Source organism: Spermophilus citellus, assembly GCF_964194105.1.
Source record: "Spermophilus citellus genome assembly, chromosome: 5".
Taxonomy (NCBI): Eukaryota; Metazoa; Chordata; class Mammalia; order Rodentia; family Sciuridae; genus Spermophilus; species Spermophilus citellus.
In genome coordinates, this window is record NC_138186.1 from 115,761,947 (window position 1) to 115,834,035 (window position 72,089).

General features: G+C 41.3%; 2 protein-coding genes across 4 annotated transcripts in view; one reads left to right on the forward strand and one right to left on the reverse strand.

Moving 5' to 3' along the window:
* Nucleotides 1-4,056: 4,056 nt before the first annotated feature.
* On the forward strand, nucleotides 4,057-22,766 carry NR2E1 (nuclear receptor subfamily 2 group E member 1; the record flags this gene model as incomplete). Its single annotated transcript, XM_081296549.1, has 9 exons — nucleotides 4,057-4,081; nucleotides 8,667-8,812; nucleotides 12,152-12,239; nucleotides 13,804-14,039; nucleotides 15,350-15,496; nucleotides 17,901-17,997; nucleotides 18,385-18,534; nucleotides 18,786-18,891; nucleotides 22,604-22,766. The coding sequence occupies 9 exons, from the start codon at nucleotides 4,057-4,059 to the stop codon at nucleotides 22,764-22,766; spliced, it is 1,158 nt and encodes a 385-aa protein (XP_081152675.1).
* A 27,319-nt stretch (nucleotides 22,767-50,085) lies between these two features.
* The window catches only part of SNX3 (sorting nexin 3), a 55,418-nt gene continuing 33,414 nt past the window's right edge, over nucleotides 50,086-72,089 (reverse strand). For 2 of the 3 annotated variants that reach the window (XM_081293826.1, XM_081293824.1), the window contains exons 2-4: nucleotides 57,526-57,621; nucleotides 52,267-52,391; nucleotides 50,086-50,825 (exon numbers count right to left, since the gene is read on the reverse strand). In XM_081293826.1, the coding sequence (XP_081149952.1) occupies nucleotides 50,720-50,825; nucleotides 52,267-52,391; nucleotides 57,526-57,621 (327 nt within the window). In that variant the 3' untranslated portion in view covers nucleotides 50,086-50,719. The remainder of the gene's footprint in view (nucleotides 50,826-52,266; nucleotides 52,392-57,525; nucleotides 57,622-72,089) is intronic. The other variant, XM_081293825.1, reaches the window with a different exon arrangement.

Sequence of the window (72,089 nt, forward strand, 5' to 3'; positions counted from 1 at the left end):
TCCTTCCTTCCTTCCTTCCTTCTTTCTTTCTTTCTCTCCTCCTTTACTCCATATTGAGGATGGAACCCAAGGGTGCTCTACCTCTGAGCTGCATCTCTAGCCCTTTTATATTTCTTTTTATTTCAAGACATAGTCTCAGTAAATTGCTGAGGCTAGCCTCAAACTTTGGATCATCCTGCCTCAGCCTCCTGAGTCCCCAAAGCCAGCTGTTGGTCTTATTTCTCATTTTCTGGACTAAATAAAAACACCCTTTAATAAAAGATGCCTTCCCTATGTTTTTGGTGTTTATTTTGTTTGAGAGACTCATACTCACAAGAGGCTACAGGGGAAGTGAGAAACTATGTTTAGAACTGGTCAGAAGGGTTCCAGAACCTCTGGGCTGTGGTTTTTCCCCTCCGGTGGAACTTAAAGTCTTATTTCCCTTAAAAGGTATCTCTGAGATAGGTGGCACTTGCCACTTACTAATCATTTCCCTTAGTGGTCTCACAGGAAAAATCTTTGAAACGTAAAGCTGAACAGACTCAGAGTTCCTTAAAAATAACTATGTACAGCTAAGAGAGGTCTAGTCATTTGCCCAAAGTTCACAGCAGGTTAGAACAGGGCCTGATTTCTCATCTGGCTTCCTGTGGTTAACCTTGCTGTGCCTCTAGTGGCCTCTAGGGAAATCTGCCACTGACTGACTGACTTCCTTCACCCAACATTTATGTAGCACCTACTGTGAGTCAGGCAGTGTGCCGGGACCATGCACAGGAAAATTAAAAGACACAGTCTTTGCCCCTCAGAGGCTTTCTTCTCTGACCTGCACCCAAGAGAGCTCCTACTTTTCCACAGCTTTGAGCCAAGGTTCCCGTAGCCTGCAGCATCTTGGTGTGAGCAGAGATTGATGGACACTTAGGCTCCAGGCTTTTCTGGGACCTGATGGGCCAGTGGGTCCCAGCCCCTCCCGCCTACCCTTGGAGCTTGTTGCCTCCGTTACCATCGAACCAATCATGCCAGAAAGTCATCATGATGATTTCAGAACTGCATTGTGAATTATGCAAAGCGCCCGGATAATTACAGCCGGGCGCTCAGAACACAGGACGCATATGCTGCGGGTGTGTGTGCCCGTTTGTGCCTTTTGCCAGGGATAGATTGTGTGTGTGTGTGTGTGTGTGTGTGTGTGTGTGTGTAGGCGCGCGCGCACATAAACGCGTGTTCCGTGGACATCTTGACACCCGGCTTGATTAGAAACTGGTGTCATGAGAAAGAAAGAACATTCCGATTTTGATTTTGTGACAATTTGGTGCGTCTCAGGAATATTTTTCATAAGCGTTGGTGCTTGCAAATGAGCCAGCAGTGGGGATGTGGGGAGGGGGAATAGGGAAAGAGGTGATTTGGAGCCCAGGAAAGCCATTATTGTCCTATTTCTGAGCCCCCGCACTCACAAAGCAGCTCCTAGTTCTCCTCCTGGCTACACACACTTAAACTTTCCCCTAGAGACAGGCCCGGGTCTAGTCTCCCACCCCTGCCCTCATCTTTGCCCGAGACAAATTAGTTTGACTCTTGAAGTTCTTTGTCCTTAACCAAGCGCCCCCTTCCGCCTCCGCATCCTGATCGTGGTAGTGGTGGCGGCGGCAGCAGCAGCAAGTGGATTTCTGGCGGGAACCAGAACCTGAGGATCCAAAACAGAGCCTGGCATCTTAATTGTTTCTCAAACCCTTACCGGAAATCCTTTTGCTCCCTGGGCGCGGAGTTCGAGCTTGCCTAGTCGCACACAGGGCTCGATGCGCACGCGTCTGCCCAACTTGACCGTAAAAAAAGAAAAAAATGTTGATTTCTCGGCTTGCTACCTAAAAAATCTCTTAGGCTCTGGCTTTGTCCCGCAATGCCCTAATCTCGTCCCAATTCTAAAGACCGAGGATGACTTAGGAAATAGTCATCCACCTCTTGTTCTTTCCGGGTCGCCCGGGCCCCCGCGCCCTGCTGGCTGCATTGTGAAGAGGACGCGGGATCCGGTGTGCGTGGTGTGCGCCGCCTGGGGCTTCAGGCCACAGCGAGATAGCTGTGGAAAGTTGAGGTCACGTGTTGAGGCCGCCAACCCGAATTAACAGCCTGCGCCCCCTGGGACGCTGGTGGGGGGTCGATCTGCTTCATTCTCCGTGGGCTCGGGGAACTCAAGCACTCACTTCCATGCACAAATTCTATTTGGAGATTCAAGTTGACACCGAGTCCGGAGAAAGTGGAGGCCGGGGACTGGGGGCGGGAGGTAGGAATTACTTAGCGCTGGCCACCTCTCCTTCACCCCAGAACACCGCGCAAAGGGCCGGAGGCATGACCCCTGACCCCTGGCCAGGCCCACGCCCTGAGGAGAGGCTAGCAAGCTCTTGTTCAACAAGTTCAAGCTGCCCAAAGAGCTTAAAGAGAATTAATCTCTTAGTGATCGGAGATCACCGCTCTCTTGGCGTGCGCTCTCCCAGCGCTGTGCAAGGACCAGGACGCCAGGGCTCAGAAATCGCGGGAAGGCTAGTGGGATGGGGCGGGAGTGGGGGACCTCTCCAGGATCTCTGAGCCTGGAGAGAGGGAGCCAGCGACGCCCGCTGGGGACAAGCTGCGGGAGGGAAAGCTCTGCTTTCCAGCCTCTCCAGTGTGCATAACGGAGTCACCGGAGCTTCGTTCAGTTCCGGATGGGCCGGTTTTGCTTGGGAGAAACTGGCATTGCCCTCCCCACACATCAAGTGCCCAAACCCACCACGCGGAAGGTCGAAGGAACGCGGTGCCTCCGCAACAACCCATCCCAGGCCCCATGACCGCACACAGCATCCTCAGCTCTGACTTTTCATAGAGAGTTGCAAAATGAATATATTACTCACCTCGGGCCAGATCCAAGTTTTACCCAACAGAAGAGGCACGGGACCAAGAATGAACCAACTCATGTGGCTATGTCCAGCGTGCACAATCACACACAAACACAGCCACCCCATTTCTTCCACGAATTTATCTGTCTGGCACTCTGGAGAGAGGGGGGAAAGCGTTTTGAGAAAGTCCCATCACCCCTCCCCTTCTCCCTTACCATGAAATATAATAATTCATTTTTATTACAAGAGCAGCACCGTCCTCACCATCACGCACGCACAGAGCCTCACTCCCATATTCACACTCTAACTCGTCAGCTCCGAGAGCGCCTGCATTTTCTTTGGGAGCCGCTTGGAGGTTCATTAATATCATTAGCATTTAACCCCCTCCCTCTTCCCATCTCCTCCCCGCACATGGCTGACGTCAGACCCCGCCAGGAGTTGGGGGAAAAGCTAAGTGGGCCAGGGACGCCCTATTCCCCTCCCCGCGGCTGCCTGTCAGAGCGCTTCTGGAGATATTTCAGAGGACCCAGCCCGCAGCGACAGGCACAAAGTCACGGGGTAATGAACTTCGGGGACCCTTTGCCGCTGCGTGCGCGGCTCTCCCCGGAAACCCGGACCTGGCCGTTTCTTCCCTCGGAAGATTTCCCAGCAATCTAGTTTTCCCACTCGGCTCTCGGGTTCCGGCAGCACGGAGCCCATCTGCCTCTGAGCCTGCGGTTGTGTTTTTCCATCTTTCTTTAGAAGACCAGCGGTCTGTAGAGATCTGCCCACACTCTGCATGCCTATGTAGAGGGAGAGGTTGAAGACTGAGTGACAGGAATGGGGAAAGAGAGGGATTTTACCCTTTTTGTTCCATAGGCAGACCATTTTCGTGTCTCCATCTGTCTTTCAATACCCTTCTCGTACTGTCCTCCCTTCTTCAGCCTTCCTGTCCATCTCTCCATCTGTCTGTCCATGTGTATGTCCATCTTAAGCAGCAATCCCAGCAGCCGCAGTTTTGCAAGAGGCGGGAAGAAACTTAAGGATGCTTAAATTTCCACTGTGGAACGAATTCTGAGCACCGGGAGAGCAGCGCCGCGCGCGACCGATACCCACCTGTCGGGCCCCGAAGCTTTGCAGGCTGGAGGGCGGCTGGCGAGCTGCGGCGCCCGGCAGCGAGGCGGGCGCTGCCGGCCGGGACTCCGGCAGTGCCCACCAACCGCTCCGCCCCGGGACCGCCAGCATGAGCAAGCCGGCAGGATCAACAAGTGGGTACCTCTCCCCGCCGCGGTGGGGCCCAGGCGCGCAGCCTGGGGCGGGCTGGCGGGAGGCCGGGGAGATCCTGTTCGGTGCGCTGCGGCTCCTGAGCCCCAGAGAGGGACGTCAGCGGGCGAGTGCCCTTTGGCCCAGGTCCTCGTAGACCGTGAGTCGGATGGTTTCGTGGAGAGTGGAGAGCAATTTCGTTGCTTCTGGATTGCTAGATTCCCCTTCTCTCTGGTATGGTGGGAAGGTTGCGACCCACTCAGCCCACCAGTCCAGCGAGTTGTTTCCATTTAGCCACCAGGTGCTGGGGATGGGAGGGGTGCGACGGGGGCGGGAACTGGGCCGCAGCTCCAGGCGGCAGCACAATAACACATTCGCTCAAAACTCGGAGCTCCAGCGCGCAAAAGCAACTCTCTGCAAAGCGGATTTTGAATGGAATGCTTTGCACCCCTTTTCTAGCTATTTCAAATAATCCTGCAAAACTGGGAAGCAGAAACAATTTAAAAGTCACATTTTCTTTAATCCTAAATCCGCGTAGGTCATAACTGGGGAATTTAAAGTATGGCGAAACACTCTAGCAAAGAGAGAACCAAATCCCTAATCCCAAGGACTTTTCGAGCCGAAGCTCAGCAGAGGCCTGCTCCCTCCGCGCGCTCTCTCCTTCCTCAAACTTCCTTAGCCGCTGCCACTCTCACCCACTGCCAACCCGCAGCTGACCTGTACCCACCCCACTGCGGGACTGAAGGGCTACTTGAGAGCGTGAGGACATTTGTGTGTGCAGTCCCAGCGGAACCCGAGAATGTGCAGGCCTGCGCCGGCGTTGGGAAAGCGCGGCCGCGGGGCTCGGATCTCCCCCCCGGGCTTTTCAGTTCCCGCCTTCTCTGGGTCGGCGGCTGCGGGTTCCAGTGTACAGGACTGTGGCTGCCACAGCCCTCACATCCCGGAGTTCTCCCGCCGCCGGTGTGGTTTTCGCCTATAACATTTTTGACGCTCAGTGCGTCCTTCCCGCCCCCTCCCCCCCTCACTCGCCCTCATTGTCCAGAGTCTGAAAGTTGGAAGAGTCCAAGATACTTGTGAGGACTGATAATGAAGTTCCACTTAGGAGGGATGCAATTCCCGCCCCTGCCTTCCACCCCCGCAAGAAGTAGGTGGTGTTTTTATTTTGTTCACTTGTTTTGATTAGGGTAATGCCGTTAAAAAAAAATAGAGCAAAGTGAGCGTGAACAAAAAGAGAAAAGGAGGAATATTTCGGGCTAGAGCAGAGAGAAAGAGAAGGGATCTTAGCCGCGCTGGGAACACACAGCCGACCCTTGCGCAGGACTGGCGGGTCCCTCGGGCCTACCCTTGCTGTCGCTGTTAGAATCTCCGGGAGGTGAGGCGGGCTCCCTTTTTGTTGCCCCAGTTCCCGGAGTGCCTGCCCTTCACTGGAGGCGCAGAAGGAGGCCTTTCCTGGGGCATTCTAAGTCTATTTCAAAAAACGAAGCTCTCGGGCCTGGGCAGGCCTCCTGGCTCCTTCGCCCTGGGACAGGCCCTCAGTTCCCGCCCTGGAAGTAAGAAACCTCGAGCTCTTTTGCCCTCTTGGGGTGCAGAGATAACTGGGGGCTTGAAAGGTGAGGGCTCAGTGGCCAGGAAGTGGGCAAGCCCTCTCTGTGGACTGGACTACAGGCGGACCCTCAGGATTTGGGGGTGGGAGAAGGCAGAGTGGGCACATTAGGGAAACTTGAGAGCTTCCCAACTTGCCAAGCCTGCATTCCACCTTGGAAGCCTTAAGCCCGGCTCAAGTTGGACGCCGCTGCTGAGGTTGCTTAGGCCAGCAGGACAGCAGCCCCGGCCCCCAGCGCTGCTGCGCCCAGGCGCTCTTCAGACCTGTGGCTGCAGCCTGCCCGAAACCTGCGGCCCTCCAGCCGGGGGCGGCGAGGGGGTCGGCGCGCAGCAGGCCGGGTCAGGACCGGGCTGGACTGCGGAGGTCTTCATCTCCCGCCTCGCTCGGCTTCGCGCAGTTGGAGGGCAGAGCGATGTCACCCGGAGCCCCGCCTGGGTGGTAACAAGACCCTGGCCAGTCACCCCTGCAGCCCAGACTAACTTCTTTCAACAGCCTCTGATGGTAATTACAGTAATCGAAGCTGCCATATATCTTTAGGCAATTATGACACACAAAAAGCCCCGAGGGGACCCCCTGGCGAGGGAAGTTAAGAACGGTTTTCCAGCCTGAGGAAACTCCGGCTCGCCTCAGGTCGGAGCTCGCTCGGCTTGCTAAATGAGAGGAGCTTTGCAACAGGGTCAACCAGTGTGTCTCGTGACCCCAAGTCACCCTAACGTGGCTGGGTGGCGGAATCTGAGGCACAGACCCGCTATGCCCAGGAATTTTCGCGTCCCTCCTTCCTGGGCCCCGCCCCAGCCCATTTTCCTGTCTCTAATCTGCCCCAGGAGCCTCGGCACCGAGGTCTGCCCCCAAGGCAAGTCCGGCCTGCAGCGGTGGCGGCCCATGTAGCCACCAACCGGGAGTCCGGGCCCAGGGAGCCAGAGAAGGGTCACCAATCCCTTCACCCCCATCGGATTCTCCAGGGAAGTGTGTCCTTGGCCTCCGCTCTGGATGGGAAGCGGGGAAGACCCCGTCACTGCTCCTCCCACACACTCATCTTGGCATCATCAAGAGTGCCAAGGGGAAGAGGAGGACAGCTGGGGCGACTTTATTGCTGGGCCCCAACACGGACTCCAGCGCGTCCAGAGCGCGTGTGATATGCAGAGGAGGATGGTGGCAAAAGACGGAAACCAAATTTTCAGCTTCCCGAGTGAGAGCGATGCAGCAGAGCTGGCCCAGCTCCTGGGCGGCCGTGAATTCCTCCGGGCTCAGTGACAGACTCCCTGAGGGGGTGGAGGACAAGACCCGCTGTGGCCTCCGTGGGCTCTCTCCGGCCCCTCCCTCCCCTAGCACAACCTCCTCTCCCGCCCTGCGGGAGAGGGGGCGCCTAGGCGGTGGCCGCAGCGCCGAGCGCCTCCCCCCACCGTCCTTTGTCGCGGTCCGAATTCCCATGCTACTCTTTTTGACGGGTCACTGGTGGCTCTATAGGCAGGTGCTGCGGCGGGGTTGTAATTACCCGGGCTGAGCCTGGTCGTTACCAACCTCCGCTCACAGCCCGGTCCCCCTCTCTCCCCCCTCCACCTGAGGCTGAGGCCCCGGCCCCGGGTGCAAGCCAGACCCGACGCCTTGGAGTCCAAGCGAGTTTCCACCTGGGATGCCTCCCGGTCCCTCCCCACGCCGCGTCCTCACCTTCCTAGTTCCCCTCGCTGAGTGGTCTCTGGCCTCTCCCGACCCCAATCTAAGTGCTCTGGGAGCAGCTGTCGAGTTTCCCAGAGGCCGGAGGTCTCCCGGGCCCAGACGGGAGGCCTTTCGACGGGTAGCTATGGGAAAATCAAGTGTTAATAAGTTAATTGTTATTAAGTAATATTTTATTAAAGTGTTAACACTTTTAAAAATACTCCCTTTGTTTTACGGAAGGAAGGATTTCTAAATCCCAATAAACGGATTCAGGCACTTGTTGGACTCTTGAACCTTAGAGGAAAACAATTCCCCCCTCTCTGAATTTTTGCATATTACCCTCTCCCTAACTCCCCCAGGGGCCGCGACCACCCCAGGTTCAGGGGGGATTCCAAGTAAAGTTCTCTGGAGCAGGAGTTCAGTGGGGGTGGGGAAACAGCCTAGAGAAATTAGAACCTTAAAAAAAAAAATCAGCCTCTGCCAGCGGCAGAACGACCCGGAGGAAGACTCACTTAGGACTAAATAAGAGGAGGCCGGTCTTTTAGGGTAAAAGAACTTGGGGAGTAGAAGAGATGGCTGTCCCACGCTATCGTGGGACAACTTAATGTCGCTCTCCTCTCTCTTCCTAGACCCGTTCTACTTTGCGCTGAAATTTTTATCCTAAAAAAATAATAATAATTTCTCAAAAGCGCTCCACCAAGCATTTTCTTAATAGGTAAAAAGAGAAAGTTGGGCAATTACCACTACCCTTATTATCATTAATAATCTGAGTATTAGCATCACAATAATAATCCTAATAATAACAACCGCCCGGCAGAGCTCAGAGAAAACTCGATTGCCTTCCAGCTGCCATCCCTGGTTCCAGCCGTGTTTGTTTTTCTTCTTTTCCCTTTTACATTTCAAGTTTGTCTCCTCGCGCGCTCACTAACAACTTTCTCTGTTAAATGCAAGAGCTGAGGAGGGAGGCGGCCAAACTTTCCGCGGAGCAGAAAGGCAGCGGCGGGCAGTGCTGCCGCCCGGGCCTGCTGTAATCTTTTATTCCAAAATGGGTCTCGGCGATTAGGGGAGACCCAAATACATGTAGCGGTGCATGAATAATGCTCATTGTAGGAAACTGACACTTGCTCAAGGAAAAAAAGTTTGGCTATAAAATCACTTCATTATTTGCTTTTACCGCAGCTTCGATGCTAATCCCTTCAGAGGTCAGATTGCTTAGCATCTCTCTCTCCCTCTCCCCTTTCCTCCCTCTTCTCCGCCCTCCTCTCCCTCTTGCCTCTTACCGCTCCCCCCCCACCCCCGCCCCACACACCCTGTCTTCCCTGCCATTTCAGGCCGCATTTTAGATATCCCCTGCAAAGTGTGTGGTGACCGCAGCTCGGGGAAACACTACGGGGTCTACGCTTGCGACGGCTGCTCGGGGTTTTTCAAGAGGAGTATCCGAAGGAATAGGACATATGTCTGCAAATCTGGAAACCAGGTACCTTAGCCAGGGCTGCACTGCCCGGCTCCCCTCTGATATCTCCCCTTCCTTTGTGCCAAGGCCTCCTCTGCGTTTCCATGCTGCAGAGGAGAGGCCCGGCCCTGGCCTCTCCCTTCCTCTCCCCTCCTTCCTGCCCCAGCTCTGGGAGGCCCTTTGGCTCTGGAAAGGCCGGATAAGGTAAGGGAAGACAGATTCAAGAGGAAGTCTGAAATCTCATAGCCTTCCTACACTTTTTTTTTTTTTTTTTTTTTTAATCCCCTGACAGATTTTGACACTGGGTAAGGCCCTTGCCTAGTGGCTACAAGCCTGCCCAGGAGACCTAAGGAACTTTAGAATCTAAACTACAAGAATCAAGCAGGAGAAAGGGCTACCTTAAATTGCCTGCCCACCTGACCCCCATTTCTAGCAGCACCCAGGTTCAGTCTACTGACCACTGGCTGGGATGGCAGAAGTAAAGGCACATGGGCATATGAGTCAAGGTCACCACTACTAAGTCTTAGCTACTTGGAAGACAAAGGCAGTGCTCTGAGATGGGCCATCCCTTTTCAGCTAGGGAGAAGCAGAGCTGTTCTGAAAGTGGATAATGGGGCTTCAGCACCCATGTTCCTTTAGCAGGGCCTTGTCAGAAAAGGACAGGGTGAGGAAGAAGACTCAAAGAGGGTGTAACTGGGCTCCCTCCCAAATTCCCATATCTCCTTCCACCCTTTCTGCTTAGAAGATGTGCCTAATTGTGTTTTAGTCTCCAAGAGACAGGGCATTCAGGGTATGAACTGAGTATGAGCCAAAGCTTTCAGACATCGTGAGCTAAAACCCCTGATTGACTCAGTTTACAGCTCAGTTATAAGCTTATTTCAACCTGGGAGATCAAACCTTCTGTTAGTACACTTTGCTCTCTCTTTAGCCAGACATACAGACCCTCAGTACAGAGTCTCTGCCTTCATTCCCGGGAAGATCCCTGAGAGGGCATTAGTAAGGAGGCATCCTTTGGTATCCAAAATGACACAAGGCTTTCACTAATTAATGTATATGATACACATGAGCACATGCATACCCCATCTGATGCTAGTGAATTATTCTGACTTCTTTTTCTGCAGGCATGTCTGCTCATATCAATTTCTGATAGCTTTGAATTGGCAGCAAATACATGAACATATTTGCATTCGGATGTCATTTTCAACTCTTCAGCCCTGTTACCTGTTTAATTGAATACTGAGATCTGTATCTGTTTCTAGCTTCACCTTATGGACACATCACCTTATAAACAGACATAAGACTGTATCCCAGTAGCTCCACAGGGCTGGGATTACTCTGTGTTTTCAGATTTGAACAGGCTTCTACTTTGATAATCTTTTACTTTTGTGCAACATGCAGAATTGGGAAGCCTCAGATGTTATGCTTGATATTTTAAAAGGAGGTGGCCATCCACACATACTGATTTCAATCCAAGTACTTATATAGGAGGGATAATAGACTCATCAGGCCTGGTGTTCCTTTTCTTGCGAAGAGAATAAAGAGGCTGAGCTGAGGCGCTCATTCCTTCTTCTCTCAGCCTTCAGATATCTATATACATTTTATCTGATGTGAAGACACACTTAAGTACTAATAAAGGTTTCTAATTTGCATTTGCATATTTATCAGAATACTGGGAAGATATCATTTGGGGACAAACCTTTGATTATATTTAATAAGTTCTTTAAATCTCTTTACATTGAGTTATTATACTGGCCCAAAATGCCCTGAAGAACACTCTTAGAAACTATTTTTTTTCTTTCCTCTCTTTTATTTTAAGACTAGGTAAATAAAATTTCAATTTGTCATTAATAGCAATGAAGACATTTAGACATTTTTATGAACTGTCTCCATCTTTACTTTAAACAAATAGACATATTATTTTATTTAGCTTTGTTTTTGGTGCTGGAGATTGAACCCAGGGTTTCATGCATGCTAAGGATGCACTCTACCACTGAGCTAGACCCCTGGCCCAAAGCAACATATTTTTAATTGGAGGAGTATAATCATATAAAACTAAACATTCAAGTGTGTTATTTTCCCTAAGGGATATTTCAGGAGCAAATGTACTTGCTCCTATTTCAGAGTATATGAAGCAAAATATAAAGACATATATTTTATTTTCTTCTGTCCCACAACAAATGCAGTGATGGCAACTTATATAAATATAGGAAAGCACCAAATTTCTTTGATATTTTCTGTGAATAAAATAACTATGCACAGCCTGTGGATGTAGCTCAGTGGTAAAGTGTTTGCCTAGCATACTCAAAGTCCTGGATTTGATCCTCAGCACCACCAAAAGTAATATTAAATAAAAAATTAAAAGTACATATTCCTCTTTATGTATCTCAGTAATTACATCTAACACTAAATAAATTCTGAAAGAAACCTAACCTGTAAATTTCCTCTTTTTATGGTCAACACTTTTCCCCCAGAAAATTGCACTAGGTAAAACACTTATTGTCTTACTTGTGTGGGATAAATATTTCTAAAGTGGCAACTACCCATTTGTCAGTTTTTATGCTAATACTATCTGTCCCTGTTATCTTTTTGTCAGACAGTCCAAGTACTTATACAGGAGGGTGTATTTATACAGTAGACATTTCTAGATGTTCCCCAGACCTTGGGCTCTTCCCTTCATCCCCTCATCTTTTGTAGGAAGGCCTTGCCATCCTAAGCACTCTGGCTTTTCTCTCACTCCCTGGGAATGCCTGTGTTTCCATTAATCTGAACTGAGGCTAGCTTTTAAGACTTGAGAGCTGTCTCAACAAGCTGGTTATAAGAATGGCCTCAAGTACAAAAGCAAAAGTGAGATAACAGAACAGAGAAGAATGAACGGGAAAGATTTATCTGTCAGATAAATGGGCTCACCCAGAAAGTGGCAAAAGAGGTAAACTGGAGACCTGAAAGCAGAAAGAATAGTTAGCAGGGAGGAGGATGTAGGGTGGATCTTGACCCGCAAGACTGCTCCATACCAAGCTCAGGGCCAAGTCGCTGTCTTGGGTCCTGAAAAGTCTCTTCCTTACAAACCACTCTGCTACTGGTGAAACTGCCCTTCGAGGGCTTCTTTCAGCCCTGCGGGATCTGGCAAACCAGGCTTTCTGACCCTTCACCCTTCTTGTCGATCCAAAGAATCAGGGGCTAACCCACTTGCAGTGGGCCCGGGAGCCCTAGCTCGATACCTGGCCCAAGTCTCTTTTTGAGAGCCTGTGGTTGCTGCCCCGGGGTCTGCGGTCTGGCGAGGTCCCTATGCCTTTCCTCTCGCCCTGGCACTAGAGGGGGCTTCTAGTCCCCCGGGGGGCGTTGACCTCCTGCGCTCTGTTCCAGGGAGGCTGCCCGGTAGACAAGACACACAGGAACCAGTGCAGGGCGTGTCGGCTGAAGAAGTGTTTGGAAGTCAACATGAACAAAGATGGTAATCAGTACATCCCTTTATTCTTCTAATGTTGATTGAGTAGTAAGTAAATTATATGTTCAGATAATACATGGCACTCCTATGCATGCAAATCATCTCCTGAACACAACACTTCTTTCCAGATGCTGGGAATTGGCCTGGGGCTTTCAGGGCTTTCAGTTGTATCTGCTTCATCTTTTCACGAGTCACCCACACACCCCACTAAATTCCCCAGGACAAGGCCCATGCCCAAATCCGAAACTTGGCCCCCCAAAGCATCCTCAGAATGTCAGCGTTGGGGGGAACTCACCGCAGCTCCAGACACAGTGTTTCCCCGCCTGAGTCCTAGTCTTTTCGCCTTTTTTTTTTTTTTTTGCCATCCCCAAGACTGTTTTCCTCCCCCCAGAATCTCAGTCTACATAATCTCCTTGGGGGGAGATTGTGGCTGAGATGGTGGCGGGTTGGAGAACAAATTGAGGCACGAAAACCGGAAATTCAAGCTCCTTTTTGCAAATTCACAGATGCCAAAATCAGAAGGTCCATTAGGCGGGTCAAGGCTTTTTCAGAGCCTTTTCTCGGTTCTACAGGAAAGCGAGAAAAGGGGTTGGAGAGGCAGGGTGACGCCTTGGGTGCCTCCGACACCCAGTTCCCCTTGGGCTTCAGGATGCTTCTTGGGTATACAGCGCAGTCCAAGCTGAGTCCCCCATCGTGGCCTGGCGAGGGCCCTCCAGCCCCGGGCGTGAACCGGGGGTACTGGGCGGGACGGCGGAATACTGTCTAGGGACAGGGTGTCAGTGGGCCTCCGGGTGGAGGAGGCCTGGGCGGGTGGCAGCCGCCTGAGGCACAGCGCCCATCCCGGAAAGCTCCTTCCTCCGCTGCTCAGGAGGCAGGAGGGAGCGTCCAACCTGTTGAACTTCTGTATTGACAAGTTGTCAAGCTCGGCGGGCGGAAGATTGCCCTGAATTAATTTGTTTGTTTAAACTGTTGGTGGTAATTGTCACATCTCTCCTGCCTTCCTCCAGCGCACTCGGAGAGGAGCTCTCCCATGTCCCATCCCCCAGCGTCCCCGGGGCTTGGGTCCTTTACTCTTGGAGCCTTGGAGGCCAAAGCTATTCCTGTGGTGGTGGGTCTGGAGGTCGGGGGAGTTGTTTTGGGGAGGAGCTGGAAATATCTGTCCAGAGACTTTGTGCCTAGATGTGAGTGACACTCCCTCTCCCCGTCGTGGGGGTTGGGGGCGGGGGCTAGGGCACTTCGCTACTCCAGCCCAAGAGTCTGTGGTTAACTTGCTAGCCCCTGGGTGAGAATGAGCCCTGATCCCACCGAGAACACTTCTAGTTTTGCTTAAAGCCATAGTATTATGGTGGCCCTTGGGATACAGGCTCCTCTTCTTGGCCTCAGCTTCCTAATCCATACAGTGTAGGAGTTAAACGCTAACACAGCGCCTTATGCGCTCACATTCCCTCTCCCTCCCTCTCTGCGCCTCTCGGGTGACTTCCCAGCCCTAATGTGACATTGGGATGACAGAGCGGCCAAGTGGGCGGCATCTCTGATCCTGAAGGTGTTGTCCGCCTGTTCATCTCTGTAGCTGTGCAGCACGAGAGGGGTCCTCGGACATCCACCATTCGCAAACAGGTGGCCCTCTACTTTCGTGGACACAAGGAGGAGAACGGGGCAGCCACGCACTTCCCGTCCGCTGCTCTGCCAGCTCCCGCCTTCTTCACCGCGGTCACACAGCTGGAGCCGCACAGCCTGGAGCTGGCCGCAGTGTCCGCCACTCCAGAGCGTCAGACCCTCGTGAGCCTGGCTCAGCCCACTCCCAAGGTCAGTGGTCTTGCTGGGCCCTAAGAGACTGGAACCTAGCAGAGGGTGAAGTAAGGCTCACTAGTTCTTCCAAATTGTGATGAGTTTAGTCAAAGGACTTCCTGGTTGCTCACCTTTAGGCTTCTCACTCTCTCCTCTGAGCCAAAGATTCTCAAACTTTAGTGTAGAGTCGCTCTACGTATGTAGTGTAGAGTGGCTACAAATGTGGACTACCAGGACCATAACCCAGAAATTCCCTTTCAGCAAGTTTGGGGTGGAGGCCAAAAACTTTCAACTTTTGGAAACCCCAGCAGTGATTGGTGGTGGAGTGGAGCTTGTCCAACCCCAGGGTTGGACACCCCTTAGGTGTTCCCAAAGGCCAGAAGAACAGATTTTTGTTTTAGAAAAAAGCAGTTGGCTCATCTGGAGTAAGGGCTCCCGAGTTGTCAATCTCTGGGATCTATTATCTTGGGCAAAGTGGTGGGTCTCCAAAGTGGTGGTGCAAGAGAGAAATGTGTAGATGGCACTGTTACTGCTCCCCTTACTGCCTTAAGAGACCCAAGGATTTACATCAAGATTGAGCCCCTACTTGCAGGGCCACAGCCTGAACCACCTGGGAAGGCGCCACCTAGGGACTATTTTCCAGGCCTCCAGGGGATACCTCACCAAGGTTCCCATTCCAGAGGGAGAAGGGCCCAGGATTTTCCCTAGAGGAGGGCCAGCTGCAGCCCCACACTGTAGGGAAGCCAAACACCTGGGCACATACACATGCACAATATTTAATATTGCTTTCTTACCCTTGATGTGTATAATAAGCTTGGAAAAGTAGTGTTATGAATATGTTGTCAGTTATGAATGGGAATGCTCTGTGAATGATTAAGATGTCTAATTGAAATATTTCCATAATATACTAATCCTTTCTAAAAATACTCATATGCATATTTGTGTTTGGGATGCCTATTAATTTATACTTTTTTCATATCTATTTTTATTTACACAAATGCAAGCCGCTCTTGTTTAAACTGGGAGACAGGCCTGGCACTTGGCTCAGCCCAAGGAAAATTTCCTGTAGGGGATAGAAAAGCCAGACACCCCTCTGGAAGGGAAAAGCCCCCAAAGAGTGGAAATGGGCCTTCCTCAACAGGCATTATTTCCAAAACTCTGTAGATATAGATGTGTGGTTTTTACCCACCTATGGCAACTGTACATTTAAGGGGAACCTATAGATTTCTTTCCATCCCCTCCCCTGCTTTAATTAGAAAATCAAAAGTGTAGCACTTCTTCCAAAGCTATTGTTTTCTCACGTCCAGGTGTCTCTCTTTCCCTCCTAGTACCCCCACGAAGTGAATGGTACCCCAATGTATCTCTATGAAGTAGCCACAGAGTCAGTGTGTGAATCAGCTGCCAGGCTTCTTTTTATGAGCATCAAGTGGGCTAAGAGTGTGCCAGCTTTTTCCACGCTGTCTTTGCAAGACCAGGTATGATCAACAGGACACAGAAGTCTTGTGAGAAAGGGGGTTGGGGGACTGGGGTTGTGGCTCAGCAGTAGAGTGCTCATCTAGCAAGGCACTGGGTTCGATCCTCAGTACCACATAAAATAAATAAAATAAAGGCATTATGTCCAAGTACAACTAAAAAATATTAAAAAAAAGAAAGAGGGTTGGGAAGGAAGCAATAGTACTTAACCATATCAAAAGGTACAATACCTCAGTACCTGGATAAATCACCAAGGTAGGCATGCATTTTTAGGCATAATGAAGAAACCATTTATTTTTACCATCATCTTTCTAAAAATTCAAGTTATCTGCCTATGGAATTGTTAGTAAGAAATGCAATTATGTTATTTCAGAAAAGTTGGATCTGATCTATGAAAAACACATATAAGAACATTATCGCTTTTTTAGTTTAATGGAAACATCAAATTTAATCTAAAATTTTAAAATGTGAATGCTTTTTAAAACCATTGGGAAAAAATAGTGTTTTCTTGGGAACATTGGAACTGTGAGAAATAGAAGGTGGTAAGAGTATTCACCCATGAGATTTTTGGAATTAGTCTCATCATATCACATTCTCAGCTTTATATTTTCCATTAAGATTTTAAATATTTTAACTATTGATTCATCTGCATGTGAGATTAAAGAGCACATTGCACATCTCCTGTAGGCTAGCATCTTTTGTGATTCTTTAAGTGTTTTTAGGCATTTTGTAAACAAATAGGCATTTTGCATAATTCTGTGGTTACAATGACATTCAGAGGCAGGAAAATTATGTGCAGCTAAAAATTGCATTGTGCCAAAACCCAGAAATTTTGTTAGGAATATCAATAATGGCCCCTGCCAGCATTTTTCTAACTTTAAGGGAAAGAAAAGAAATTGAGGCATTTACAGCCGTTGACTATTACCTATGCATTCACAGAAATTAATGACAAATTTCCCAGAAAGCTAATATATAGTTTTTTTTTTTTTTATTCTTTCCCTCTCCATGCTGGAGATGAACCCAGGGCATCTTACAGGCTATTGCTCTACCACTAAGCTATGCCCCCAGTTCTAGTAAGTAGTTCTAAAAGGCAAAGATTTAACTCTTCATTTTATACCCAATTAAAGCATAATAGTGAGCTTTATTATGAAATATGTTTCCTTTAGAAAGACTGGGCAGAGCTGGAGATGTAGCTCAGTGGCCCTGAGTTCCATCCCCAGCATCCCAAAAACAAAACAAAAGAAAGACTGGGCAATGTGTTAAAAATATTTTATCTTTTAGCATGAAATATATCCATAATTACATATGGTTTACCTTGCACTTTACAATTATTATTTTCTGTACTTAATATGATAAAACTTAAAAATAACACATTTGAAAATTCAAACTTTCCATTTGTTTGTGATTTTGGTAGCAAGCCTTCATGATTCTTAGCTCCTAAAAGGAAATTCTTTCATATTAATAATTCAGAATTGGCTGAGTTTTGAGAGATTTCTTTCAAAACTAGAGATTTTTTTCAAGCCTGTTAGATCCTATGTTTGACCAAGTTTACTGGTTGGCTCTACGCATTTGCTCTGTTCATGTGTATGTGTGTGTTTGTATGTGTGCAAATTGGCTATATTTTTTTTTCTCAAAACAAGTATTTGTAGACTCTTTATTCCAAACAGAATTTACTTACTGTCTGCCACTTAGCCCTAAGCAAACTGCAGTGAAGTGGAATCTAGTATATTAATTTGGGAAAGGAGGCAGATTTTCATTTTAAATATTCAGTAGCGCATTTTATTAGAATGAAAATGACAAGCACCTTGATGCTGTCCACTTATGAGTCTAGGAAAAATCAGGCAGTGAGATGAGGTAAACTCAGCAAAACCCGATTAACATAATTATACCCTGATTTTCCACATGCCTCTTGGGAATTAGTGATCTATCTCTTTTTCTCTCTCCCTCTCCCCCCTCTCACCAACCCAACCCCCTCAACCTTCCAGGAAGATGGGGACCCACACTTGTCAGCTTAGTCAGGAATCCTCTCCCTCATAATAACAGCCTTCTGTACGGGGGAGTCCACCTGCCATGCACTGGTGATATTTCTTAGATCCTGGGTCTCTGGAGAAGTTTCTAGGTGGTCAGGAATGGGTGGATATAAGGACAAAAGGGGTGAATCCTCTTCTGAGAGAAGCAAACTTTGAGGAATTGGAACGGCTGACTCTCAAATGCATGTGCACATCTATAGGCACCTTTTCAAAAAGGAAAATATGGGAAATAAGGGAAAGCTAGATTATTTGAAAAAAAATTACCAAAGACAGGCATTTAAAACACTTTTTAAAATAATGGAAATTTACATACTGAAATTGTTTATAAATTTATAAATTACACACTATATTATATTATACATCTATTGTATGACAGCTGATGCTTTTGGAAGATGCTTGGAGAGAACTGTTTGTTCTAGGAATAGCACAATGGGCCATTCCGGTTGATGCTAACACTCTACTGGCTGTATCTGGTAAGAATTGCACAATTTAATGACTTTGTTGTAGAAATTACCATAAAAATACATTACTGAAAAAAGAACAACATGTAAAGAATAACAAATTCCTGCTGAACAATAGAGTATACCTGTCATTTATAAATCTATATTTAAATGCAAATAATGTTGTTTTGTTGTATTCATGACTGCTTGCATTGTTATTTAAATGCAAATTACTGTGTTTGTTATCATCCAAGAGAAGATTTTATATTAACTTTCATACAATATAGCCAGTTTACATGGAATCAGATATCTTAGAGTGACAATTGAATAGATATTGATATGCAAGATTTTGTCAAAAATCAATATTAAATCATGAAAATGCCTTCATATTAGAATATTTATCCCGTATTTTTATTCTAGGCATGAATGGTGACAACACAGATTCCCAGAAGCTGAACAAGATCATATCTGAAATACAGGCTTTACAAGAGGTGGTGGCTCGGTTTAGACAGCTCCGATTAGACGCTACTGAATTTGCCTGTCTGAAATGCATTGTCACTTTCAAAGCTGGTAAGTAGACCCAGATCCCTGTCTCTTCTTCTCCAGTTTTGCCGCCTCATTAATTCAGCCACCTCAAAGTCTAGACTGACCTTCACAAAAAGAGGTGATGTTTTCAAGAGAATTGATCTACTTACGCTGGCCCCATCTTCAATGGCTGTGGTGACCCGCATGCTCTCCTGATGGGGACCCATTTCCAGAGCAGTGCATTCCCACAGTATTTCCTGTGTTGCCTATCACAGTTTCCTGGTCTTCATTTCTAGTTCCTACACACAGTGGTTCTGAACTGAGAAGTTTCCGGAATGCTGCCGCCATTGCAGCTCTTCAAGATGAGGCTCAGCTAACTCTCAACAGCTACATCCATACCAGGTGACTCTTGTTTGCCTTGAACATGTACTTAAGAAAATTGCTTCCATTGTGAATGTGCAAGCAGTCAGGAATAAGCCAATCTAAACATTGTGTCTAATTATCCTGTTGCCTACCAGTTAATTTAGTTAGAATTTATGTCCTCACCCATCTCTCAGAGTGGGTGAGAAGAGCAAATCAAATTAGGTGATCAAAGTGAAAGCATTGTGAGAAACATTACAACTGTCCTGGATGAACAAGTTGACCAACCAAGATAGTTAAACACGTTTGCATGAATGGATATGGGAAGGATCAAAAGCCAAGTCTAAAGTTTTATGGTTGGTTTATTAAATAATGGTTACATCATTCTTGATTAAAGGTAGATGTCTTTCCTTAGATGCCACTCCCAGTAGAAGGACCAGAGAATTTTCTAGAGAAGCCATCTTTACCCCTAACATAACTGCTATTTGGCTTCAGTGATGCGTATCTGTCATTTGGGCCACTAGCAACCACAGGTTACTTCTGGCCAACTAGGGCCCTCTGGTAGAGGCTGCCCTAGCTATTTGTAGAAACTCTTCAACAGCACTCAGCAAGCCCACCAAGAGGTGTAGACTTTCTGATTCCATTTTCAGATGCAAAATGGATGCAAGAGCAATTGGAGCCTCTCTAGCTTCCTAAGACAGGACTGTGGTGGATCTGAGATAGAATAGAATTGGCTATTCTTGTTTATTCTCTAAACTGATCTTGAAAGGGACCTGGGAAGGCCTGCCTCCATCATCTCAACATCAGCCGTAGATACTGTGGTGGGAATAACTACATGAAATGGGTAGAGGCCATCGGTGCCTGCCTCACATGAGCAGTCAGAGAAATCCCAAGTCAGCTCTATCAGTTCGGAGTGACACCATTTCTGCTAGGATCTCCTTTTTAGTATCATAAATCCTCTTTTGAAAGCTGAATGAATAAAAGTTTACCTGCACATGGAATATCATTGAAACTATGTTGAAAGATAGTGCATGTGTATATGTTTTTCCAAAGTAAAGTGCCGTAGTTTGAAATTTAAAATCCATATTGAATTTCAGAACATATCTATAGTAACAATGTTTGTTCAAAATGACAAAAATGAAAAAAGCAAAACAAAGACAAATGGACTAGTACATAATTTGCACACTTTTCTCTGATTAAAGTCTAACCTTTGACATTTAGAGCTGATAGGATATTAAGAGCACCAAACTAAGAATGGGATGCTCAGCCTTTGGTTCAGTCTAGCCTTTGCTGAGTACTTGCCATGCACAAGGGTCCAGGTGGGCATTGTGGGATGCCAGAAAGACAAAAGACATGCCCCTTTCCATTATGTGCAGTGGGCAGAGATGTCACTCCAGTTCACACCAGAGAGGAGAGAAAAGTAAAATGGGAAGTTGGAGAGATCAGTTGGAAGGGGGTGAGGAAAATCTGGAAAAGCTGACTAATGAGTTGGTCCTTGAATGGTGGAAGGATTTCAGCAGGGAAGAGGGGGTGCAGCAAGCCAGTCGGTGAGCTGGTGGCAGTGTTGTGGGAGGTGCCAGAGAAGTGTGCCAGGGGGAGGGCTGGGAGCCTGGCACACCAGAAGCTGTCCATAGAGTGGTCCAGGAGAATTCCACAAGAATTCCATTCTTTCTATATAAGAGAAACAACTAGTCCACTACATCTTTTCCACTCCTCAAGGAAATGATCTGTAGGAGGACTACTTCTGCTTCAGCATGATGTTCTTATTTCATGATAACAGCTACAGCTATAGCTTAATATCTAGGGTCATACATGTGACATAAATGATGATGTTGTATTCCTTAGCTCTTTCAAATCAGTTAGTCTTCTTTCCTCCAGCACTTTCCTGTCTAGGAAAATAAAATCTGAAATTGAAATGAAAAGTTAATGTGCAAATTGAGCTAATTGTTACAGCTCTGTAAATCATTTCTCTATCTAGGACATCAGGAAAAGGCTAGAAAATGGCATTTCACAAAACTATGTTATAACTGAAGTTCAAATACAGAACTCTGTGGTAGACACAAAACGTTCAAAATGGGAAAAGAAACTTCTTATTATTTGTGCTAATGGATGAAGTCAGAACTATAAATGTTCTAAAAAATAGTTTTGAGCAGTTAGATTTTGTCTTTCTCACACATTGTTACTGTTTCTGGGTGGTACATTACTCCACATGTAATAGACAATTAATTCTTGTTGACTGACGCCAACCAGCCTTTTCCCAAATAGAGAATAAAGGAAGTGGGTGAGTAAATAAGTGGAAAACTATTCATAGAAAGTCAATAATTAATTGTCTATGGATTCACAAAAAAATGCATGCTTTCTGAGCATCATTATTTCCCACAATGGTTTCTTACCATGGGCAATGGTTGGCATATGGGGTGGATGCTGCAGACAAGGTGCAGCTTGTCTAACTAGCCTCTGCCTCAGACCCTCTGCATGAAGAAGGACTGTTGACGAGAGAAAGTGGCCAAAGTGACAGAAAGACACGAGACATGGGAGAATATATTCAGCATGGCAGATATATTCAGCAAGGAGAAAAAAATGGTGTATTTTATGTTTTCTTTTGTTTTAATGTAGATAAACTTCATTATTTTCCTATCACATTTTTAAATGTGGTCTGGTGGCCCCTGTCCATGGTGGTCATGCATGAAGCTGGGTAGTGTAAGAGCCAAATGAGGTCCTCAGAGACCCATAATGAATTATATGCCTCGTATCCAGTTGAAGAGAGAGACTCTTATTTATTAAGAGACAAGAATGAAAGTTGCTCCCCTGGACTCTATCTTCAGGGTGGAAATACCAGGCAATTAAACACAGCTACCAAATTCCTTTAAAAGAATTTTGATATTTCTGTTTCCAGCACCTTGTGGATTGGGTTGAACTTGGCTTAGCCACACAGCATGCCCTGCAGCTTGTTTTTTTTAGGTGATTTGTTTCAGTGGAGGAACCCCTCCTTGTGGAGCGAACTGATATCTGATTTTAAGCTATTGGTTAAAGAGGTATAGGGGCTGCAGTGAGGAGGTGGCTTACAGGCATCTAAAGACAGCAGGAAATTGAACTTGCACATCTGAGTACAGATGTATGTTGGACATCAAGAGAGGAAATTGTTAAGCAATTTCTCACATATTTAATTATATGCCAATTTCATTGACATGAAAGTTGGGTGGCACTGCCACCCAACAGAACTTAGTCTTTAATTTGCAGTGTAATAAGGATGGAATTATTCCTGAGAGTGACTAAGTATAATGCCTGAATAATAATTTGGAGAATTGCTTAGAAAAAGGAACCATTTAATTTGAGGGAAGTAGCCTTGTGAAGGAGACTTGAGGACTAGAAAACGAAAGTTCTATTACTGTCTTTGTCATCAGCGCCATAGTCATTTTCTACAGTGGCAACGTTAAGTTTGTTATTTGGCTTAAAGTTAGTATTATGTTTCTTAAGACTCTTCTTTCTCTGAACAAAACGTAACCCCTTTGCTAATGCAGAGAGAGTCACCGTGTGATTTGTGCCGTGTCGTTAATCTTCTCTGTGTCTCAAGTAGTCCACCTGCAAGACAGGAACAGTAGTACCTGTCCAGGGCTCTCCTGCAGGGGCAGGATGTTATTTAAGAGGCCCACATCAGGGAGTTATACTGGAAATGGTGTGTGTTCAGGTTCAAGATGTTAATTCCCATTTGAAAGGGGCTCTGACATTGCTCTCACGGCTTCTCATATTCCAGATACCCCACGCAGCCTTGCCGCTTTGGAAAACTCCTGTTGCTTTTGCCAGCTTTACGTTCTATCAGCCCATCAACCATAGAAGAAGTGTTTTTCAAAAAAACCATCGGCAACGTGCCAATTACAAGACTGCTTTCAGATATGTACAAATCCAGTGATATCTAAGCTCTCAAAGTACCCACTTTTCAGGATGGGACAGTATCAGATGAACTTCTACCCGTGGAGAACAAGCCTCAACTAACAAACCCTTCAGGAAGCAGAAACCTGGGAATGTGTAGCCTTCAGGAAAAAAATGCCAACTGACACACAACAGTTCCAGTAGCTAAGACCTGCTGCCTCCACCAGGGCAGGGCAGCCAGGAAGGAAAGGGGGTGCAAGAGGACTGCGTGGCAGGAAGTCACAGCTGCTGTGCCCTGGGAGGGGAAAACTGGGGGCTGCCACAGGCCGAGCTGTTCTGCCTCCGACCTGGAAGATCTGGCCAAGCTTCAAAAGCTGAAAGACAAGTCGTACTTTCCTTTCCTTATTAGCACATAGAGTTGGGTGACCCAGTATAGTTCTGTGTATAACATCGTACTGCAGCCTTTGGAACTATGTTATGTTGGAGAATTTATTTTAAAAAGAATGGTTAGGTTTGAAATCGAGAGTATTATCAAAAGTTTCCCTTCTATTGTAATACATCATTAAGTGGCCTTCAGAACCGAGTTAATATGTGAAAATTAGCTTATGCTGTGTGATTTGCTTTTCCTCAATCTCCTTTTCCCCCTTTCTCTTCTTTCTCTTCTTCTCCACCCCCCTTTTCCTTTTCCTTCTCTTTTAATACCATAGGCCAGGCAACCTTGTCAAAGGAATTGGTGGACAAAAATGAGATTCTCACCAGGATTTCAGGTTGGATAACATCTCAAAAATAGAAGAGCTTTACTAAAAAGAACACAAGTCGAGGGAAGATGAGTAAAAACAGCAAAACCAAATAAAGTGAGATGAGTGATTGAGTGAGGCAGATTGCTGTCCCTTTAAGGTCGTGCTGAAACCAAAGGCAATGGGGTCCACACTCGTGGTTCAGCAAGTCACAGCAGACGGTAAACAAAAGCGGACACAATGCCAGAAGGAACTTCAAGGAGATGAGCACCAAGCGGTTTCCCGATTGATCCATTGCTAACAGCCTGAGACTCTTCAATGCCTTTCAGAAAACTCTGGTTTCTAGTAAAGCCTTGAATGCACACACACACACACACACACACACACACACACACATGCACGCACGCACACACGCACACACACACACACACACACATGCACCACATCATCCTATGCTATAAGCTGCTCCTTTGGTATGAATCTATACTCACGGAAATGTAGAAACAAACATTTTTAAATAGCTGCTGTACTTTTCACATTTTGATTTATTAGGTACTAGCACTGAGAAGAAAATTTCAGCACTTGGACTATCATAGGAGGAGTAAAACTTTTCTTGTACAAAGTGAATTAACTGATTTGTGAAGTTAAAAGGTTGTACTCATTGTATTTACAAAGAATAAAAATATATTGAATTTAAACAAACTCTGCCTGATTTCTTTACCACCCTCCCTGGTGGGTTCTCACCCCCCAGATATGAGGTGGCAGCAGCTACAGCTGGTGTTAAAACCAAGGCTCATAGCACTGCAGCACAGAGCCGAAGGAACAGAACCACAAAGGCAATTTCCTTTTTACAGTGAATCCCATTTGTAAAATGATGAATAAAGAAATAAAACATAAGATTCCGTTCTCTACAGCTCTCAAACGTAATTGCATCTGTTAGAAAAATTGCTGTGTGAGGAAGAAAGAGGCCGATTAACGGTCTTCATTCCCTCCTCTGTTTCTAACTCTCTTGCCAACATTTCAGTCCTGACCAGGAACTTGATATCATTGAATGATCAAAAAGATAAAGCTTGAAGATCTCCACTGTTAAGTAAGATGTGGAAGGAGCCAGAGACAGTCATCCAGATGTTCCCAGCAAATCTCAGGACACTGGTCCCACTGCCAGAGGCCAGTGGTGGAAATCCAGGTGCCCAAGGTCATGGCACTCTAGGCTCCTGAATGGCAGCCCCAGCAAGGGTTGCTTATCCCTCTGCCTTTGGACAGAATGACCTTGTAGACCTGTATGTGTGAAAGCTCCATCAGTCATACACTTTTCTACTGATTTCACAGAGAAAAGCAAGGTTGGGCTGAGGAGGTAGCTCAGTGGTAGAGCACTTGCCTAGGGTGCATGAGGCCCTGGGTTTGATCCCAAGTCTCTCTCACACACACTCGCCAAAAACAGAAAATCAGAGAGGTACTCAAATATGTATATATAAGAATGTCCCTTGCAACTCTGTTTATATTTAACAGCTAAATGTCAATCAACAGACAATAGATACAGTAGATAGACAGTGTAGCTAAAGGGCATGACTAGAGCCCACGCTTCACCAGGAGTCTTTTTTTTTTTTTTTTTTTTGGTACCAGGGGTTGAACTCAGGGGCACTTTACCACTGACCCACATCTCCAGCACACACACACATCCCATTTTTTAAATATTTTATTCAGAGACAGGGTCTTGCTAAGTTGCTGAGGCTGGCTTTGAACTCGTGAGCCTCCCAAACCACTGGGATTATAGGTTTGCACCACTGCACCCAGCTTCCTCATGGGTCATGAGGGGAGGGGAGAAATGAACTGCAAAGGATGCATACAGCTTGGCATCATTTATGTTAGGTTTTACAATCCACAGAATAATACTAGATAATGTTTATGGATATATGAGTGTAGAGCCAACATTTAAAATGAGCATTAATATTTAAGATAAATGATAACTCATGATAGTGGTTACCACTGGGTATTGGTGGGATTTATGAGGGATACCAAGAGGATTATAAAATGTTTCTGTAATGGTTTATTTTATAAGGGAAAAAGTCTGACACACCTATGAGATCAAAGATAAGATTTGGTAAATTGGGTGATGGGTCTGAGGCTGTCCATTTATATATTAGCCCAGTTTAGTTTTAATATTTCTGGCTAACAAACAACACCAAAAGTTTGTAACCACAAAATTAATTCCTTGCTCACAAGATTGCCTGTTGCCCTTGCTCTGCAGGGCTTGACTCCAGGGCTTCCTCATTCAAGATTGGCAGCTTCTCTGGGGCTGGAGATGTGGCTCAAGCGGTAGCGCGCTCGCCTGGCATGCATGGCTCAGCACCACATACAAACAAAGATGTTGTGTCTGGCGAAAACTAAAAAATAAATATTAAAAAAATTATCTCTCCCTCTCTCTCACTCTCTCTCTCTCAAAAAAAAAATGTTCCTCTTTGCTAAAATCTGACTCGTCTTTAAATTCTTAAAAAAAAAAAAAAAGATTGGCAGCTTCTCTAGAGCAGCTTCTTATGACAGCAGCTGAAATGCAAAAGGCAAGACCAACCATGCAAATGCATTTAAAGATGCTACTTGCCTAGATTTGCTCACTTTTCACTGGCCAAATCCAGACATAAGACCAAATTCAACCTCAAGAGGGCAGGGGAGCGTTCTCTTCCCATGGAGGTGGGACAAGGGGAGGAGATTCACTGAACCATAATAAAATCTAGTACAGTCATAATCTACTTCAAGTAGTTTCGGTAAAATTAAAAGGGAATAGGATTCCTATGACAAGCCATAGGATACTGATTCCCTCTGGAATGTCTTTGTCTGGAGGCATCTCTGCCATTACAAACAAGAACTGAATCTGACTCTCAACTTTTGAAAAGGCCCAGAAATCAGGAGCTATTTCTTCTAGATTTGGGAGATTTCTACTGGACGTAGCCTCAAGATGACTTCCTTGGGTCCTTTTTTTTTTTTTTTTTTTTTTTTTTTTTTTTTTAAAGAGAGAGTGAGAGAGGAGAGAGAGAGAGAGAATTTTTAATATTTATTTTTAGTTCTCGGCGGACACAACATCTTTGTTGGTATGTGGTGCTGAGGATGGAACCCGGGCCGCACGCATGCCAGGCGAGCGCGCTACCGCTTGAGCCACATCCCCAGCCCCCCTTGGGTCCTTTAAGACCCCACTTACTCTCATAGTTTTAAGATGGACATCCTCTAGTGGTGGGCATAGTGTGAGAGTGGTCTGCAGTGGTCTCTGAATATACAGGTTCAAAATAGACGATTTAAATGTTTGTACGAGAGAATGAGCCTGTACTGTAGTCAAAAACTGCAGAACTTCCCCTTTGGCAGATGGGTTTTCTGAATCTGGGAGGGTCCTTTTTCAAGGGTTATTTCTATATCATGACCATTGGGTAGAAACCTTACTTACATTTGCATTTGAATGACTTTTACTTGTCCTTTGATGCCAGGGAAGAGCGAGAACAGGAGATATGTTCAGCAACTGAATGGAGACTGTCAAATTATTTTACTTACAGTTTGAAGTTTTTAATCAAATCGAGAAGTCCAAGAACTGACCCCATTGGCCAGAGACCTGTATATGGCTGCCTTCCTTAATCATTTTTATAAAAATGGAAACACCCTACTTTTCTATAAACTTTGTGTTTGTGCACATGCATGCAGGTATGTGTGCACGTGTGTGACTCTCTTCCAGTGGGTACACAAGGCTCTATCTCATTCAATTTATCTGCCTAACATTCCATTTTACAATACACTCTAGTTTATCCAAGTAAGTCTTTGTTGATGGACTTGAGTTACTTGCAGTTTTTCATTATAACAAATGAAACTGCAAATAACCAGGCTTCTATGTACACTTTTGAAGACTTGTAGGAGAATTGCTGTAGGATAAATTCTTAGAAGTGGTGTTTCTGGGTCAAAGATTATATGCATTTTTAATTTTGATAGCTACAGCCAAATGGCTCTCCAAAAGGGTTGTATCAATTTGCACTCCTGCCAAGAGGGTATGAGAGGGCCCATTTCATTGCTCAGAATTTAAAAGTGCTTAATCAGACACAGGCTTGATGAACACTTCAGAAGCTATTAGAAAAATACAGAGAATGCATATGTTTCTATTATGAAAATGCCTCTTTTACAATGCTTATTGGACTGGCTAAGTAGGTCTCACCCTGTACCCATGGTCAGAGCTTGGTTTCCCCATATTTCCAGCCCAGGCCTCTTCTTCATTAAATTTTGGGAGTATCTATGTCACAATGAAGTCAATACAAAGTAGGTGAGTGAAAATGTAGAAATAGCTTGTCTGATGCTTTCTGTAACTAAGATGCTGATCTAAGAAGCCCAGTTACATGGGGATTAAGTGTAGCTCAGCGGTAAAGCATGTGTTTAGCATATATGAGGCCTTGGATTTAATTCCTAGCTTAGGTGGAAACTAAAGAACATTAACTCTCTATAACTAAATAACTCTAAATAACTTTTACCACAAATGCCAAAATGGCTTATTTTCCATGTAGTCTGTATTTTTAATGTTGTGAGATTTTTGGAACTCATTTGGAACATGAAGTAGCCTTTTTCTCTGAATACTGCTGACCTTCACAGACACTGTTCAAGCAGGTCATCAACACTTTCAGCTGCACACTGTCAGCTGGGCTTGTCAGCAGTGTGGCAGAGAGCAGACTCTCGGATGAAGAAACCAGGATGTTGCCACATATCCTGGGCATCTTTGTGATGTGACAAAGTGCTGTTGTGCTCTTCTGGGAAGCCATGAGTGGAGTCAATGTATTGAGGATACCAAGGTCATGGGTTTAATTTTCAGAATGAAGATTAAGTGTATCTCTAATACGGGCCAATCACACTGTCCCAGGACACTAAGATTTGGCTTACTCTTTCATGAAGTCTAGAAGACAAGCTGTAGCTCCTGACCCACCAATGATCAGTCCAGGGCATCTTCTCCCCAGCCATAAGCCCAGGAGAAGGAGCACCAGCCCAGGTGAAGAGGCCGGGGTTCTAGTTAAGACCAGTGTGATCTTGGGCAAATCAGCTGTCTGCTCCTCCGGGGTTTCATCTGTGAAAGGGAGTACTAGGCTCAATGTCTAATTCCCCTCCTTCTGATCTAACACCTCATTGTGGAGCCAGGAGACTATCAGAAAATTCTCCTTGGTGGCAATAACTAATCAGAGTAAGGACGTTTCCAGATGTACTCAACCTTGGCTACTTAATCTACTAATTGTTTTTTCATTTAGACACATCCTTCTCAATCCTGGTTGCACATGGTATCACCTGGGGAGATCTCAAAACTCTGTGTCCTGGTTACATTGCAGACCAATCGCACCAGCATCTCTACATGGCGCCCAGGTATCAAGGTTTTTTGTTTTGTTTTGTTTTGGGGGTGGTGGTAGAAGGGAGGTAGTGAATCCAGGATCTCTTGCATGATAAGCCCACACTCTACCTTCAGTATTTTTAAAGCCCCCTAAGTGACTCCAGGGATCAGAACCCAGAAAAGAAGGTATATCTTCAGACTCCAGGATTGTGGGTGACCCTCGTCCCTCATGCCTGGCTTCTCTCCCCCTACTCTCTGGTGACCTTTTAAAAAGTTAATTCTTCCCCCTCTTTTCCTGCTCTGGCCTGTCATTGAACTCACCCAGCTGATTGTGGCGCTTGTGATTGAGAACCTCTTCTGACCGCTTCCCTTTCCCCAGAAATTAACGTGATCATTAAGGCTTATAATTTCACTCACCAGTGCTATCAATCAAGGGGCTGCGAAAACGGAGTTAAGAGTCCTTTTGTAATTGGCAGCAGCCTGTGATTCTGAGCAGAGCATCTAGGGTCTGTGGGAGGCTGGAAAAGGGGAGGGCCTGGTGTGCAGGGAGGCGCTCTGTCCCCGGGCTGACTCCCAAAGCTTCCCCCAGGGACTAGCAAACTGCAGTCTTCTGTCTTCCCTGAATGTCAAAATGAGAAAGCCAGTTCTTCCCCAACCTAAACTCTCTGCAAGAGCAAGGGTCTCCCCAGCATCCTTGGAAAGGGGAAGATCAGTGTCCTTCTACACACCAGGCAACCCATGTGTGGTTGGGGAAGAGCAGTGGATTCAGATGATCTGTAGTTCAGAAGGGAGGTTGAGGTTATAAGACCCAAGAGAGTGATACATACCTAACTGGACCCCATTTTTAGTGATACTCTGGAACCTCATGAACTACAACTGAGCCCAGAGCAATGCATACTTGGCCCCCTCTGTGCAGCCCAGGTAACCCCAAGCTTCTTACTGCTGCATGATGAGACTATCCCTAGGAAGAGGCTGTTTCCCTCCTGGGAGAGCTGGGCTGCCTGATTTCCTTGATAACACATGAAATGCCTTCTGGAACACTTGATATATACATGGTGGGTAGTATGTGGGCCAGAGGAGAGGAGATGGCTATTTTCTTTAAAATACAACACTTTAACAACGTGCAAAGTGACTTTCCTTTTTTTTTTTTTAACTTTTTCTTTTTTTAGTTTTAGATGGACACAATATCTTTTATTTATTTATTTGTTTGTTTGTTTATTTATTTATTTATTTACTGTGGCTTTGAGGATTGAACCCAGTGCCTCACGCATGCGAGGCAAGCGCTCAACCACTGAGCTACAACCCCAGCCCAACTTTCTTTTTTTTAAGATAATACTATACACAAATCTTTTTTTGTTGTTTTATTTATTTTTTCTCAATTTTTTATTGATTTTTTAAAAATAAATGACAGCGGGATGCATTACAATTCTTATTACATGTATACAGCACAATTTTTCATATCTCTGGTTGTGTATAAATTATGTTGATACCAATTCATGTCTTCATACATGTACTTTGGATGATGATGTCTATCACATTCCACCATCCTTGCTAATCCCCTGCTCCCTCCCTTTCCCTCCCACCCCTCTCTGCCCTATCTAGAGTTTATGAATTCCTCCCATGCTCCCCCTCCTTATCCCAGCCTCCTTATATCAGAGTAAACATTCTGCATTTGTTTTCTGGGATTGCCTAACTTCACTTAGCATTATTTTCTCCAACGCCATCCATTTACCTGCAAATACCATAATTTTATTCTCTTTTATTATTTATTTTATTCTCTTTTATACACAAATCTTGAAGGGGGAAAATCACTTACAAATTCTACCTCTCCAATACAAACATTTTCACTTTGCCTATTTTTCTAGTTTGTGCACATGTACCTATATATGTTAACATCTTTGTAATCAAAGTGAACGTGTTTTGCATTCTGACAGCCCTCTTAACATTCTATCACTGACAGTTTTTATTAGCAGCTATAAACTCTCAGAATTCCTTTTGGTGTTCTCATATAATTCTGTTACTTGGTATGTGCCATGATTTACCAGCCATTTGCTGTTTTGGACAATTAGGCTCAACAAAAATGTCTAACAAAATAAATGCACAATCCATGGAATAGTATGAATAAGACCTACCCTTCGAGATTGTCTAACTTGCAGATTCCTGGTTCCTACTTCTTGAGATTGGGACCCAAGTGGGAGGTAAGACCTGGGAATCTGCATCTAGCAATCCTGATATAGCTATTGCTGGCTCCATACTTCCTGAAACACTCCCTGAGGCTTGCAATGAATTTCTTCAGGGAACACCAGTGATACCAAGAGACACCAAGAGAAATTGCTTTCATCTTGAGCTCTTCCAATTAGCACCAGGATTGAGCACAAGATTGGAGTAAATGTCTCTTCAAAAAGTGGGTCACACTGTAGCTTCTCTCGCACCTGGCTGTTCATTGGTATTTGCTGGGCATTGGCTCTCCCACAAGGCAGTGTCACTAGACATGTGTCAACAGCAAGTGAGCTCTAGTCACAAAAGGAACTCATAGTGAATCCCCTAGTGACTTGTTCCAGGAATCAATATTCCAGTGGTAGCCACTTGGGTGGGATCTGTCTCTTCTACCTGCATGAGTAAGAGTGGGCGAAACTAAGCAGGCAGCTTAGTGGAGGGGTCAGTGTAGGATGATTCGACTTACCATTGGGTCCTCCATGGCTCCTGGCAGCCCAGCCCTATATATACATAGGCTTCACATGACAGCCTCCATCTTTCCCAAGCCAAAGCCATCTGACAGTCTTTCAATCTGTTCTTTCTTTAACACTGGGTTTCAGTTGTACAGGAAAAATGACTGTCTAACTTTCTGCTGGTTGCTGAAGAGTAGAGTCAAGCTGACCAGTCCTTGTGTTTTGTTTTGTTTCAGGGCTGTGATCATGAGCTTATTCTTTTTTTTTTTCTTTTTAGATACAGTAGAATATCTTTTTAAATTTTTTTTAGTTATTGATGGACCCTTATTATTTATTTATATGTGGTGATGAGAATCAAACCCAGTGCCTCACATGTGCTAGGCAAGTGCTCTACCACTAAGCTGCAACCCTATCCCCAAGTAGAGTGTATTTTGACATATTATACATGCATAGAGTATATCATGGGCTTATTCTTTTGTTAGGGGGGTACTGGGGATTGAACCAGGGGTTCTCAACCACTGAGCCATATCCCCAGCCCTATTTTGTGTTTTATTTAGAGACAGGGTCTCACTGAGTTGCTTAGCACCTCGTTTTTGCTGAGGTTGGCTTTGAACTCCCCATCCTCCTGCCTTGGCCTCTGGAGCTGCTGGGATTATAGGCATGCACCACTGTGACCAATTCACGAGCTTATTCTTGACCTTGTTTTCCTTTTAAGTATGAGTTATGAGAAGAGTTATAAATGATTAATAATTGCGATGATACTTTAAAAGATATATATTGCCAACATACATTTTCAATCAGCTTCCTATCTCATATTGTCTTAATTTTTGCTGAATTTTATTTTCTCTCTTAATTACCTTATTATTGTAATAGCACAGCATCAAGGGTAAAATGACATACCATGAACCCAGTAGCTAGATTATATAATCTTTGAAAAGTCAATGCACTTTTCTCAAGTCCTTTTGTCCTTTATTTCAAAAAGGATCGGCAAATGCACATTTTAGTGGAATTAGTAACTTTTATAAAATTTCTATGGCTTTGAAGTAAGTTTCATACTGCATACATTCACTTTGAGAAGCACTGCCAATCTCTGGAGAGAAAGAGGTTGAAGAGGGCACAAGGAAGCATCGCGACTGAGCCCCAGATTCAGGGAGCCTGGGCCTCACCCTTTTTTGGTCCCTCCTTCCTCAGAAGTGCTGCAGGCAAGTGCTTGGCAAGCTCAGAAGACAAGTTTTGGCCAATTTGAGTTTCCCCCCCTTGGGATCAACCTAGCTTTCTCCTCTTTTATTAGGAACTGGATAGGACCAGTTCTGTACAATTGCCTACTCCAACATTTTGTCAATTAGAGGGTCATTTGAATTAATAAAATATAAATATAAATATAAATATATATTTGTGCTGGGGATTGAAAACAGAGGTGCTTTACCACTAAGCTACATCACTAGTTCTTTTATTTTTTGAGACAGGTTTTACTAGGTAGCTGAGAATGGCCTTAAACTTGTGATCCTCCTACTTAAGCCTCCCAAGTTTCTGGAACTATAGGCCAGGTGTTCCTTTCCACAGCTCTTGCCCAGAACCTTCTTTTCCAACCCCAGGTGACAATGGTTCCACAGTTACAGCCTCGGGAAGCTGCTCTGTCCCTGTGGCTTCTCTATAACTTGCCCTCATCTATGTAGATTGTTCTTTTCTCAAACTCTCCTCAAATTATAAAATTTAAATCCAAGTGGCCGGCTGTTTTCTACTGGAATCCTAATGGCTATGGGTTTTAAAATGGTTCATTAAGTTTTTGTGTTTGCATGCTTTTCTGAGGATTTTGTTTTGCCCTCATCTGGCTGATGCATTCATTTGCCTAAGAGAAATGTTAAGATTTGTTATAAAAAGGAATGAAAGAAGGGCTGGGGCTGTAGCTCCATGGTACAGTGTTTGCCTCACATGCGTGAGGCACTGGGTTTCATCCTAAGCACTGCATAGAAATAAAAAAATAAAGATATTGTGTACATCTACAAGTAATATTTTTAAAAAAGGAATGAAAGAAGAGGAAGAGGAGGCAAGATCTGCTTCTGATATTGGTTTAAACCATATAATAATATCACAAAGCCAGCCTATAATTATTACAAATTCCTTTATTTTCTCCTTTTTTCACGGGCAGCACCTGAAGAACCAAGTGAGACCTATTGCATTTGGCCTGTAGAAAACATTGTACTTGGAACCTTAGATAGGGCAAAGGGGAGGGAGGGGAAGGAAAGGGGCATGGGGTAGGAAAGATGGTGGAATGAGATGGACATCATGACCCTAAGTACGTGTAAGTACGTGTGGAAGACACGAATGGTATGACTCTAAATTTTGTGTACTATGAATTGACATGCATTCTGCTGTCATGTATAACAAATTAGAATAAATAAATGTTAAAAAATTAAAAAGAAAAGAAAACGTTATATTTGGCCTGACAGTGAAGCCACAGGCTTGCTGCTGACTGGGTGAAGAAGAGAAAGTGAAAAGAAAGCTGTTTCTTTCACAGTGTGTGAGGGCAGGTGAATCATGCTCACATGGGTGTCCCAGTTTTCCCTCAGGCCTCTGACTTGGGGACAGGGAGGGACAGGAAGTGAGGGTAACTTTGGGGTAAACTTTCTGCCCCCAGACCTGTTTGGATTCTGCTAACCAACAATAATCTGAGGTGGCCAAACCAACCCGGCCACACCCTGTGAAAAGACAAGCAAGGTTCCAAGTTTAATATTCTCAGTTCCCTAGTGTTATGGTTTAGATACTAGGTGTCCCCAAAAAACTTATGAGATAAGGCAGGAAAGTATAGAGGTGAAATGATTGGGTTGAGACCCTTAACCTAATCAGTGCCTTTATCCGCCTGAATGGATTAACTGGACAATAAGTGTAGACAGAAACGGTGTGGCTGGAGGAGGTGGGTTGCTAGGAGTGTGCTTTTAGGGTATGTGTTTTGTCCCTGGTGTGCCAAGCTTAGTCCCTCTCTGTTTCTTCATTGCCATGTCCTGAGCTGTTTTCCTCTTCCACACCCTTCCACCGTGGAATGTTCTGCCTCACCTTAGGCCCGAAACAATGGAGTTGGCATCTGTGGTCTGAGACCTTTGAAACCCATGAGCACCAAATAACCTTTCCTCCTTTGTGTTGTTGTTGTTAGGTCTTTTGGTCACAGCGGTAAAACACCTGGGAAGTGGAAGCTGACCCAAAAGCTAAGGCCTCACCACAGCAGGGCAAAGTGACAGACTCCTCTGCAGAGGGCAGGGGTGACCACTGGGTCTATGATCACCTGGAGAACTTAGCAGAGGTTCAGGGGTCAGTATTCTGCAAGAGCTGAAGCGGGGGCTACCAGAGGCTCTAGTGCAACCTAGAGACCAGTCTACCACTATACCTGCTTCAAACCTCAGTGCCAGCATGTGCAGGGGGTGGCATCAGCAGACAGGACATCTTCCCAAAGACCACCGAGGTGAGCACCATGTCTGGGGATCCCCAGTTTTTCCTGTGGACAGGAGCGCAGGTCTGTGATACCAGCCCCCATTGCAGGGGGACTTCCTAGGAAAATGGGAGCAAGGACTGCTATTTGGAAGAATGCTCTTTAAAGTGATCTTACAGGGGCTGGGGATGTGGCTCAAGCGGTAGCGCGCTCGCCTGGCATGCGTGCGGCCCGGGTTCGATCCTCAGCACCACATACCAACAAAGATGTTGTGTCCGCCGAGAACTAAAATAAATAAATAAATAAATTCTCTCTCTCTCTCTCTCTCTCTCCCCCCCCCTTTCCTCTCTCTTTAAAAAAAAAAAAAATAAAGTGATCTTACAGTCCCAGGGACAGAGGTGAGAGAAACATTTCACTGTATGCCCTTTAAAAAAACATCAGGGACTGGGGATATAGCTCAGTTGGTCGAGTGCTTCTGGGTCTAGGTTGCATTAGAGCCTCTGGTGAGTCCCTTTTGGGTCAGCTTCCACTTAAAAATTTAAAATTTTTTTTTAAATTTTTGAGACAGGGTTTCACTCAATTGCTGGCCTTGAACTTTTAATCCTCCTGCCTCAGCCTCCTGAGTCACTGGGATTACAGGTGTGTGCCTCAGCCCCCAGTTCCCTGCTTAATATGGAAGGCATTTATGCAGTGCTCACATTTGGAACTTTCTTCCGACTTCCTCTCAGAGGAATGACGGTGTCATCTCACAGTGCTCCATTCCCACTGCTTCCCCCTCAGACTCTCCCCAGCAGCAGTACCTTGGCCTGGAATAAGGGCACAGCAAGTTTTTACTTGGTGTTGCAATGTGCTAGTGTGTCGTGGAAGGGAAGAGACTGGTCAGTGGGTAACTTTTCTGCCTAAGTACAGATCAAAAATGGAAAAACAGGGGCTGGGGATGTGGCTCAAGCGGTAGCGCACTCGCCTGGCATGCGTGCGGCCCGGGTTCGATCCTCAGCATCACATACCAACAAAGATGTTGTGTCCGGCGAGAATTAAAAAATAAAATAAATATTAAAAATTCTCTCTCTCTCTCCTCTCTCACTCTCTCTTTAAAAAAAAAAATGGAAAAACGTAAGTTTTTAGAAATCATAAATATTTTCTCAAGGAACTGCTCTTTAAATTATTAAAGCAAACTACTGATACACGCAATAACATGGGTAGATCTTAAAAAATTTTAAAAATTACATAAGCAGCCAGATGACAAATGATGCAGGGCCAGGACTGAACTCAAGATTAGAGGACTTCAAAGCCTGGTGCAGTGACACATGCCTGCAATTCCAGTGACTCCACAGTCTGAGACAGGAGAACTGCAAGGTCGAGACCAGCCTCAGCAATTTATAAAGGCCCTAAGCAACTTAGTGAGACCCTGTTTCAAAAATAAAAATAAAAAGGCCCAGTCGCTCGGGAGGGTGAAGCAGGGGGATCACAAGTTCAAAGCCAGCCTCAACAAAAATGAGCAACTCAGTGAGACCCTGTCTCTAAATAAAATACAAAATAGGGCTGGGGATATGGCTCAGTGGTTGAGTGCCCCTGAGTTCAATCCCTAGTACCCACCTCCCCATCAAAAAAAAAAAGGGGGGGGCTGAGAATACAGCTCAATGGTTAAGCACCCTTGAGTTCAATTCCTGGTACAAAAACAAACAAACAAAAACAAAAAACCCAAACATATGTTCTTTCAATTTCTCCCCAGGACACTCTGGTTCCCAGCTCCTCCCCTTGGTTTCTAGTCTGGCTCTGGGTCTGCTGTTAGGGGAGGCCCCTGTTTACTGCCCTTCCCACAAATGCAAGCAGAGGAGAGGCTCAGATTTGGTTGCTTCTACGATTCATTACAGTTTTAACACCCCATGACTCTACAAAGTCTGATTCTTTTTAAAAACTTATTTTTGACTAGTCAATAGTCACATGATACGCGGTCCAAAAGGACACACATGTTACAAACTACAGGAGACCAAAAACACATGACTACTAAACACAATGTGGTTTCCTGAAATAGATTCTGGACAGAGAAAGGATATTAGTAGAAAAAGTAGTGAAAGTCAAAGTACAGAGTTTAGTTAATGATAATGTACTGATATTGGTTTCTTAGTTTTAACAAATGTGCCGTGGTCATATAAGATGTCAGTATGCAGAGAAACTGGGTAAGGAAGTTATGAGAACTCTTTATATTATATTTATACTTATTCTATAAATTGAAAATTATTTTAAAATAAAAAGGATTTTTTATGTTTTACCTTTTATTTCTGCAGTGCTGGGGATTGGACCCAGGGCCTCACACACTGCTAGGCAAGTACTCTACCAGTGAACTCCACTCCAGCCCTGAAATTTTTTTTTTTTGTTTGTTTTTTTGGTGGTGCTGGGGATTGAACCCAGGGCCTTTGCATGTGAGGCACGCACTCAACCAACTGAGTTATATCCCCAGTCCCTGATGTTTGTTTTTTAAAGGGTAGACAGTGAAATGTTGCTCTCACCTCTGTCTTTGGGTCACCCAGTACCCCCAAAACAGGAAAAAATGTTAATTTGCTTCATAATGCTCAAAAGAAAATATCTATATTCTCTAAGTATCATTTCTCAAAACAAAGTATGTCTGAAATAAATTTCTAGAAGTTCAATTCCTCAGCTTATAGTTTAATGTGTATGTATATTTAATTGTAGGTGGACACAACACATTTATTAATTTTTATGTGGTGCTGAGATTTGAACCCAGTGTCTCACAGGTGCTAGACAAGTGCTCTCCCACTGAGCTACAACCCCAACCCTCAGCTTATAGTTTTGATAATTATTGCCAAATTGCCCCCCACCCCAGCCCCATGGAGGTTGTACCAATTTATCCTCCCAATAATGTCTACAAGGACCAATGGTCTCACCAATTGAAGACTACTGAGACCAACTCACTCTTCAGTTTGTCACACTGTCAACTCTCTTGAGCAAAACCTCAAGAATGCTGTCACAAAATGATAGGTCTGTTCTCAATGAGGTAGCATAGGCAAGCAGGGAGTTGGCTACAGCAAGGCTGAGAAGAAGCCATAGCCAAATGATTAACATTCCTGCCATCAATTACTACTGTCCTCAAGGGAAGAAGAAGGGTATTGTTTCTGTTCCACAGCACACAAAGGGTCAAGTCTCACATTTGCTCCTAGAGGGGGGGAAAAATCCCACAGGTCAAAGTGTTCAGATTACAGGTCCAGGAAAATCCCATTGCAGAATGAAGACAGCAAATCCCCAGTGCAGTTGAAAGGACAAAACTTTCTTCACCTCAGACACTCCAATGAATAAACCGGTTAAACATGGTTTGGATTTACTGAACATGAAAACAACTGGATTAAAGTAATCTAGCTAGAAAGGAAAGGAAATGTACCGAGAAAGCTAAGTAATGACAAAGCTGCAGTGTTTACCTCTGCTGAGCAAGGATGGCCATCCCAGTTTTGTAACCAAATTCTCTTAAATTTTAAATTTTCCTTTGGCTGATGCTAATGAGTCTTTGCTCATATTGGCCTCCTCAAAAATGCTGGAATCAAGGCAACTGTGCGAGCACTCGGGGCACTGATATCCAGCAAGTCAGAGACCCTGGCACACCAGAGTCCCCAAGCACCACCTATTGGGGTGAATGCTCTGGCATGGGCTTTGGCCAAACTTTGCAATCCAAATGGCGGCAGTATCCATCACACAGGCACAGGTTTTAGGATCACAAAGATGAGGGTGAGAATTCTAGTTTCACTTTTTACTGGTTGTGTGACACTGGACAAAGTAAACTCTGTCTCAGTTCTCCTCTTGATAAAAGATAAGTTCTTCTCTTGATAAAAAGCCACAACCCCAGCCCCCTAGATGTTATTTTTTTAAAAAATTTATTATGCCTGGTGTTCTCTCAGCTTCCCTGATCTGTGATTTGGTGTCAAAGGTCTCAGTCATTACTTCAAATATATATTTTTTCCTCTTCAAATGTACATTTTTTTCCCCATATACATGTACACTATACCTTTTGAAATGATCCTAGTTTTTGGATGTTCTGTTGTTTGTTCCTATGGTTTTTCTTTGCATTTCATTTTGGGACATTTCTATTAACCTATATTCAAATCCATTGATTCTTTCCTCAAATATGTTCAGTCTACTAATGGGTCCCCTGAGAGCAATCTTTGTTTCTAGTACAGTGCTTTTTAGCATTTGCTTTTTAATTCTAAGTTTTCGCTTCTATCATCCATCTGTTCTTGCTTGTTGCCTTTTTTCATTGGACCTTTTGATGTATTAATTACAGTTACTTTAAATTGATAACTCTAACATTTGTGACCATACCTCTTGTTAATTTCTTGTTAAAAGCCACACATGAAACACTGGGAAATGTAAACTGAAAAGAGGCCACAAGTGTGAAGGTTTATGGCAATCTAGCCAGGGAGCTGAGACTGTTTCATGTCTGTGGTGTTTTAGGCACCACTGTCTGTTTTTTGCCTCTCAACTCTGAATTTCCCTAAGTGCTTCTCAGAGAAGGGCTTTTAGCTATAATCACTGTGACTACACTGGAACCCATTGGTATTGTGGCAGTGGAGGGAGGTATTCCATAAACTCCAGATTAAATCTGTATTCCAGTGGGTCTATGATCTATCCAATTATTCCTCCAGTGGTACAGCTTTTCTATCCTCCCATCCCTGGCTGCAGCATTTCCGATCTATTTCCTTGAAGTCCTGATCCCTGCTGACTATTTTTTCCCTTAGGTAAGACAGGAAGGAAGACTAGTGTAAAGCTGGAGTGGGAATGCCCTTTTCCTAACAGGGATAAGACTCTGGCTATGTTTTACCCTAGAGAGTAGGGGGTTCTGGGTGTTGTTTCACAATGATTATTTGGTGCTGAAGACTGAACCCAGTATCTCACAGGCTAGACAAGTGCTCTCCCACTGAGCTACAACCCCAACCCTCAGCTTATAGTTTTGATAATTATTGCCAAAATGCCCCCCACCCCCGCTCCATGGAGGTTGTACCAATTTATCCTCCTTGCCAGAGTCACAAAGATATACCTCTAGACGTGAAACTCTGCTAGGGTTCCTAGAAGTGAAGTTTACTACTGTAGGGGCCACTCTAAAAATGCAATCTCCAGGGATTTCTTATAGTTACACTAGTCCACACTTAGCCTCCATCAAATCATGAAAAGTGTTACTAAACAGGTTATGGCTCTAGTGACTTCTATTGCCAGTAAGCCAATTTGAGTTTTCTTCTCTCAGATGAGCTTGTCACTCCCCATTTTGGAGAATGGTTTAAAATTTGATGGATCCAAAAAAAGTTATTGATTTTTGTCTGTCCAACTTTTTCTTTTTTCTTGGTGCTGGGGCTTGAACCCAACCCAGGGTCTTGCACATACCAGGCAAGCACTCTACACTGAACTACACCCCACCCCCCCCGCCAAGCTATTTTTTGTTTTCTAAGAACCAGGGTAACAATTTTCCAGCTGCTTACATTTGGGTTGAAATATGAAGTGTTTGACTTAGAATAACCATTTCCTTGCTTCCATCTGGATTTCCATGTTCTTTATAGTTCTCACATTGCCTCGTGTTCTTTCTAAACAATAGTATAGCCATATAGAGCCTTTTCACAACAGGGTCTTAACAAGACTGTTTGAGAAAAGGGCTGGTGCTTGACGTCTCCTGGCTATGTTAGAACTTTGCCCATTTAAAGGGCTTAGTGCTGCTGGTTGAGTTTATTGGGTCACTTCCATTTATGGCACTCACTCGGACAGTGAAGACCATTTCTGAATTTCCCTTTTGCTTTTTTTGAATTAATTTTCCTGGCCCCTGAATCAAAGTCTTAATTCCTTTACAAGGTAAGAATACAGGAAACTTCAGTGTTAATCAAGATTTATAAATGTAGTACCTCAAGATCTGATAAGACATTTTTTCCTCAATTTCCTGATTTCTTTTTGTATTGGCTAAGGTAGTCAACTAAGTTTGAATCTGACCAAACTCCAGGAAATCAAAGAGTTTCCTAGCTAAATACCTTAACCTGGAGGTTTCAGCATTACCTGGGAAGTTTTAAAAAAACAAAAACACCTATAGAGGAACACACACTGAGCCCGGATCGGCTGAATTCAAGCTCCCGTTCGCCTGCTTCCCGCAGACAAACAGCTGTGACTCAGCACTAATCCATCCGGCTGAAACAACTGGTCCGCCCTTCTGATCCTACGGAGGTAAATGCCAACCGAGCCTTCATAGGTAGTGGCTACAGGTTTGAAACGGGGCTTGGGAGAGACAGTAAGGACCCACCCGTTGCACTGGTCGCCCGGCAAAGGGAAACGAACTGTCACCATTTGCAAGAGACACCACCATGGCAGAGAACTGACGTCATCAGACAGCGGCCGAGGAGATAACTTCATTGAAACCTGCGGCTGCAAGTGTGTAATTCCCTAGCCTTCCCTCTCCACACATCGGGGAAACCTTAAGGGCCCCTCCCAGCTCTCCCGTGAGCTCGATAGCCAGCCCGAGGGAATTAGAGGTGGCGCGGAACTACCGCTCCCACCAGGGCTGACAGCTGAGGTCTCTTGCACCAGCTACCGGGGGCGTGGCTACCGGAGGGCAAGTAAAATTCGCTGAGGATTCTCAGCCCCAAGCTCTACAAACTTAGGGTCTGAGGGAATGGCAAACTGGAAGAGTGTGCCCAGTCATTCATGAAAACAGGGCTCCCGGGAGCAGCAGACCTGGCGTGTAGCCAGTATTGTGGTGAGCGGCACCCGTGAGAGGGGCCTGGCTAGAGGAAAAGTGGGAAGTGACTAGACACAAGAGGAGGCCCTAGACACTCAGGATTGGAGACTGGCCCAGTCTGGGAGGAGGAGCTGCAGTGATTGGTTCTCGCGTATTGACAGGAGAAACTAGACCTGGTGGGCACAGCGCCACCTACTGGAAGAGAAGTTAATCAAACTCTAAGACTGCATTTATTAGTTTTTTTTTCTTTTCTCTTTTATTTTTGATTTGGGTTTTTCTTTCATTTTCATTTTTCTTTCTTGTTGTTTTTTTTAAATTTTTTTTTACAATTTTTAAAAAAAATTTTTTCTTCTAATTTTAATTTTTTAATTATTTTTTTAATTTTTTTCTTTTTTTATTTCCTATTTTTTTCTTCTTTTGTCTTTTCATTTCTCATATCGCCCCTTCCTTGAATTCTACCTGCTTACTCTCATTCTCTTTAGTGACTTCTTCCCTTCCCTTCTAAAACCTTTCCTCCCAAGCATCAAATAAATTTATAGGAGTAAACAGTAACTCAGCAGTCAAACAGAACAAGAAGTAACATGAGCAGCTTCAAAAAGCAAGGAAGAAAAGGAATACAAACAATGCAGGACAGCCTAAATATTCAGGAGGACCTAGAGTCATCAGAAAAATGGCCATATAAAGAACTCAAGGAACACCTTAGACAGATGGAATGGAACCTTAAAGAGGATACAAGACAGCAAATTCAAGCAGCGAAAGAACACATTGAGAATGAATTACATAAACAGATAAAAGAAGAAGTTAAGCATCTTTATCAGGAGATAGAGATTATAAAAAATAATCAAACAATAATTCTAGAAATGAAGGAAACGATAAACCAAATTAAAAACTCAATTGAGAGTATCACTAACAGAGTGGAGCAAGTAGAAGCCAGAACGTCAGATAATGAAGACAAAATATATCATCTTGAAAAGAGTCTAGCCAACTCAGAAAGGCTGGTAAAAAAACACGAGAAAAACATCCAAGAGTTATGGGATAACATAAAAAAACCAAACTTACGAGTCATCGGTATAGAAGAAGGTACAGAGATTCAAACCAAGGGAATGAGTAACCTGCTGAATGAAATAATTACAGAAAACTTTCCAGAAATAAAAAAGGAAACAGATATACAAATTGAAGATGCATACAGGACACCGAGCACACAAAATCACAGTAGACCAACGCCAAGACACATTGTTATGAAGATATCCAATATACAGAACAAAGAGAAAATATTAAAAGCTACAAGAGAAAGGAGACAGATAACATTCAGGGGTAAACCAATAAGGTTAACAACGGATTTTTCATCACAGACACTGAAAGCAAGAAGGTCATGGAACAATGTATTTCAAACACTGAAAGACAATGGATGCCAACCAAGAATTTTGTATCCAGCAAAATTAAGCTTCAGGTATGACAACGAAATAAAAATCTTTCATGATAAACAAAAGTTAAAAGAATGTGCAGCCAGAAAACCAGCATTGCAAAGCATTTTGAGCAAAACACTACACGAGGAAGAAATGAAAAACAATAACCAAAACCATCAGTAGGAAGTGCCTCGGTAAAGACAGAGGGCGAGGGGAAAGATAATCATGGAGAAACAAACTAAATTTGTTAAAAAAAGGATAAATAATCAAACATGGATGGAAGTACAAACCATATATCAATAGTAACTCTGAATGTTAATGGCTTAAACTCTCCAATAAAGGGACATAGGCTGGTATCATGGATTAAAAAAACAAATCCAACAATATGCTGCCTCCAGGAGACACATCTGATTGGAAAAGACATACACAGGCTGAAGGTGAAAGGATAAGAAAAAATATACCACGCACACGGTCCTCGTAAGCAAGCAGGGGTGGCCATCCTCATATCGAATAAAATCGACTTCAAGACTAAGTTAATCAAAAGGGATAAGGAAGGACATTATATACTGTTAAAAGGAACCATTCACCAACAAGACATAACAATTATCAATATTTAGGCACCAAATAATGGTGCTGCGACATTCATAAAACAAATTCTCCTCAAGTTCAAGAATCAAATAGACCACAACACAATAATTATGGGTGACTTCAACACACCTCTTTCACCATTAGACAGATCCTCCAAACAAAAATTGAATAAAGAAAATATAGAAGTCAATATCACAATCAATAACCTAGACTTAACTGACATATATAGAATATATCAACCATCATCCAATGGATATACTTTTTTCTCAGCAGCACATGGATCCTTCTCAAAAATAGACCATATATTATGCCATAGGGCAACCCTCAGTAAATATAAAGGGGTGGAGATAATACCATGCATTTTATCTGATCATAATGGAATGAAACTGGAAATCAATGATAAAAGAAGGAAGGAAAAATCCTACATCACATGGAAAATGAACAATATGTTACTGAATGATCAATGGGTTACAGAAGACATAAAGGAGGAAATCAAAAAATTCTTAGAGATAAATGAAAATACAGACACAACATATCGGAATCTATGGGACACAATGAAAGCAGTTTTAAGAGGAAAATTCATCGCCTGGTGGTCATTCCTCAAAAAAAGAAAAAAACAACAAATAAATGAGCTCACACTTCATCTCAAAGCCCTAGAAAAGGAAGAGCAAAACAACAGCAAATGTAGCAGAAGGCAAGAAATAATTAAAATCAGAGCGGAAATCAATGAAATTGAAACAAAAGAAACTATTGAAAAAATTAACAAAACTAAAAGTTGGTTCTTCGAAAAAATAAATAAGATCGACAAACCTTTAGCCATGCTAACGAAGAGAAGAAGAGAGAACTCAAATTACTAACATACGGGATGAAAAAGGCAATATCACAACAGATGCTACAGAAATACAGAAGACAATTAGAAATTATTTTGAAAACCTATATTCCAATAAAATAGAAGATAGTGAAGACATCGATAAATTTCTTAAGTCATATGATTTTCCCAGACTGAGTCAGGAGGATACACACAATTTGAATAGACCAATATCAATGGATGAAATTGAAGAAGCCATCAAAAGACTACCAACCAAGAAAAGCCCAGGACCGGATGGGTATACAGTGGAGTTTTACAAAACCTTTAAAGAAGAATTAACACCAATACTTTTCAAGTTATTTCAGGAAATAGAAAAAGAGGGAGCTCTTCCAAATTCATTCTATGAGGCCAACATCACCCTGATTCCAAAACCAAAGACACCTCAAAGAAAGAAAACTACAGACCAATATCTCTAATGAACCTAGATGCAAAAATCCTCAATAAAATTCTGGCGAATCGAATACAAAAACACATCAAAAAAATTGTGCACCATGATCAAGTAGGATTCATCCCTGGGATGCAAGGATGGTTCAATATACGGAAATCAATAAATGTGATTCACCACATCAATAGACTTAAAGATAAGAACCATATGATCATCTCGATAGATGCAGAGAAAGCATTCGACAATGTACAGCATCCCTTTATGTTCAAAACATTAGAAAAACTAGGGATAACAGGAACTTACCTTGACATTGTAAAAGCTATCTATGCTAAGCCTCAGGCTAGCATCATTCTGAATGGACAAAAGTTAAAGGCATTCCCTCTAAAATCCGGAACAAGACAGGGATGCCCTCTATCACCACTTCTATTCAATATAGTTCTCGAAACACTGGCCAGAGCAATTAGACAGATGAAAGAAATTAAAGGCATAAAAATTGGAAAAGAAGAACTTAAATTATCACTATTTGCAGATGACATGATTCTATACCTAGAAGACCCAAAAGGGTCTACAAAGAAACTAGTAGAACTAATAAATGAATTCAGCAAAGTGGCAGGATATAAAATCAACACGCATAAATCAAAGGCATTTCTGTATATCAGCGACAAAACTTCTGAAACGGAAATGAGGAAAAACACTCCATTCACAATATCCTCAAAAAAAATAAAATACTTGGGAATCAACCTAACAAAAGAAGTGAAAGATTTATACAATGAAAACTACAGAACCCTAAAGAGAGAAGTAGAAGAAGATCTTAGAAGATGGAAAAATATACCCTGTTCATGGATAGGCAGAACTAACATTATCAAAATGGCGATATTACCAAAAGTTCTCTATAGGTTTAATGCAATGCCAATCAAAATCCCAACGGCATTTCTTGTAGAAATAGATAAAGCAATCATGAAATTCATATGGAAAAATAAAAGACCCAGAATAGCAAAAGCAATTCTAAGCAGGAAGTGTGAATCAGGCGGTATAGCGATACCAGATTTCAAACTATATTACAGAGCAATAGTGACAAAAACAGCATGGTACTGGTACCAAAACAGGCGGGTGGACCAATGGTATAGAATAGATGACACAGAGATTAATCCACAAAGTTACAACTATCTTATATTTGATAAAGGGGCTAAAAGCATGCAATGGAGGAAGGATAGCATCTTCAACAAATGGTGTTGGGAAAACTGGAAATCCATATGCAACAAAATGAAACTGAATCCCTTTCTCTCGCCATGCACAAAAGTTAACTCAAAATGGATCAAGGAGCTTGATATCAAATCAGAGACTCTGCGTCTGATAGAAGAAAATGTTGGCTCCGATCTACATATCGTGGGGTCGGGCTCCAAATTCCTTAATAGGACACCCATAGCACAAGAGTTAATAACAAGAATCAACAAATGGGACTTAATTAAACTTAAAAGTTTTTTCTCAGCAAGAGAAACAATAAGAGAGGTAAATAAGGAGCCTACATCCTGGGAACAAATTTTTACTCCTCACACTTCAGATAGAGCCCTAATATCCAGAGTATACAAAGAACTCAAAAAATTAGACAATAAGATAACAAATAACCCAATCAACAAATGGGCCAAGGACCTGAACAGACACTTCTCAGAGGACGACATACAATCAATCAACAAGTACATGAAAAAATTCTCACCATCGCTAGCAGTCAGAGAAATGCAAATCAAAACCACCCTAAGATACCATCTCACTCCAGTAAGATTGGCAGCCACTATGAAGTCAAACAACAACAAGTGCTGGCGAGGATGTGGAGAAAAGGGTACACTTGTACATTGCTGGTGGGACTGCAAATTGGTGCGGCCAATTTGGAAAGCAGTTTGGAGATTCCTGGGAAAGCTGGCAATGGAACCACCATTTGACCCTGCTATTGCCCTTCTCGGACTATTCCCTGAAGACCTTAAAAGAGCATGCTACAGGGATACTTCCACATCGATGTTCATAGCAGCACAATTCACAATAGCTAGACTGTGGAACCAACCCAGATGCCCTTCAATAGACGAATGGATTAAAAAAATGTGGCATCTATACACAATGGAGTACTATGCAGCAATAAAAAATGACAAAAATCATAGAATTTGCAGGGAAATGGATGGCACTAGAGCAGATTATGCTTAGTGAAGCTAGCCAATCCCTAAAAAACAAATACTAAATGTCTTCTTTGATACAATGAGAGCAACTATGAACAGAGCAGGGAGGAAGAGTAGGAAGAAAAGATTAACATTAAACAGAGACATGAGATGGGAGGGAAAGGGAGAGAAAAGGGAAATTGCATGGAAATGAAGGGAGACCCTCATTGCTATACAAAATTACATATAAGAGGTTGTGAGGGGAATGGGAAAATAAACAAGGAGAGAAATGAATTACAGTAGATGGGGTAGAGAGAGAAGATGGGAGGGGAGGGGAGGGGGGATAGTAGGGGATAGGAAAGGTAGCAGAATACAACAATTACTAATAGGGCATTATGTAAAATTGTGGATGTGTAACCGACGCGATTCTGCAATCTGCATTTGGGGTAAAATTGGGGGTTCATAACCCACTTCAATCTAATGTATGAAATATGATATGTCAAGAGCTTTGTAATGTTGTGAACAACCAATTAAAAAAAAAAAAGAAAGTTGGCAATTAAGGAAAAAAAAAAACACCTATAGACTCAGTCTTAGTAATTATGCTATGTTTAGGGAAATAAGATATTCCAATAAGCAAGCTCTTCATGTCCAAAGAGCTACTTGCACTCAAATTTAAAGACAAAATAAAACTATCCATTCTTTCAATCATGTAGAGCCTAGCTAGAGGACATAGGAAATGTTACTGAAAACTCCCTCTTTCATTCATTCAATAACTGCAATGAGCCACACACCGTGTCTACTATGCCAAGGCATGGCCTTTGAGTAAAACATACTCAGTCTAAATTCAGCGTCACTCCATCCTGGGCAACCTGAGCACATCCTTGAGCTTTTAGAACCTGTCTTCTCATCTGTCAAGAATATCACCTACTTCATAAGGGACTTCTATTATGAGATCACAGCAGAAAAAATAAAGAATGATACTCTCTACCCTCCTGAAACAGTTTCCAACTCTGTTCCCAGTCCAAACACTTGCATATTGTACTAATCACCACTAGCACCCACTGAACATTTAATCTACAAACCAGGCAGCATACTAAGCTCTCTATCTGTCCATCCAAACCTCCAACATATTTTATCTGTAAAGACTCAGGGGACAGCAGCCTCCTCCTTTCATTGGGTATATTGATTCCTACCCCTATAACAAAACAGGCAAAACAAGTTGAGGTAACAGGTTGAGGACTTTTCCTCTAGAGTAGCCCATAACAAGAGGACCAAGTTGAAAAGTCATAGGATGTAATAAAAGAGATGCTCCTTCCTCAGCTCCTCTTCCCCAAGGTCATAAAACCGGTAGAGGGTCACAATGGCAGAACTTCCAAGCAGGAAACTAAACATTACAATCCTGAAACACTATGACAACAGGATTAGTGGTACCATTTGCTGCTACTACTAGCTGTCTACATAGGCTGCGACTGCCATCAGGTTAACTATTAAAAAGCTTTTGCACATTTTAGATACCGTTGTTCCACAGATTTTACATTTACTCCTAAACACCATTTACAGCTGGCAGGAGGTGAGACAAGGCTATCTCTAAGTAGACATAAAGCCTGAAAATCTTGTTTATTTCCTATTATAACTCACTGCTAACTTAAGTACTGTTCTCTTAGGAAGACTCCCGAGGGTTTCTAGAACCCTTCCTTTTGTGATTAGAATTAACAGTGCCTGCATTTTTACTTCAGTTGGCTAACAGTAAACTTTTACTATCACCATGGTCTCAGTTCCCTAAGAGACAACATTAAAAAGTACCTTCTTGCATTAGGCAAAAAATTCTACCTGGAATAAACAACTTTTCCCCTAGTTTAAAACCTGTGACTTGTCAAGAGCATGCTTGCCCTTAGAGAAAATTGTAGTAGAGATTAAAAGCAAGCAAGACATTACAACCATCCTCAACATTATTCCCTTTAAGAAACAAAATCAAAAGAATTCCATGGTAAGTGGAAACCTTCATACTGCTGACATTTTTCTGCTTTTCATTGCAGGAAGTTTAGCAGCATCTCTCATCCACCTAGATTCCAGTAGCATTTCCTAGTTGTGACAACCAAAATATCTGAGCATTGTCATAAAATTACCCTGGCTGAAAACCATTGTTTCAGAGGAATTACTTAGTTTAGAAGAGCTACCATTACTCTGTTCTGAACATCCCAAAGTGACAGCATTTGATTTTAATTTTCTAACACACTGAAATAAAATTTGCATGTTTAGTTATATATTTTCTTATATAACCAATTTTATGGAATTATGAAATACTGTTTGAGCAACAAAAGGCCTTATAAGGCAGCTCTGACTTCTTCCTCTGATTTCTAGATTGCTTGGTATAGATCCCAGTTTGAACAAGACCTAAACTTAATTCCTCTTAAATGTACTGACCTGTCTCTAGAGGAGATGCATCTGGGGTGGGAGGACAACCTGTCCTTATCTTAGGATTTAACTGGGGGTCATGATGGGTCCCCCAAACACACTAACAGATTGTGCAGATTCAAACTAGAAACAACATTCTGGCTGCAAAGGTCTAACCAGAAACAGCAAGGAGTTCTGTGTTGTACAGTCTCTTATTATTTAAACAAGTCAGTCTACAACACTGGCCCTTTTCCCTTGAAGAGGATAGTGTGTGTCCCAAGCCCAAGCCTAATAAAAGAGAAAGCATGCACCTGCTGACTTACTACACCCTTGCTAAGTTCCAACAATTCACTCAGATGGACTAGGGAAAAAATTCTGAGAAACAGGAGGCATGGTATTGACTTATCTTAAAAGGTCTTTTAAAGAATGACTTGAGATTATAAAGCATTTCTCAAACACAAAGTGCTTCATAAATGATTCAATAAGCGTCAAGGAATGCTTTTCTAGGGCATCACGTTTTTGTTGTTTAAAAGAAAATACCCCATTCAAAAGGGGGTAGCATATTTGATATCACCACTGTTTGAAGAGGAATGGAGTTACAGGAATGAGAAGTGTGTAATTAGTAAATAATCCCTCTCAACAAGTGAATTACGATGTAAAGCCATAAGGGAGAAAAGAAAAGCTAGAGGCACCACAAATCAGTGCATATCAGAAATGCATTTTAATTTTTATTTGAAAACAACTTAAATTTTTAGACAAATGATTTTAGTATATAAATTTGATTTGTTTTTATACAGAATATAAAGATTTCCCTCATTAATCTTCCATGTGAAGGGTATTACAGACTGGAAGGAAGATACGTTCTGCACACAAGTCTGTATCTTCTGTGTGCGGCACTGGAAACAAATGGTGTAGTGCTCCTACACATAAATTAGATCAAGTGACATTACAGTTTAAAGGGGGAGAAGAGAAATATTGTTGTTAATCCGATTCAAGAAGCAAACATGACACAAAAACTGTGCAAATAAGACCAAGCCAGTAACTTTAGTTAGGACATTGCAGATTATAAGGGAAGGTTTGTGAGGCTATAGTGTGCACCACATTAAAACAGCAAGAAAAGCTATTTATATAGAAAAGCTGGAATGAGGGATTTTCACTAAAGCAAATTAACTTCTTGTCAACTGCCAAAACAAAACAGAGCATATGAGTGTTAGTATACTGAAGGCATGTTATACCAGTTTCTGTGCAGCATGCTAAAAGTTATTTAGAACTTCTTCACACTGGTGCATACGAATCATTAATGGTCACATTTTTGCCTCTTCTCACCAAATTTCAGGCATGTCTTATTTTAGATGGAGTATAGCTTTTATCTATGATCTCATCCTGTAAAAACATGTGAAGACAACGTTCATTCTGTGCCAGAGGATGACCAGCGACCCTGGGAATAAAAAAAAAAAAATACAAATTTAGTCCAATATTTCATAAAAACAGGAGTTTGAGATTGAGATATATATAAAATTTACTAAAAGTAAGTATTATTCTGGACTACCCATAAAGCTATGCTTTGTCAACTAATAGTGTATTTTCTTTCCTTGGGTTCACATTAGCAATTTAGAAAACAATTCTTACTGGATTAACTATGCACTGCTTCTCATAATGTGTATCCAATTGGCTTCTTAAGTACTAGTTGGTGTATTCATAAGAAACAAATGAATTTTAACATTAAAAGTGAAATGTATCACTGGATTCTAAGAATCCATTTTAAAAAGAGATACACGATTAGAGTTAGAAATACAGGGAAGTTCAATAAAAGCCTCGATACTAAGAAACAGGACCAACGTTCAGGTGTTTTGTTTCTTTTTTTCTCATTTCTTTTTTTCACTGCTTTTAAAGTCTTCTATCACAGGCTAAACACAAAACCAGACTGGGTAACTGGAATTCTATTTCAGAATTTAAAAACATCTGACATAGCACTGCCTTCCCCCAAACAAAGTATGTTCATAATAAGACAAGTAAAGGTTGTGTGCTATGATAGATAACCAAGTTAAAGGCTTTGTGTAACCCTTTCTCTTTTGTTTACTACTCATGGATCTTCAAATTACAAGATAAAAATTAATATGTAAGCTCACAAACCATGTTTTCATAATTAAAGTGATCCCTTTCTTAGCATAATCTTTCTATTTCTTTGGCTTCTTAAAAGTAATTATATTTTAGCTGGGTGTGGTAGCACATGCCTATAGTCCCAACTACACAGGAGACTAAGGTAGAAGGATCATCTGAGCCCAGTTTGGGGCCAGCCTGGGCAAAACAGTGATACCCCATCTCTTAAAAAATAAAAAATTATTATTTCAAAGATGAGTAAAATTAAATGCTAGACATACTGATTTGAGCTTATCAAGATTTTCTAAAAGACAACCCTAAAGTCTTTTTATATTTTCAAAAGAAAACATTTTTTAAGGGAAATAAAAAATGTACACCTTTACACAAGACATGTTGATAACACTTCCTTCTGCAATCAAACAAAATGATTACAAATGTATTGTATGTTTTATTGTTCATTCTAGAACATACCCAAATAAGAAAGAATCATAAGGTAAAACTATGTTTTTAAATGCTGCAATTTTAAATGTAATTTGCATAAATTAAGAAAATATAAAACTTAGGTCAACACAAAGCTACTTATTTCAATCACTCAAGTGTGTTAATATTTATCACATGATAGTCAACTTGTCATATACTTTTACTTTGTTTAAAAGTTAGAAAATGATCAAAAGAAAGGCAATATCATGATTTAACTTAACATTTAAAGTTACAAGTGGTCAACTCAAGTAGTCTCAAAACAGCTCCCTCTCACCCCCTCAAGAACAGAGAGAACTTACTTGTTTATAAACTGCTCCAGCCCTTGCTTCCTTTCCTCTATAAAATTGTCATCAAATATTCCATCATCTCCTCTAAAAGGTAGCTGACGCAAAAATGCTTTCCCAGGGAGTGGGGGAACTACAACCTAAAACAATATGAAGAAAGTGAATTCTTGATCATGCTAACTAGGTTGTGAAAATTTATAAAACACAACATGCCAAACAGTAGACCCTTATTATGAGAGCTGTCCCATTCTCAAACTAATTTAAATGTAAAGAGAATTAGTAAAAGTATATATATTCTGAAAAAGCTCAATGTTTTGGAGGCAAGGCAAATGAATACAGAAAAAGCTCATCACACTGTAGTTCCAAAAAGACAGGTCCCAGAGCTCTATTTGGATACAGCACTTTTCTTAGTCTTATCAAATCAGATACACAAAAGCAATAATCTTCAATTATTTGATTCTTAAATAAAAGGTTATCATGCCTCTCAGACACTTCAGGAGAAGAATGCTTTCATGCAATGAAAACCACAGAATTCAAAATTGTCTCAAAAGAAATAAAATGTTATCTACATGTTCTTCTTGCAATATGATAGATAAGAACTCTGTGGTTTCTTCAATGTCTTATCATCCACTACTATTTGATGCCATTTTTTCCATGTCTTAAAGCTAAAAAATGTCAACTTTCTCCCAAATCCCCTATTCTGGGGGCTGGAGTTGTGGTTCAGCGGTAGAGCGTTCACCTAGCATGTGTGAGGCACTGGGTTCATTCCTCAGCACCACATATAAATAAAATAAAGGTATCGTTTCCACCCACAACTAAATAAATATTTAAAAAAAATGGTTGGGAATGTAGCTCAGCGGTAGTGCACCTGACTAGCATGTAAAAGGCCCTGGGTTCGATCCCTTGCACTCTGCCCACATACAAAGAAGAGAGATAAATGGCTGATAAGTACATGAACAGGTGATCCAAGAGAATCGAAAATCAAAACCACAGTGAGAGAACACTTCATAAACAATAATATCAGAAATAAATAAGAGGGTATGGAGAGAAGTACAATGCTCAAATACTGCTGGTGGTAATGTGAAGTGTGCAATTGTATTGGGTCCAACAGTCCCAGTTACTTGGGAGGCTCAAGTGAGAGGATCATTTGATCCCAGGAGTTGAGAGGCCAGACTGAGCACAGTGAGAACCTGCCTCAAAAACAAAAAACACTGGTGCAACTATTTCAGAAAACAACTTGGTAGTTCCTCAGAATTTTAAAAAGTTAACTGACCCAACAACACAATCCCAGATATATACCCCAAAGAAATGAAAACATATTCACAAACAAAAACTTGGGTATAAATTTTTCTCTTCCTTCCCTTCTTCATGGTGCTAGGGATCAAACACAGAGTCTTATGTGTAGCAGGCAAGCACTCTACCACTGAGCTACATCTCCAACCTATGCACAATTTTTTCTTAATACCAGGATTGATATTCATGTAAAAAGCATGTAAAAAGCCCTGGGATTGGTATTCAGTGAAAGAGTGCTTATTTGTCTCATGAGCACAAAGTTCAAGTTTGAGCACACTCCACAACAAATTGAATGGAATACATGAAGTGTATCTATATAACAGGATATTATTTAGTAATACAAAGAAATGAAGTACTGATACCTTGAAAACATGGAAAGTAAAAGAAACCAGACATAAGAGATGACATATATTGTGTTTCCATTTATATGACATGTTTGGAATAGGTTAAGCCCTTAGAGAAAATAGATTGATAACTGCTTAGGGCTGGGTGAGGAGGGGCTGGGGAAAAATTGGTAGGAACTGTTTTTTTTTTTTAATTTTTTTTTTTAGTTGTCAATGAACCTTTATTTTATTTACTTATATGCTCTACCACTGAGCTACAACACTAGCCCCAGAATTTCTTTTATAGGGTGAAAAAAATGTTCTAAAATGGAATAGTTATGTTGTTATGTTGTACAACTCTGTGAATATACAAAAAAACCCAGAATTGTACATTTTAAATTGGTAAATTGGGCTGGGTTTGGTGGCACATGCCTATAATCCCAGTAGTTTAGGAGGCTGAGCCAGGAGGATTGTGAGTTCAAAGCCAGAGTCAGCAACTTTGTGAGGCTGTCAAAAAAAATTTTTTAAAAAGGGCTGGAGTAAGTGTCCTTGGGTTCAATCCCCAGTACCCAAAAAAACAGTGAATTGTATAGGATGTAAATCTTATTTCAATAAAGCTGTTGCTTAAAAAAAAAAAAAAGGCAAATCATTCATTCATTCAGCAAATGTTAAGCAAAGGCCAGAGCCTATCACAAACTACTTCTCCATGGTCATTAAAAATTTCTTCAATGGGAGGGGAGGGGAGAGGAAGGGAGGTATGGAAGGACAGCAGAATAAAATAGATATTATTATTGCTGTGTGTATGTATGTGACTGCATGACCAATGTGATTCTGTAACCTGTACACTTAGAAAAATGAGAAAATTATATCCCATCTGATTCAAATGTATGATATATCAAGATCATTGTACAGTCATGTGTAACTAATTAAAATTAAAAAAAAAAACCTGGAGGAAAAAAAATTTTTCTTCATTACCCAGAATTGCCCCAACTTTGTTTTATACATCTGTAATTTGTATGTAGTTGAGTTATACATTTTTATTTCCAAAGAGCCAGATGTTTCAACTCCATTTATCAAATTCCTTTCCGAAATGGTGGTTTATTTTTTATTTTTAATATTGGGGATTGAACCTAGGATCTGGTGCATACTAAGCACATGTTCTACCATTGAGCTAGCCCTCAACGTTAATTTTGTTATGAACTAAAATCTCCTATTAAAACACGTCAGCTTTTAAATCCTACTAGAGCCTGCTAATCTGTACATCCAATTCTGAAGCAATAATATCCATTGAAAGTTTTTTTTTTTTGGATGGCCTGAGGGTCTCATGAATAGTAAAAAAGTGCTCTATCACTGAGATATTCCCAGGCTCTAAAGTTTTAAGTACTTTTTTGAGGGTGGTGTTAGTTAGTTATTGAACTGAACCCAGGCCTCCCTCATGCTAGGCAAGTGCTCTACCACCGAGTTAAAAGCCCCAGTTCCTTAACTACTATTTCTTTAAGATATGCTCTTATGCCTGGTAAAATACTTTCTCAACAGATAAAGAAAAAGTGTGACTAATCTAATCTTGAGCATTCTGATCCTAAAGTTCATATATACAAACCTCCAAGTTTATAAGGACTCCAACTGAGACTTCTATTTGGATTTTATGAATGTGTGTGTGCAATAGGCGATATTACCTATTTTCAGGTCTCTAGTTTAACTTTTGTTTTTTACAGCTTACTATCATCTATCATACTATATATCTTACTATTTTTTTGCCTTCCCTTTACCAATATGTTAATATTTGTGCATAATGCTCCTGTATCCAGTCATATTTATCTGGTTAAGGTTTTTTCTTTCACTTTTCTAGTTTATTAAGCTTTAGAAAAACGGAATAACCTAGACTTAATCTACCTTGGCACTCCTAACACACTCACTTTACTACATTCTAATCACAAAATTAACTCTTCATCATTTTAAGCGTACCATTAGCTTCCATGACTCCACGCCTCTAATGTCATTCTGAAGTAAGGTTGAAATGAAGGACATCAGAGTGGGCTTTGTTCCCTTGAATCCATTTTGCAGCCCAAATCACTAAATTTTCTTTTAAGCAGACAATTCTACAAGGTACATAATAAGTGTTTCTCAAACTGCAGGTAGTGGCCCATCAGTGGATCATGACCAACTTCACATGTACTACAAGGTACATAATAAGTGTTTCTCAAACTGCAGGTAGTGGCCCATCAGTGGATCATGACCAACTTCACAATGGTGATGGGGGGTAGGGGGAGGGAAGCATAAAAGTTCAGTGGATTACTTAAAGGGGAAGGAAGGGAAGGGAGCGGAGATGGGAATAGCAAACAGAGTAGAATGAATCGGACAGAACTTTCCTGTGTTTATACATGAATACAACACAAGTGAAACTCCAAATCACCTCCAAGCACAAAAATAGGATCCCAATTAGAGTACGTCACACTCCATGTATAGATAATGTGTCAAGATACATTCTACTGTCATGCATATCTAAAAAGAACAATTTTTTTTTAAAAAAGGAAATTTTAAAAAGCCAACCTGAAGAACATCAGCATGTATCATGCAAAGATTATTGTTTTATGAAACTCTGCCACATATGTATGCATGTATGTATGTGTGATGAAAAAAAATGTAGCCAAGTCTCCCAAAATTAAAAAATGTAGCCAGGTCCCCCAAAACTCCTGTGTTAATCCAGAAATATTCAGAGGTAAAATGAGTAGATCACAAGAGCTGCAATCTAATCGATCCATCCCTAGTTTGAATGTACTGAGTGGTAACTGTAGGCAGATGGGGCTTGGCTGGAAGAGGTAGGTCACTAAGGGGGTATTCTCCCTGTGGCCCTTTCCCTCTCCACTTCCCAGTGGCCATGACCTGAGCAGTTTCCTCTGGCATGCCCTTCTGCCATAATGTGCTAACCTCGCATTGGGTCCAAAAGCAATGGTTGACTCACCATGAACTAAATCTCTGAAATCATAAACCAAAATAACATTTTCCCTCCTCTAAGCTGTTACTGTCAGACTTTGATCAGAGGAATACAAAGCTGACTAACACACCAGGTGCACAGGTACACACCTGTAATCCCAGCTACTCAGGAGGCTAAGGCAAGAGAATTCCAAGTTCAAGGTCAGTCTGGGACTCAGCAAAACCCTGTTTCAAAATTTAAAAAGGCGCAGGGGGACCTGGGAACCATTCAGTGGTAGAGTGCTTACCTAGCATGTACAAGGCCCTGGGTTCAAGAACACTCAGTGTTGTGGGGGGGGGGGGAATATTATTATTGATGAGTAGGATAAAATTGGAAATACTCTGACATGAGATGCACTGAGGAAGCAAAACTTTTGGAACAGAGAAAATGGAATAGAATTAGAGAAGGAAGAAAGTAATAGCAAGAAGGTTCTAAAAAGTGTTATTCAAGTGTGAGTCAGCAAAGGTGTCAATTAGGCCACTAAAGTAGATAAGAAAAGAGTTCTGAGAAAAAGTTACAAGACTCTTTCTCTATTTCCCATGAAATAGCACAAGGTTGAAAGGATGAAACATTTGAAAACAAAAAATCATGTTTGCTTTTACTCATTTTAATTAAGATAATTTTCTTGAGAAGAACATTAAAACTTGAAATATTCTGCAAAGGTGCATTACAGGTAATTTTTACCTTGCTCTCTCTCTCTAATTCACTTCGCAGCCATTCAAAGTCACTGTATCTTCTTCTAACAGTAGATTCCTTCAGCTTGAAAATAGGAAGATTTGTCTGAAACAAACAAACAAAAAAAATCACTTGTAAGTTGAAGCACATTAAGGAGACCTCAAAGCTGGGGAAGGAAAGCAATGCTTGTCAAATTGATAATATGACAAGCAGGGTTACCTTAAAATAAGAAAATGATTTATTAAAACTTTTAATTACGGCTGGGTGTGATGGCACATGCCTGAATGTCAAAAAGCTCAGGAGGCTGAGGCAGGAGGACTGGAAGTTTGAGGTGAGCCTCAGCAATTTTGTGAAGCCCAAAGCAACTTAGTGAGACTTGTCTCAAAAAATAAAAAGGGTCAGGTTATGTGGCTCAGTGATTAAGCACCACTGGGTTCATCCCTGGTACCAAAAAAACATTTGATTACAATGAAACTCTGCTAATTGTTTAAAAGTATATACTTTAAATGAGAATATAACATTTAAAATGTACCTTTGCATGTATGCTTTTGGATATCATTCTGCTTGAGGGTTATTTACATATATAAATATATTTTTTCTATCATTTTGGTAAAAATGTTAATTGAGGGATGGTGAGAAAAGGTTAGCTCTGGGTTAGGGATGTAGCTCAATGGCAGAGCACTTACCTAGTATGCTTGAGGCCCTGAGCTTAATCTCCAATACCAGCAAAAGGAAAAGAAAAACGGTGGGGGGAGGAGGCTGATTTGACTGTTTCCTAGCTTAGTAGATAGTTCTCATAAGAGGAATAACACCTTACAGACTTTTAAATGAAATACAAAGTATTCTGTTATTAGGACTAGATTAGATCTTGCATAATAGAAGAAATGAATAAGCATTATTTTAAAGTTTTATTTTAATTGACATACATGTATGAGGTTCAAAGTGACATTTTAATACATGTATACATTGTAGGATGATCAAATCTAAGAAATAAACATATCCATCATCTCAGATATTTATCACTTTTTGTTGTTGTGAGATCATGGTTAAATCCTCCATTTTAGGTATTTTGGAACATACTTTAATATTAATACCTCTTGTGCAACAGAACACCAGAATTTATTCTTCCCATCTAACGATGACTTTATACTTGATGACCATCATTTCCCATTTATTTGTCCACTTCCCCTATACACAACCTCTGGTAAACACCATTCTGTTCTCTATTTCTCCCATTTGAAATACAAAGAATTATTCTTAATGGGTTTCTAAAAAATTCCAAAAAAGAACAGGGAAAGTGCTGCAATGTCTCTCCTCTCTTACCACAAGTAGGAAGGAAAAAACTTTTTTTTTAAATAACTAAAACAAATAGGAAATTAAGAGCTGGGAATGTAGCTCAAAGGTTAGCCTGATCAGACTAAAAGTAGAGTTACACTACTTGGCAGACCAGCCTCCTAGATTCAGGTTGTTCCTGAAAGAAAGCAAGTTTAAGAACTAAAAACATAATGCTCAGTCTCATGAGATTAGTTGAAATTAATAAATTTTTTGGAGACTATATTCTGTACAAGATTGCAAAAGTTACTTAGTTGTTGCCACTTCTGTCAACTTCTAAACTTAAAAGAAAAAATTCCTATATTTTTATTGTATTCTTTTTTTTTTTTTTTTTAAAGCTACCAAATCCAATAAAATATGGTTTCATGATTAAGGTCTATTAGAAGAAGCAGTAGGATACCACCACTTATTATCAAGAACAGATTTTTATTTTTTTTAATAGTTTACTTTTTAGTTATCAGCGGACACAACATCTTTGTTTGTATGTGGTGCTGAGGATCGAACCTGGGCCGCACGCATGCCAGGCGAGCGCGCTACCGCTTGATCCACATCCCCAGCCCCAAGAACAGATTTTTAAATGTGCTTATCACAAGGCTTGTAGAAAACAGAAATGATTTAACACAATGAATGCCATACTCTATCAAAAATGATATTTAATACTATGTATTCTCTCAGAATACATTCTGTCTTAAATTCAGTCTTTAAACTTAAAGAACTTTAAACCATTTTATAACTAAAAAGAAAAAAGTTCATTGCCAAATGAAGGAAAGACTGGCTTCTTACTTTGGATAGAGAGGGACATCAATATCTTGTAAAAATTCACTCCTAAGAAAAATCTACTCATTTGTTAAACTTGATGCCACTAGTAAATAGATGTCGTACAGCAAAAGAAAAGTTTTTTACTCAAGACCTTAAATCCATTTTGTAGTGGTGTCAATTTTTTCCAAAGTGTATTAACTTCTCTGTTTTGTACACCTTAGAGCCTGGAATCTTCTACGGATGCTATTGGGTACAACGGTGTATAGGTTTCAAGCATGAAACCAAATCTCACAAGAGGTTTAAAAGCACTTGAATTTTCTTTCCCAGGTAACCACAACATTTGTTCATTGTATTAATGACTAAGAGCAAAATTGCATCTAACAAGACTCTCATTATACTAAAAGTCAAGCTTGTATTTAGAGATGCTGGCTTGCTATATAGAGAGGTATTCTCATTCCTCTGAGTAATAAAATTAGGTCCCCCGGAGAGCAGAATGATAATTCCCAAAAAAAGAAAGCACTGGATTATTTCTCTCTAATTTCACCCATTGGCTTTTTAACCAAGTTCATACTTCCGCATTAAAATATTAAGTCTTTGTAAGTGTCTAAAGATAGAAAGGCCTTTACAGAGTTAAGTATTTTCTGCAGGTGAGATTTTACATTTTGAATTCCCTTCTCTCAAATTACTTTACAAAAGGGATTAACTGCTCTCTTTATTCAGTATGTTAAGATCAAGCTTGTGAAAAGAGTTCCCTAAGAATTTTCATACTTCTGGGTACGGAAGTCTACAAAGTTAATCTCTGAAACAACATATCAAGCTTACAGGTACAATGTTGAGAGAACAGTGCCAATTCAGCTCATTTTACCTTCCATTTTCCCTTTTGAACTTTTGACACCATCATGATTATATCTGATTCACTCTAATGGGGGAGGGGCTGCCTTTCTATGATTAGTAGTTGGCTAGATTGTATACTTTTTAAAAGAATCACAGTTAAAGAAAATTTATTTTGTTTTCTCAGTTGGTTATGATTTCTTTTTGTGCTTTAGAACTCTGATAAAGTCACATCAAGAAATTCTGGCTCAGTGGTAAAGAACTTTGCCTAGCATGCATGAGGCTCTGGGATTTGAATTCATCACTACCAAAAAAATTAAAAAAAAAAAAAAAGAAGAGAAAGAGAAAGAAAATAGAAATTCTTAATTATTTGTTCTTTACATTTAGAGTAATAAGTGCCTATTAAATGTCTTCCTGATCATTATAAGGTCATTTCAACTTACTTGATAAAAAAAAAAACAAATGAAAAACTGCTCATTTTGTTTCAATCTCTAAACAATCACCATTGTTTACAAATTCTTGTGGTTGGTCACTTTTAATTTTTTTTAATCCTTATAAAGTATATGAGTGTCAAAAAGAATATTTTTTTCCCCTACAGTTTTGGGGAGGACTCAACTATTATTTACTGAGCATCTATAAAAAGGCAATAGTATAGATAAGGTGGGGGAACACTGTTTACAATAACTAATAAAAAGTAGTGCTAGCCCTCATGAAGTTTATAACATACCAAGGAGGTGAGAAGATAAACATATAAAAAGCTGAATTTACATGATTAAAAATACCAAGAGGCTGAGGGTATAGCTCAAGATAGAACACCTGCCTAGCATGTGTGAGGCTAAAGCTCCCTGGCACACACACACACACAAAATAATAATAATAATAACCCATTAACCACAAACAAAGTTGAAAGACAAACAACAAGTTATAGACAAATATTTACAACATTTAACAAAAAAACTTCATTAAAATGTAAAGAATAGGGCCAGGGTTGTGGCTCAGCAGTAGAGCGCTCGCCTAGCATATGCAAGGCCCTGGGTTTGATCCTTGGCACCACATAAAAATAAATAAAGGTATGGTGTCCAACTACAACTAAAAAATAAATATTAAAAAAATGTAAAGAATATAGAAACTAGTGAGATAAACACACCTAACAAAATAGGGAGAACACAGAAAAAAACCAATGGACAATAATGTTCAATTTCACTCACAAAAGCAGTACTAGTTAAAATGATAATAATCTATTTTTAAATTGTAATATCCAGTGTTTAGTGAGGAGGGTAAGAATAGAAATTCAGTGAATTAGACAAGGGGGAAGGAAGGTAAGGGAGAAGGGATGGGAATAGTAAGGACAGTAGAATGAATCAGACAGAACTTCCCCATGTTCATATAGGAATACAGGTCAGTGACAATCCATATCATGTACAACCGCAAGAATGTGATCCTAATTAGAGTAGGTAATATTCATATCCCCCCCATATATATATATACATACACATACACACACATATATAAATATGTCAAAACACACTCTACTGTCATGTACATCTAAAAAGAACAACAAATTAAAAAACCTGCTAATGGTAATGGAAACTGGTACAACATTTTTAAGGACAGCATATTGATGAATCTACCACTCTTTTAAATGCACATATTTTTTTAAAAAATGTGTTCTAATTAGTTATACATGATTAGTTATAAAAGAGTGTATTTTAATATATTATATACAAATGAGTATAGTATTTCATTCTTCTGATTATACATGATGTAGAATTACATTGGTCATGTAATCCTATATGCACATTGGATAGTAATGTTCGATTCATTCTACTATCTTTCCTATTCCCATTACCTCTCTCCAGTCCCTTCATTTTCCCTTTTCTAATCCAAAGTACTTCTATTCTCCTCCCCCATTCCCCCATCCCTGTTGTGAAATTAGTGTTGGCATATCAGAAACATTTGGCCTTTGTTTTTTTGGGACTGGCTTATTTCACTTAGCATGATATTCTCCAGTCCCATCCATTTACTGACAAACTCCATAATTTTTTTTTAATGGCTGAGTAACATTCATTCTGTATATATACCAGTTTCTTTTTCTTTTTTTTTTTTTTTGATAACTTAGGTCACTTTATTTTCTAATATGCCCAGCTGAAGGTTATCCATTTTATTGACCTTATCAAAGAACCAGCTTTTTGTTTTCACTGATTTTATGTGTACACACTCATATACACATATAAAATTATATGTAATATAAAATATAACAGTATTATAACATATTATGTATAATATGCCATTGAATTCTACTCTTTATAACTTCCTTTTTTCTCCGTGAGTTTAAGTTTCTTTCTTTCTTTTTTATTGGTCATTTTTTTATTCTCTTATTTATTTATTTTTAGTTTTATTGATTTTATTTTTTTTAAATACGACAGCAGAATGCACTACAGTTCTTATTACACACAGAGTACAATTTTTATATCTTTGGGTTTTTTAATATTTTTTTAAAGTTTATTTTTTTTAGAGAGAGAGAATTTTTTATTTAATATTTATTTTTTTAGCTTTCGGCAGACACAACATCTTTGCCTATATGTGGTGCTGAGGATCAAACCCGGGCCGCACGCATGCCAGGCGAGCATGCTACCGCTTGAGCCACATCCCCAACCCTTTTTTATATCTTTGTATACAGAGTATGTTCATGCCAATTCATGCCTTAATACATGTACTTTTTTTCATATCTGTTTATAATAAAGTATGTTGACACCCAATTTGAGTCTTCATACATGTACTTTGGATAATGATGTCCATCACATTCCACTGCCCTTGCTAATCCCCTGCCTCTCCCTTTCCCTCTCACCCCTCTTCCCTATCTAGTTTTCATCTAATCCTCCCATACTCCCCCTCCCTACCCCACTATGAGTCAGCCTCCTTATATCAGAGAAAACATTTGGCATTTGTTTTTGGGGGGATTGGCTAACTTCACTTAGCATTATCTTCTCCAACTCCATCCATTTACCTGCAAATGCCATGATTTTATTCTCTTTTAATACTGAGTAACATTCCATTGTGTATACATACCACTTTTTTTAATCCATTCATCCACTGAAGGGCATCTAGGTTGGCTCCACAGTTCAGCTATTGTGAATTGTGCTGCTATAAACATTGATGTGGCCGTGTCCCTGTAGTATGCTGTTTTAAAGTCCTTTGGGTATAGACCAAGGAGAGGAATAGCTGGGTCAAATGGTGGTTCCATTCCCAATTTTTCAAGAACTCTCCATTCTGCTTTCCATATTGGTTGCAACAATTTGCAGTCCCACCAGCAGTGTATGAGTGTACCTTTTTCCCCACATCCTCTCCATATACCAGTTTCTTTATCTGTTCATCTGTTGACAGGCACCTAGGTTAATTCCAATAGTTTAACTATTATAAATTAAGCTTCAATAAACATTGATGTGGCTGAATCACTGTAGTATGCTGATTTTAAGTCCTTTCGGTATAAATCAAGGAGTGGGATAACTGGGTCAGATGGTGGTTCCATTCCATGTTCTGAGGAATTTCCATACTGCTTTCCATAGTGGTCGTACCAATTTGCTGTCACACCAACAATGTGTACCTTTCCCCCCACATCCTTGCTAACATTTTTGTTTGTATTCTTGATAATTGCCATTCTGACGAATAAAATCTCAGTGTAGTTTGAATTTGCATTTCTCTAACTGCTAAAAATGTTGAGCATTTTTTCATATATTTGTTGAATGATCGTAATTCTCTTTGTGAAGTGTCTGTTCAGTTCATCAGTCCATTTATTGATTGGGTTATTTGTGGGGTTTTTTTTGGTATTAAGTTTTTTGAGTTCTTTATATATATACTGCAGATTAATACTATATTTGTGGTGCAGGTGGTAAAGATTTCCTCCCATTCTGTAGGCTCTTCATATTACTGCTTCCTTTAAATGCACATATCTTTTGAGCCAACAATTTCACTAGAAATTAATTCTACAAATATTTCCACATATACAAAAAGAGGGCTGGGTTTGTGGCTCAGTGGTAGAGGGCTTGCCTAGTACGTGTAAGTCATTGGGCTGGATCCCCAGCACCATATAAAACAACAACAACAACAAAAAAAAAAAAAAACACTAAACAAAAAGATAACAGTGCACAGCAATTTACATTAGTACCATTTCTATAATTTTGAAAAGCTGGGCATAAATCTCAGTAGTAGAATATTTGCCGCCTAGCATGTGCGAGGTCCTAGTTTGATCCCTAGCACCAGCGCGCGCGCGCACACACACACACACACACACACACACACAAAATCATTCTCTCTCTCTCCCCCTCTCACAGAAAACATAAAGGAATTGACAGCTGACAATTGATTTAACCAGGATTACTTTAACACAGGGAGCTAGCCATACAACAGGAAGACCACTGAAAATGGTAAAAATAGTGTGAACTAAATACAAAGAAGAAACAAGTGCAGAGTTTATTTGGGAAGTAATTCTTGTAGGAGGTGATTAAAAATCAAACTCCAAAGGTTAAAACTGAGCCCTGAATGTCTGACTAAGGCATCTTTGTGGAGCACCAGGAAGTAATATCTTTGAAACAGGAAAAAAAAAAAAAAAAAAAAAAGTAAAGAAAAGAGAAGTTGCCAAAGTAAAGCCACAAACCAGGCGTGCGTACTCTGTAATTTGAGCAATCTGGGAGGTTAAGGAAGGAGTATACTACAAATTGGAAGCCAGCCTAAGCAATTATCAAGACCCTATTTCAAAAAATAAAAAGGATGGGTGGGACTATGATGCACCTCAGTAGTAGACTGCCCCAGAGTTTAACCCCCAGTACCACCTCCTCAAAAAGCACAACCTACAAAATGTGGCTTGTATGCATGTATGTTTAAGAGAACAGTTGGTCCTAGTTTGTCCTCTCCCACTTACTGGGAATTGAACCCAGGATCTCACGCACATGGTAATAAGTGCTCTACCAATGAGCTATGGCCTCAGTGCCCTAGCTAGGCTAGTGATTCTTACAGTTAATCTGCCTGATGTATATGGACAAGAGACTGCCTACTGAGGTAAATTACACACAAAAAAATTCCTTAGAGGTTATTGTGGTTTAGATATTAGATGTACCCCCAAAGCTCCTATGTGAGACAATGAAATAAGGTTTAGAGATGAAATGATCAGGTTATGAGAGGTTTAACCTAATCAGTGTATTAATTTCCTGACAGGGATTAATTTGGTGGTAACTATAGGCAGGTAAGGTATGGCTGGAGGAAGCACGTCATTGGGGGCATGCCCTTACAGTACACATTTTGTCCTTGTTGACTAGATCAATTACCACGACCCACTCCCTCCCTCTTCCTGTTTCCTGGTGCCATGTTCCGGCTACTTTCCTTCCACATGCACTTCTGCAATGATGTTCTGTTTCATCTCAGGACCCAAGGAATGGAATCAGTCATCTATAGACTGAGATTTCTGAGGCTATGAGCCTCAAAATAAAGTTTTCCTCCTCTAATTGTTTTTGTCAGGTTTTTGGGTTGCAGCAGCATAAAAGCTGACTAAAACAGAGGTTTTACTTTGGATGTCACTTAAAATGCTTTTTATGTTTATTTGCACAGATGTAGAGTGCTATATTCTGAAATTAAATATAAATCAGACAACATGGTTACTTTAAGATGATGAAAACTTTTATAACATAAAAAAGCAAGATTTACTATTTGCTTACTCTGACATTCATATTTTCCCTCTAATTTTAATGTAAGTTGCTCAAAACCAGGCTGAGCATATAGTAGAAGTCACAATTTTATTCCTAGCTACTAGACATTTTATTTCCTACCCTACCAATGAACTCAAAGATATCAGTGGATCTTGAATTATGTTTCAGAATTACCTGGATAGCTTAAAACAATGTTTTTAAATGGAGGTATAACACATTAAGGATACATCTCAATGAGTTTTCACATGGTTTTAGCAAACCTGGGTAGTTTTTATAAAGTCTTGAGGCTTAAACCTCAGATCAACTAACTCAAATGGTCCCTTTAAAAATTTCCTCAGAGCTGGTGCAGTGGTGCACTCCTGTAATCCCAGTAGCTCAGGATGCTGAGGCAGCAGGATTGTGAGTTTAAAGCCAGCCTCAGCAACTTGGCGAAGCCCTAAGCAACTCAGTGAGACCCTGTCTCTAAATAAAATACAAAATAGGCCTGGGGATGTGGCTCAATGGTCAAGTGCCCCTGAGTTCAATCCCCTGGTGCCAAATAAATAAATAATTAGAATGAAATTCCTCAGATGGTTAATAATCTGGTAGAAACTACTACCAGATTATGTCTGATTCAAAGAACCATACACGCAGCTGAAGAAGTGCTCAGAAGGTTATTTACAGCTGTAACTATCTATATTTTAAAAAGGAGAAAAGAATTGGGGAGGTAACTCAGTGGTGGAGTGCTTGCCTAGCACACATAAGTCCTGGGTTCAATCTCCAGCAAAGAATGTAAAGCAGTGTAAGGGTAAGTAAGAAGAACAACCTTAAATGAATAACCTATACTTTCACCTTAGGAAACTAGAAAAATGGCATATTAAACTCAAAGCAAATAGAAGGAAGGAAATGATAAAGATTAGAGTAAGAATAGAGAATAGGAAAACAAAAGAAAACATTCTGAAGATTTGCTGAGGCTGGCTTTGAACTTGCGATCCTCCTGTCTCAGCCTCCTGAGCTGCTGGAATCACAGGCATGTGCCACCATGCCTGACTTGTGAGAGAGACTTCTGAAGACTGAACCTTTGGGATTATTTTTAATAACTTGTTTTACAAAATTTTTGACATTCAGTCATGTTTATCTTTCTATGGGAGAAGAAAATCAAAGTCAGTAACCCTACTAATTCTCTTGTTTTCTTTCTTCCCTTCAAATTTCATTCAGTATAAAAGTACACAGTTACTAATACTTTATATTAGTATAGTGATCAAAAGCTTGGACTCTGCCTAGGTTCAAATCGCAGTAATGTCACTAAATTAGGTGAATTGAGAAAATCAATCTGTTTCTCAATTTGCTCATCTATAAAGTGGGGATAATACTGTAAAAGCACACTGAAATAAAGATGTTTTAGAATTTAAACATTACTTTAAAATAATTTAAACATTATTTCTATTACTTTGAAGTCATACAAATTATAATTTTTTTGAAATAAATATGTAACACTTGAAGATCATGTTCATGAAACCTTGAAATTAACTACTGTTGTAGTGATTAAATAAAATAATACATCAAAAATTGCTTAAAATTGTGCCTAGCACACAATAAATGTAAAGTCTGTTATTTATTTTTCTTATATGATCTTGTCTTTTTTAAACTTTCAAGTTAGCAAAAAGTTCTAATATTGGGCTGGGGATGTGGCTCAAGGGGTAGCACGCTTGCCTGGCATGCGTGCGGCCCGAGTTCGATCCTCAGCACCACAAATAGGCAAAGATGTTGTGCCCGCTGAAAACTAAAAAATAAATATTAAAAAATTCTCTCTCTCTCAAAAAAAATTTTTTAAAAAGTTCTAATATTATTCTAACAAACTGTGTATCTTTAACCAATTGTTATTTGTCAATTTGGTAAATCTACAATTATTTTTGCTGAAAAGTAAACTGCACACATCATTATGTATTTTCTAAGAAAGATGTTATTATTCTTTTACATAACCAAAGAACAAGAACCAAATACAGGGTATTTAACATAATATACGGTCCATATTTAGATATTTTTTTAAACTTTTTTAGTTTTGGGACAAACAGTTTCTTCCTTTTCTTCTGCAGATTCTTCAGTCTTGCTAGACTTGGCTTCTCTTTTCTATCTTTCTTCACGCTTTGGTTTCTCAGGATCTCCAACTTTTCCATGGCTGTGTCTGATTCCAAACTGGTGTGGCTACAGAATTTCCCTGGCATCATTCAGCAAAACTGGCCTAGGCCTACCAGTTTCCTCAACTGTGTGCAGAAGAAGAGCCATACTCAAATATTACTAATTGTCCCTATGATATCTTTTCTAATATTTTAAAAATCAGAATCCAATGAAGAATCAAACACTGATGAAAACTTGCTACCACAAGACCAACAGAGGGGATGTGATGCTGGTTCACTCTGATAGGCTACTTAGAAATAGAATGGCTCCACTCCACTCCACTCACAACAGCCAGCCCATTTGGTTTACTTTGGGCAACCTGAAGGCTCTCAATAGTTGAGACCAGGGCTTGAAGGGAATGTGCATAGGAGAAAAAGCTCATCACATAGGGGAAAAAAAAAAAAAAAGCTCATCATATTGTACTATATAGGAAAGAAGAGTATACTGATATTCAACAATAATCTCTTGGCGATTTGAAATAAAACAAGATCCCGTGAAACATTCCAAGAAATAGACCTTAATGACTGGCCAATCTCTAAGGCTGAGGTTAAAGTGTGTTTAAAAGGAATTAGAAGACTATGGTGAGGTAGTGAATGACAGTAAACACAGTCAAGGGCTGGGGTGGTGGCTCAGTGGTAGATCATTTGCCTCGCATGTGCAGGCCCTGGGTTCGATTCTCAGCACCATATAAAAATAAATAAATAAAATAAAGGTATTACACACACACACACACACACACACACACACACACACACAGAGTCAAGGCTCAATAACCCACACCTGTAATTCCAGCTACTTGCTTGGGATGCTGAGGTAGAAGGATCACAAGTTCAAGGTTGTCCCTGGCAACTTAGTGAGACTCTGTCTCTAAATAAAATACAAAATAGGGTTGGGGATGTGGCTCAGTGATTGAGTGCCGCTGAGTTCAATCCCTAGTAGCCTGCACCAAATAAATAATTAAAAACATACATACAAAGGGCTGAGGATACAGCTTAGTGGTAGAGCTTGTCTAGCACGCATGAGGTCCTGGATTCAATGCCCAGGACCACCAAAAAAAAATAGTCACAATATTTTGGTGCATAGTCTATTTCAGAAAGATGAAGACTTGCAGGGCTAGGGATTGAATGCAGGGCCTCACACATACTAGGCGTGCACTGTACTACTGGGCTACATCTCCAGTCTAATGAAGACATCTTTTTATGAGAAGGGAGAATAAACTGGGCACGCCTGTAATCCCAGTGGCTCAGGATACTGAGGCAAGAGTATCGTGGGTTCAAAGCCAGTCTCAGCAAAGTCTCAGCATTGAGCAACTCTGTGAGAACCCTGTTTCTAAATAAAAATACAAAATAGGGCTGGGGATGGGGCTCAGTTGTTCAATCCCCAGTACAAAAAAAAAAAAAAAAAAAAAAAAAAAAAACAAAGAAAGAAAGAAAAGAAAGAAGGGAGGTTGCACAATGAACTCTAAGTTCCAGTTAGCATCAAGAAGTTCTGGTGTGTTGTAGAGTAGGACAGCAATTAGATAATTCAAAAAGCTCAAAGAAAGAAGTTCGAAGAAAGAATTTTGAAATGTTTTTACCATAAAGAAATGATGAATCTTTGATATAGACATGTTTAACCTGATTTAAACATTACACAAGTACATATATATCAAAACAACAGTATTCCATTATTAGGTACAATTTTTGTTTTTATTTATCAGTTAAAACTTCTTTAAAAAAAGATGAGAACAAAGATGGGTTTTTATCTACCTTTTACATACAAGCAAGGATTATAGTAAGATATATTTGCTTATTTTATATGACATCCATCTTTAAAGAGGGCAATCATCTTTAACAAAAGGTTTATTTTTTAACCGTGTTCTAGTTCTTGTTTTTTTTTTTAATAGAGAGAGAATTTTTTAATATTTATTTTTCAGTTTTCGGTGGACGTATCTTTATTTTATTTTATGTGGTGCTGAGGATCGAACCCAGCGCCCTGCACATGCCAGGCGAGCACATTACTGCTTGAGCCACATCCCCAGCCCTCTTGTTTTCTTTAATTAAAAAAAAAAAAAAATATATATATATATATATATATGTGTGTGTGTGTGTGTGTGTGTGTGTGTGTGTATGTGTGTATATTTTTTGGTGCTGGGGATTGAACCCAGGGCCTTGTGCATGAAAGGCAAGCACTCTACCAACTGAGCTATATTCCCAGCCCTAAATATTTTCTATTATTTAAAGAACTCCTTAAGGTTTCTAAGTATCCACTTATTTCTGTGAGGAAAACTCTTAATGTGTCTTTCAACAGAAAGACTTCTGGGGCTGGGGCTGGAGCTGAGTGGTATAATATGGCTCAGCATACATGATCACTCCTCATCTCTAAGGTTCGATTCTCGGCTGTAGGGTACGGGGGAGAACTTTGGACAATTTTTCACTTTCACATAAGCAGTGTTGTTTTATAGGGCTAATTTTGTAATTTTAAAATATGCAACTGGGGACATGCCACATGAGACAAAATTATAGTATAAATCAGCACCCTATATTTCTGCTTCCCTCTATTTTGTCCAAGTTAGATAATGGTATAGTTGATAAGCCTTTTGCAATAGCCTAAGGCTTACCATTTTCATGTTATAATAGTTTATCTTTAACTGCTGTTGAAGGACAGGAGGGAAATGGCTGTTGGACCTGACTTGTTAACAGCTACTGCTTTATTAAGCTCATGTGCAAGTGAATAAGTCAATAACATACTACATACACACTGAACCTGAAGTAGTCTGCCTAGGACTTAAGCTACCTATATCCTATAATAATAAACAGGACAAATCATTTATGTGTTTCTTTGTAATAAAATATAATATTTAAAATTTTTTTTTGTAGTTATAGATGGACAGTATGCTTTATTTTGTTTCATTTTTATGTGGTGCTAAGAATCGAAACCAGTGCCTCACACATGCTAGGCAAGTGCTCTGCCACTAAGCTTCAGCCCCATCCCCTCAAAATATTTTTAAAAAGAATCAAGCACAGCCTTTTAATCTACAATTCTCCTACCTTTTGTTTTTGCCATTCAAGACACTGACTTTTTTTTTTTTGTACCAGGAATTGAATCCAGGACCTCAGACATTCTGATGCTCTACCACTGAGGTACATTACCAGCCCAAACCCCAGCCCCTTCTTTTCTTTTTTCTTTTCTGAGTGTTGATGATTAAAACCAATTTCTACCACTGAGTTACATGCCTTCCCACCTCAATATGTCTGATTTTAACCAACAGAAGATATACTAGTTTAATGCAGAAAAGTGCTAGGAGCCACAAGCATATATACGATGTATGGCACCTTTGGTTGTAAAGTGACGCCAGCTAGCCACTGAGATGATTATGTTAAAATTTACATTCATATGCAAACTGGACTCCCGCTGTTCACCTTGGCCTGCTACCGGACTCAAGTTACGGGACTTTACGGGACTGCTGGAGAGTTCCCATTGGTTGGGGAAGGATAGTAGGAGGGAATTCCGGAGGAGGTGGGAGGAGACGGGGGGGGGGTTCCGGTCGGCGCGCGGTTCCGGTCGGACACCCTCGTGGGAGGACCGGTTTTTGACTTGCTGGCGCTGAGAGTGTTAGCGGCTTTTTCAAAATAAAGTTTTGTTCCTGCTTGATTGGCTCGTGATTCTGTGCCCAGCCAAGACTGCGGCATTTGGCGGCCCGTGCGGGGAACGCCTGAAGCTTAGAGGTGAGTAAATTGCTCGCCCCTGAGGGAAGGCGACAGGATGGATGACCTTCTCAGAAAACAATGTGTTCTTGTTTTGATTTATTTTGTT